General features: G+C 43.5%; 3 protein-coding genes across 5 annotated transcripts in view; 1 reads left to right on the forward strand and 2 right to left on the reverse strand.

Moving 5' to 3' along the window:
• Positions 1 to 1595: 1595 nt before the first annotated feature.
• Positions 1596 to 6498, reverse strand: MED21 (mediator complex subunit 21). Its single transcript, XM_075859800.1, has 2 exons — positions 6312 to 6498; positions 1596 to 1919 (listed from the first exon to the last, which is right to left on the reverse strand). The coding sequence occupies exons 1-2, from the start codon at positions 6351 to 6353 to the stop codon at positions 1797 to 1799; spliced, it is 165 nt and encodes a 54-aa protein (XP_075715915.1). The 5' UTR covers positions 6354 to 6498; the 3' UTR covers positions 1596 to 1796.
• Positions 6499 to 8179: 1681 nt separating this feature from the next.
• Positions 8180 to 46720, forward strand: TM7SF3 (transmembrane 7 superfamily member 3). 3 transcript variants are annotated; one of them, XM_075855769.1, is made up of 12 exons: positions 8180 to 8258; positions 35132 to 35286; positions 38787 to 38937; positions 39260 to 39380; positions 39485 to 39656; positions 40531 to 40708; positions 41083 to 41169; positions 41303 to 41383; positions 41978 to 42130; positions 43258 to 43355; positions 43775 to 43937; positions 44823 to 46720. In XM_075855769.1, the coding sequence occupies exons 1-12, from the start codon at positions 8204 to 8206 to the stop codon at positions 45083 to 45085; spliced, it is 1677 nt and encodes a 558-aa protein (XP_075711884.1). In that variant the 5' UTR covers positions 8180 to 8203; the 3' UTR covers positions 45086 to 46720. The 3 variants fall into 3 exon arrangements, with proteins under 3 accessions (XP_075711884.1, XP_075711885.1, XP_075711883.1); XM_075855770.1 differs by lacking the exon at positions 8180 to 8258 and adding an exon at positions 15032 to 15102; XM_075855768.1 differs by lacking the exon at positions 8180 to 8258 and adding an exon at positions 15879 to 16198.
• Positions 46721 to 53477: 6757 nt separating this feature from the next.
• The window catches only part of FGFR1OP2 (FGFR1 oncogene partner 2), a 30953-nt gene continuing 28481 nt past the window's right edge, over positions 53478 to 55949 (reverse strand). Inside the window, exons 5-6 of the mRNA XM_075859801.1 lie at positions 55460 to 55573; positions 53478 to 55160 (exon numbers count right to left, since the gene is read on the reverse strand). Coding sequence (XP_075715916.1) covers positions 55023 to 55160; positions 55460 to 55573 — 252 coding nt within the window. The 3' untranslated portion in view covers positions 53478 to 55022. The remainder of the gene's footprint in view (positions 55161 to 55459; positions 55574 to 55949) is intronic.

Genomic DNA, 55949 nt, shown 5'->3' on the forward strand with positions numbered 1-55949 from the left:
GATTGTGAGGCCTCCTTTTTATTAGGCACCGTGTCCGGTTTGAAGAGGTCTTGTGGTGCCAAAACAGTGGAAACCCCCCAAAAGTGACCCTATTTGTCAAACTACACTCCTCAAGGAACTTACTGAGGGGTATAGTGGGCATTTAGACCCCACAGGTTTATAGCTGAATATTGTGGAATTAGGCTGTGCAATTGAAAATAGAATTTTCCCGATAAAAGGTTCGAATTTTTCATTTTGACAAGGAATGAAAGGAGAAAAAGCCCCTCAACACTTATAAAGCAATTCCTCCCGATTGCGGCAATACCCCACATGTGGCCATAAACTGCTGGTTGGACAAACGGCGGGGCTCAGAAAGGCAGGAGCGCTATTTGGAATGTAGATTTTGCTGTATTGGTTTCTGGGCGTCATGTCGCATTTGCAGAGCTTCTGAGGTACCAGTTGTGGGGAACCCCTTAAAAGTGACCCCATTTTGGAAACTAGACTCCTTGAGGAATCCATTGTCGTTTTCTTGGGGTGCATGCGACTTTTTGATCCGTTTTTATTCTATTTTTAGGTGGCGTGGTGACTAAAAAACAGCAATTCTACTATTGTTTTTTAATCTATATTTTTTTTTACAGCGTTCACCGTGCGCTATAAATGACATTCACTTTATTCTGCGTGGCGATACGATTACGGCGATACCGGATGTTTATAGTTTTTTATGTCTTATGGCGTTTGCACTGTCAATAAAATACGTTTTGTAAAAAATCATTCACTTTTTGTGTTACCTTATTCTAAGAGCCAGAACTTTTTTTTTTCCCATCAATAAAGCCGTGCGAGGACTTATTTTTTGCGTAACGAACTGCAGTTTCGATCAGGACCATTTTTCGGTACATGCGACTTTTTGATCTCATTTTACTCCATTTTTTTGGGAGGTGAAGTGACCAAACAATTGTGATTCTGGGACGGTTTATCATCATTTTTTTTTCTGGCGTTCACCGCGCGGGATAAAAAAACAAAATACATTTGGTAGTTCAGGCCGTTACGGACGCGGCGATACCAATTATGTATAGTTTGTTTACTTATTTTTATTAATAATAAAAAGGACTGATAAGGGAAAAGGGGGATTTTTACTTTTAAAAAAACTTTTTTTTTTTTACTTTGTCCCACTAGGGGACTTGAGGGCAGGAGGCCCTGATCGCTATTCTAATACATGTAGCGTATTAGAGCAGTCAGCTACTCACTGACAGCAAGCATAGTGGGTCCTGACTTTGTCAGGACCCACTAGGCTTCCGTAGATGGCATAGCCGGACGCCATAATTAGGCCTCCGGTTACTATAGCAACCATCTTCGCCCACTATCATGTAGTGGGCCGTCGATGGTACTTTATCCCCTAAGAAGCCGCGATAGCTATTGAACGCGGCTTCTAAGGGGTTAATCAGCGAGGACTCCACGATCAGTCCCCGCTGAAGGAGCTGCGGCAACTGCTGTACGAGACAGCGGCTGTCACAGCTCCTGTGTGTGCCGGGAGGACGGCCGATCCTCCCGTGACGTACTATTAGGTCATGGAGCGCGAACGATGCAGTTACCATGACCTAATAGTACGTCCAGGAGCGGGAAGGGGAATACCAGAATAAAGGGTCGAACATTGTATTAAAGTGAAGTCACATATAGGGGGCGATAGAGAGACAGTTCTCTTTCTGCCAGAGGAGAGCTTTTTTGCATAAGTCAATTGAAAGACTAAAAAGCGACTGACAAGGGAAAATGAAGAGGCGCCGCCGCAAGGCGGAGAGGCGTCACCGCAAAGTGGAGAGGCGTTACTCACCTTCTGTGGGGCTCGAGGGCTGATCCTTGTTTACAGTTGTCTGGATGTTATTGAAGGACGCGGGGGGAGCACATTGCTGGAGGACGCCGATCGCATTGCAAAACTGATCTGCTAACTGAACATAAGAAACAGAACAAAACAGCCATAAGGTAAGACGCAGCCAAAAACACTGATCCCTCCATATACAGTATACAAGTCTGGGGGCCCCTGAGCATCACTACATTACAGGGTTTATATTTCCTTTATATGTTTTATCACAAGACTAAAATCCCTTTAACGCCTATGTCCACCAGTTTAAAAAAGCTTAGTCACTTTGTACATTACTGATCCTGAGTTACATCCTGTATTATACTCCAGAGCTGCACTCACTATTCTGCTGGTGGAGTCACTGTGTACATACATTACTTATCCTGTACTGATCCTGAGTTACATCATGTATTATACTCCAGAGCTGCACTCACTATTCTGCTGGTGGAGTCACTGTGTACATACATTACATTACTTATCCTGTACTGATCCTGAGTTACATCCTGTATTATACGCCAGAGCTGCACTCACTATTCTGCTGGTGGAGTCACTGTGTACATACATTACATTACTTATCCTGTACTGATCCTGAGTTACATCCTGTATTATACCCCAGAGCTGCACTCACTATTCTGCTGGTGGAGTCACTGTGTACATACATTACTTATCCTGTACTGATCCTGAGTTAAATCCTGTATTATACTCCAGAGCTGTACTCACTATTCTGCTGGTGGAGTCACTGTGTACATACATTACATTACTTATCCTGTACTGATCCTGAGTTACATCCTGTATTATACCCCAGAGCTGCACTCACTATTCTGCTGGTGGAGTCACTGTGTACATACATTACTTATCCTGTACTGATCCTGAGTTACATCCTGTATTATACTCCAGAGCTGCACTCACTATTCTGCTGGTGGAGTCACTGTGTACATACATTACACTACTTATCCTGTACTGATCCTGAGTTACATCCTGTATTATACTCCAGAGCTGCACTCACTATTCTGCTGGTGGAGTCACTGTGTACATACATGACATTACTTATCCTGTACTGACCCTGAGTTACATCCTGTATTATACCCCAGAGCTGCACTCACTATTCTGCTGGTGGAGTCACTGTGTACATACATTACATTACTTATCCTGTACTGATCCTGAGTTACATCCTGTATTATACCCCAGAGCTGCACTCACTATTCTGCTGGTGGAGTCACTGTGTACATACATTACATTACTTATCCTGTACTGATCCTGAGTTACATCCTGTATTATACTCCAGAGCTGCACTCACTATTCTGCTGGTGGAGTCACTGTGTACATACATTACATTACTTATCCTGTACTGATCCTGAGTTACATCCTGTATTATACTCCAGAGCTGCACTCACTATTCTGCTGGTGGAGTCACTGTGTACATACATTACATCAAAAGCAGAGGGGTTGGATCCAGCGCTGCAGGTACGATGTCTATTAAAACGGGAGTCTGTTCCCAAGTTTTATTGTATCTTAATTAAAATCGTAGCAAGTAAGCTACGTATAGTGGTTGAAGTGACAAGTGGGTATTGTCCAAATCCAGAGGGAAAAAGAAGTATAGGCGGTAGCCTACGCGTTTCTGACCTTCTCCAGGTCCTTAGTCATGGCTTATGACCATAAGCCATGACTAAGGACCTGGAGAAGGTCAGAAACGCGTAGGCTACCGCCTATACTTCTTTTTCCCTCTGGATTTGGACAATACCCACTTGTCACTTCAACCACTATACGTAGCTTACTTGCTACGATTTTAATTAAGATACAATAAAACTTGGGAACAGACTCCCGTTTTAATAGACATCGTACCTGCAGCGCTGGATCCAACCCCTCTGCTTTTGAAGTATTTCTGACGTGTGCCGACACGGGGATCCGTGTGCTGACTTACTTGTGACAAGGTGAGCTGGAGGATTTTTTTCTACACTTTTTTCTTGTACATACATTACACTACTTATCCTGTACTGATCCTGAGTTACATCCTGTATTATACTCCAGAGATGCACTCACTGTGTACATACATTACATTACTTATCCTGTACTGATCCTGAGTTATATCCTGTATTATACTCCAGAGCTGCACTCACTATTCTGCTGGTGGAGTCACTGTGTACATACATTACTTATCCTGTATTATACTCCAGAGCTCCGCTCAATATTCTGCTGGTGAAGTCACGGTGTACATCCACCAGCAGAATAGCGAGTACAGCTCTGGCGTATAATACAGGATTTAACTCAGGATAAGTAATGTAATGTATGTACACAGTGACTTCACCAGCAGAATATTGAGCGGAGCTCTGGAGTATAATACAGGATATAACTGCGGATCAGTACAGGATATGTAATGTAATGTATGTACACAGTGACTCCACCAGCAGAATAGTGAGTGCAGCTCTGGAGTATAATACAGGATGTAACTCAGGATCAGTACAGGATAAGTAATGTAATGTACACAGTAACTCCACCAGCAGAATAGTGAGTGCAGCTCTGGAGTATAATACAGGATGTAACTCAGGATCAGTACAGGATAAGTAATGTAATGTATGTACACAGTGACTCCACCAGCAGAATAGTGAGTGCAGCTCTGGGGTATAATACAGGATGTAACTCAGGATCAGTACAGGATAAGTAATATAATGTATGTACACAGTGACTGCACCAGCAGAATAGTGAGTGCAGCTCTGGAGTATAATACAGGATGTAACTCAGGATCAGTACAGGATAAGGAATGTATGTACACAGTGACTCCACCAGCAGAATAGTGAGTGCAGCTCTGGAGTATAATACAGGATATAACTCAGGATCAGTAATGTAATGTATGTACACAGTGACTCCACCAGCAGAATAGTGAGTGCAGCTCTGGAGTATAATACAGGATGTAACTCCGGATCAGTACAGGATAAGTAATGTAATGTATGTACACAGTGACTCTACCAGCAGAATAGTGAGTGCAGCTCTGGAGTATAATACAGGATATAACTCAGGATCAGTACAGGATAAGTAATGTAATGAATGTACACAGTGACTCCACCAGCAGAATAGTGAGTGCAGCTCTGGAGTATAATACAGGGTGTAACTCCGGATCAGTACAGGATAAGTAATGTAATGTATGTACACAGTGACTCCACCAGCAGAATAGTGAGTGCAGCTCTGGAGTATAATACAGGATGTAACTCAGGATCAGTACAGGATAAGTAATGTAATGTATGTACACAGTGACTCCACCAGCAGAATAGTGAGTGCAGCCCTGGAGTATAATACAGGGTGTAACTCCGGATCAGTACAGGATAAGTAATGTAATGTATGTACACAGTGACTCCACCAGCAGAATAGTGAGTGCAGCCCTGGAGTATAATACAGGGTGTAACTCCGGATCAGAACAGGATAAGTAATGTAATGTACACAGTGACTCCACCAGCAGAATAGTGAGTGCAGCTCTGGAGGATAATACAGGATGTAACTCAGGATCAGTACAGGATAAGTAATGTAATGTATGTACACAGTGACTCCACCAGCAGAATAGTGAGTTCTGCTCTGGAGAATAATACAGGATGTATCTCAGGATCAGTACAGGATAAGTAATGTAATGTATGTACACAGTGACTCCACCAGCAGAATAGTGAGTGCAGCTCTGGAGTATAATACAGGGTGTAACTCCGGATCAGTACAGGATAAGTAATGTAATGTATGTACACAGTGACTCCACCAGCAGAATAGTGAGTGCAGCTCTGGAGTATAATACAGGATGTAACTCAGGATCAGTACAGGATAAGTAATGTAATGTATGTACACAGTGACTCCACCAGCAGAATAGTGAGTGCAGCCCTGGAGTATAATACAGGATGTAACTCAGGATCAGTACAGGATAAGTAATGTAATGTATGTACACAGTGACTCCACCAGCAGAATAGTGAGTGCAGCTCTGGAGTATAATACAGGATGTAACTCAGGATCAGTACAGGATAAGTAATGTAATGTATGTACACAGTGACTCCACCAGCAGAATAGTGAGTGCAGCTCTGGAGTATAATACAGGATATAACTCAGGATCAGTACAGGATAAGTAATGTAATGTATGTACACAGTGACTCCACCAGCAGAATAGTGAGTGCAGCTCTGGAGTATAATACAGGATATAACTCAGGATCAGTACAGGATAAGTAATGTAATGTATGTACACAGTGATATGCGTTTAGTGACCGGTCCATTGACAGCGTCATGGCGTCCAGCACCAGATCCCAACAACCGCAGTAGGTAGAAGGGGAATGGACCCCCCACCCTGCTGTCCACCCCCAGACATAGAACACACATATAGTATATAATAGAGGACAATACACCATGGATGTAATTCACCCCCCTCTACTGTACTACGTCTTCCACAGCTCTAGATACTATAGAGGAAAAGTAAGAAGCACGGGGCGTCGGACACGGGAGCCGGGAAACCACTCACCGAATTCAGCGCGTCCTGCAGCTGCGTCAGGCGATCCGCCATCTTGGGGTCGGGCAAAAGCGAAACTGCGCCCACAACCGCAACGTGCTCCCCTATTGGCCCGCTACTTGCAGGCGTGTTTTCTATGTTTGACGTCTTGGTGGTTTTTTTTCTTTCCTCCGTATGATTTTTTTTTAATGTAACAACTTTATTGATAGCACTCAAAACGGACACTGGTCCTATAGTGATTTAGGAACTTTCCTTCATGTGTTTGAATCCAGGAGGCGCCTCTGTCTTTACATTGCGAAATACTCAGCAGCCACAAATATTCATATTTTATGGTTTTATTCCATTTTATCGCAGCACTTGTATAGATGCGGCAAACAAATATCTGCAGGACAAACGTGCAGGACAAAGCGGGGCGCAAAGCGAACCATGCACAGGATACTCTCAAACTATAGCATTTCATCCATGCGTTATGACCCCTTTCATCACACCCCAAAATGAACACAGATGTCAGACACCCTATACAAATACAGACCCCCTAAATAAATACAAACCCCGGACCCCCTAAACAATACAGACCCCAGGCCATACTCTATAAATGTATACTGACTCCAGATGAGACCCCCTACATAAATACAATCCCCTCACCAGACCCCTGAATACAGAGACAAGGCCCCAGACCAGACCCAATAAATACAGACCCCAGACCAGACCCCTGAATAAATACAGATCCCCAAAATAAATACAGACCCCCTTAATACAGAGACAAGACCTCAGACCGGACCACCTAAATAAATACAGACCCCCAGACCAGACCCCTTAATAAATACAGACCCCCCTTAGTACAGAGACGAGAACCCAAACCGGACCCCGTAAATAAATACAGACCCCCTAAATAAATACAGACCCAATTAATGAGACAAGACTCCAGACTAGGCCCCGTTAACTAATACAGACCCCAGATCAGACTCCCTAAATAAATGCAGACCTCAGACGAGACCCCCTAAAAATAGAGACAAAACCCCAGACCCCCTAAAGAAATACAAACCGCAGACCCACTAAATACATAGACAAGACCCCAGACCAGACCCCTTACTATAGACCCGGGGGTGAAGGGGACTGCAGGAAAGAGGAGAGAGAACTATTTTGTCAGAACATGGGGCACCCAGTAGATTTGTCCGCTCCTCCGGGAGATCTCCCCTTTTTCCACGAGTCTTTCGGAAAAGTTGGCATGTACGCCTTATGCTCTGGAGGAACGGCTGATTATAGGGGGTCAAACACTTTGGAAAGGGGGTTGTAGACCTACAAATGTAATACTACTGATGACCACCAGGTGTCACTTTGGATCCACAATGTGTAATTCTAGAAAGTTGAGTAAAGTTCTGGATTGGATCTGTCAGGCACTTGCGTTGTATAATCCGTTACTCTGATCCAGGGGCGGACATACCGCATGTGCAGCCGGTGCAGCTGCACAAGGGCCCCGCGTGGGAAGGGGGCCCGTTCAGTGGCGTAACTACCACAGTAGCAGCCGTAGCAGCTGCTACGGGGCCCGCGGCATGGGGGGGCCCGTGTCGCCCTGACAGGCACATTACATTTTATGTACCAGGCCTGGCGGCACGGGCCCCCTCATGCCTAGTAGCATCACAACACTAGGCATGAGGGGAGGGAGGGGGCGGGGGCCCGGTGATAGCCGCCACACTGCACTACCAATCGGGAGGGAGGGGGCGGGTGCCCGGGCCCGGTGATAGCCGCTACACTGCACTGCCAATCTGGCACAGATGAATAGGACAGGACGGCGATGCTGGTGGTAGGAGGAGCGCTCAGGCAGGGGAGAGGACAGGGGGCGGTGCGACGTAAGACTTCGGGCGGCTGGACAGTACAGTCAGGACTGCCGGAGAACTCATAGGATGAGCGGAGGACAGACACAGGACGAGTGGAGGACGTGCAGACTGCAGAGGACAGGTAGATGAAGTTAAAAAGTTCATGTCAGAAGGGAGAAGTTTTTATGTAGAAAAATCTGCCTCATAATTCCTTCCGGAATTTTGAGGTATATTTTGACCTGCCGGTAGAACACTTCCCGCGTTTTTCATTGCGTTTTTTTGTGGCGTTTTTCGGCCATCGGGCCGTGGGCAGGGAAACGCAGCAAAAAACGCATTTTCTGCCTGCCATTGTTGTCAATGGGAAGTCAGAGACAGAAACGCCCGAAGAAAGGGCATTGCGCTTCTTTTTCCCGCATGCGGTTTTTACTGCTCGCAGGAAAAATTTCATGGATTTCAATGGGAGGCACTTTCTGACGTTTTTCGCGAAAAAAACCTCAGTGTGAACTCCCCCTAACACAGGGGCGTAACTACTGCTATAGCAGCCGTAGCGGCTGCTACGGGGCCGCGGCATGAGGGGGCCCGCGTCACCTGCCGGCACGGGCCCCCACCTTGGCCGGAATCTCCGCTAGCTGCCGCTATGGCTGCTACAGCGCGATGCCACGGAACACTACGGCAGAGCAGGGAGTATCTCCCCGCTCTGCCATTAAACATAAGACATGTATCCCCTATCCACAGGATAGGGGATACGTGTGTGATCGCTGGCATTGATAGGGAGAACGGGGGACCGAAAGTCCCCTGAAGTTCTCCATCACAAACCTCGGACTTCCGGGGTCTGTGTCGGCAGCTCCGTAGAAATGAATGGAGCGCCGGTCACACTTGAGCTGCGCAGACACCGGAAGTCAGAGGTGAGTGATGGAGAACTTCGGGGGACTTTCGGTCCCCCGCTCTCCCTATCAATGCCAGCGATCACACATGTATCCCCTATCCTGTGGATAGGGGATACATGTCTTTTGTCTTTTCACACTGTAGGTCGCATTTTTTTGAGTGATTGGGGGTGTATGGCGTTCCCTACAGGGGGGGGGCTGTATAGCGTTCCCTACAGGGGGGGGCTGTAAGGCGTTCCCTACAGGGGGGGCTGTATAGCGTTCCCTACAGGGGGGGCTGTATAGCGTTCCCTACAGGGGGGTCTGTATGGCGTTCCCTAAAGGGGGGTCTGTATGGCGTTCCCTACAGGGGGGGGCTGTATGACTTTCCCTACAGACCCCCCCTGTAGGGAACGCCATACAGAACCCCTGTAGATAACGCCATACAGACCCCACTGTAGATAACGCCATAAAGTCCCCCCTGTAGATAACACCATACAGCCCCCTGTAGATAACGCCATACAGCCCCCCTGTAGATAACGCCATACAGCCCCCTCTGTAGATAGCGCCATACAGTCCCCCCTGTAGATAGCGCCATACAGACCCCCCTGTAGATAGCGCCATACAGTCCCCCCTGTAGATAGCGCCATACAGACCCCCCTGTAGATAGCGCCATACAGTCCCCCCTGTAGATAGCGCCATACAGTCCCCCCTGTAGATAGCGCCATACAGTCCCCCCTGTAGATAGCGCCATACAGACCCCCCTGTAGATAGCGCCATACAGTCCCCCCTGTAGATAGCGCCATACAGTCCCCCCTGTAGATAGCGCCATACAGACCCCCCTGTAGATAGCGCCATACAGACCCCCCTGTAGATAGCGCCATACAGACCCCTCTGTAGATAGCGCCATACAGTCCCCCCTGTAGATAACGCCATACAGCCCCCTCTGTTGATAGCGCCATACAGTCCCCCCTGTAGATAACGCCATACAGTCCCCTCTGTAGATATCTTGAGATTCAGTCCTGCTTGATAGGTAACAGTGCAGTAAGCTAAGCATGATAAGATCATCTAAATTATTGCATCTCAGTTGCATGAGTGCTTTGTGTTATATTCAATGATTCAATTTAACCTAAGTCTCTAAATGTGGGCAAAGAAAATAAAAAAACTATACTCACCTCCTCCCTCGCCTCCGTTCACCCGCCGCAGCCCCCATCCTCCTGTCTCGGTCTGTGTTACAAGTGTACAAGGCTGCACTGGTGACGCGCTGCCGATGGCACGTGACCGCTGCTGCCAATAACTCCTCATTGGTGTGCTGCTGAGGACAGTAGTTCCACAGCAAATCGCTGTTGAGGGCATTGATTGGCTGCAGCGGTCATGTGCCATCGACCGCGCGTCACCACAGCAGCTTTGTAAACACAGAAAGGGATAGGGGCTGCGGAGGGGGAACGGAGGCGCCGGAGGAGGTGAGTATAGGTTTTTCATTTTCTTTGCCCACATTTAGGGACTTAGTTTAGATAAGAATTTAACCCGGAAAAAAATGTGTTACTTGTGTTCTAAACTGGTAATAAAATGTACAATATAAATCTTCCTTCATAATTTTTATTAGTAAGGTTTATTTTTATATGCATATATATGTTTAGGTAACTTTGTCGGTATTGGGGGGGGGGGGCGGGGGGGCCCTGGCACATTATCTGCACAGGGGCCTTTTGCAGTCTGTGTCCGCCACTGCTCTGATCAGTTATTAGATTAGTGGATGATATAAAAATAACTGATCAGTAAGGGCCTGTTCACATCAGCGTTGACTTTCCGTTGAGGGGTTCCGTCGGATATTTCCGTCGGGTGATCCTCTCAATGAAAGTCAAATGGAAACCTTAGCTTCCATTTGCATCACCATTGATATCCTTTAAAAAAAAAAAAGTATGACTAGGGCCTGTTCACATTAGCGTTGCTTTCCGTTGAGGAGGTCCATCGGAGCTTTCTGTCGGGGGGAACCCCTCAACGGAAAGGTAAACGGAAACCTTAGCTTCCGTTTGCATCACCATTGATCTCAATGGTGACGGATCCGGTGCCAATGGTTTCCGTTTGTCACCGTTGTGAAAGGGTTCCGTTGTTTTGAGGGAATCAATAGCGCGACGGAACGCAACGGAGCCCTGACGCAGATGCGAACGAAGCCAAACACAACGGAAAATAACGGATGCAAATAAAAATCCCATTCATTTCAATGGGATTTTTAACAGATCCGTTTTTATCAGTTATTTTAATATAAAAACGGATCAGAGTAACGGATTATACAAGGCAAGTGTGAACGTAGCCTCATCACCTGCAGATCAAACATTTGAGCTCCAGATGGAGTCGTCTCATGCTGGAATCATTGGCTCTGTTGTGGCTGGGCTTTATTATGGCAGCAGAACCTGGGCCTGCCGGAGGCTTTACTCCAGGGGAAAACACAGGAATGTTAAACAGGGGGGTTTCCAACTGCGTTTGTGCCCATGACAAAGACATTCAATTTCCCCTCCTTCCCGTTCCATTGCTGATTATACGCACTGATACGCACGATGCTGAAGTTGGTTTCTTATTCGCATTTTAAGTTTTGTTTTTTAACGGGAAATCTTATATTAATAATACAATATGTTGCACTGATCTGCCAGAGGTGAAAACACTTTAAAACAGCCTAAAAACAGAAAGAGCCGGCACAAAAATGGGCATCAAATTGGGCACTACAAAGTGGGATTTAAAGGGTTAAATGACTTTGGGCCACTGATCCCACGCTGCCAACATACAGAGGGGAATGCCCCACATCAAACTCAATAGTGTTCAGTCTGGCCCGAACAGGTTCTGGGCATGAAAGCTGGCATCAAAGTGGGTAGACGGACACTTTTTCCAGATTTGAATAAGTAACTGGTATTTTTAAAGGGTTAAATGACTTTGGGCCACACATTTCCTGCTGCCAACATACAGAGAAGAATGTCCCGCATCAAAATCAGTCGAGATCAGCCTGGCCCGCACAGGTTCTGGCCATGAAAGCTGGCAACAAAGTGGGCAAATTGAAAATTTTTACATATTTGGATAAGTAATTGCTGTTTTTGAGGGGTTAAATGACTTTGGGCCACTGATCTCACGCTGCGGGGCATCCCTCACTGTATGTTGGCGGCATGAGATCAGTGGCCAAAAGTCATTTAACCATCCAAATCATCAATTACTTATTCAGATATGTAAAAATTGACAATTTGCCCAATATCCCTGGGGGTCTAGAGTGGCTAAGCATTTAATACTTGGTATCACTGGGGGTCTATGTTGGTAAAGGGCTTAGTATCCAATATCTCCTGAGGTCTAGGGGCGTTTATTTGTTAATACTGAGTATCCCGGGTGGTCTAGGGTGACGCAGGGGGAAATATTGATATCCATTGGCCCTGGTGGTCTAGAGTGGCTTAGCGTTTATTATCTAGTACCTGATGGTTGTCTGGGGTAGTGAAGGGGGTTTATATCCGTTATCCATGGTGGTCTAGGATGGTTATGGGTTTATATCTAATGTCCCTAGGGGTCTGGGGTGGTTTATTGGTTAACAGTTAATATTATACAGTATAATAATATAATTATGTCGATTATTATGATATTGTTTAGGGCAGTAAATGGGTGGACTAGGGCAGAAATGTCTACCAATAATTCAATTTTATTGTATGTAAGTCGGAGATCTGTTTTTCTGATGCATCTCTTCATACAACTATCCGATTAAGTGTTAAAATTCTGTCTGCCTGTAGCTGCCACTAGGGGGAGCTCACTGCAAAGTGATTTTTCACAGCACCCATTGAACTTAATAATACATCAGTATGCAGTGAGCTCCCTCTAGTGGCAGCTTCAGGTAGTTTGATTTTTATCATTTAACTAGATAGTTATGAGAAGAGAAGCAATTAAGATATTTTTCATTTTTTTCCTGAACGGCTCAGAGGACAAAAACCCTCATCCTAAGGTTGTCTGTGCTCTCGTGGGCCCATCTATATATATATATAGCTACATCATGAACTGAATGAGAAGCGTGTATTTCAGGGTGTGTTGTTCATTGCGCATCTTCCTGCAATGGGGTCCACCAGGTTCTCCATAATTTTGACAGAGTCTGTGACGGAGGCTCCGACGCAGTTGTGAACATATCCTCTGTCACAGACATGATTTATCATCTGAGATGTGCGCAAGGATCAGCCACTGTAACGCCGGCGACGGGGTCCCGTTCCTGCCGGCAGACCCTGCCGCCGTGTCTCATACTTCCTCTGGCGGCCTGCCTCTCTCCCAGGCCGCTGGTGTCTTTTGTTGTCCTCCAATCTCGACCACACTGTCCCTAGTGCGCGCACTGGCCATCTTTTGAAGGGCCAGCGCGCAAAATTAAAAAATCACTCTACCAATCCCTGTAGCCCCAGGACTATTTACAGGACCTCCACTATCCACCTAGCGCTTGAGCAACATAGTTTCATCCTGCAAAGATTCCTGTGTGCATCTCATTTCAGTCCGCTATTGCTATTTGTGGTCAGCCTGTACTCAGTAATCCATTACCAGCCTATATCCATTTCGCTATTCCTATCTGATGTCAGCCGGTATCTAGCTACCTGCCTGTGTCCAGCTATCCTCTCCCTGCCTGTGTCCAGCTATCCTCTCCCTGCCTGTGTCCAGCTATCCTCTCCCTGCCTGTGTCCAGCTATCCTCTCCCTGCCTGTGTCCAGCTATCCTCTCCCTGCCTGTGTCCAGCTATCCTCTCCCTGCCTGTGTCCAGCTATACTCTCCCTGCCTGTGTCCAGCTATCCTCTCCCTGCCTGTGTCCAGCTATCCTCTCCCTGCCTGTGTCCAGCTATCCTCTCCCGGCCTGTGTCCAGCTATCCTCTCCCGGCCTGTGTCCAGCTATCCTCTCCCTGCCTGTGTCCAGCTATCCTCTCCCTGCCTGTGTTCAGCTATCCTCTCCCTGCCTGTGTCCAGCTATCCTCTCCCTGCCTGTGTTCAGCTATCCTCTCCCTGCCTGTGTCCAGCTATCCTCTCCCTGCCTGTGTCCAGCTATCCTCTCCCTGCCTGTGTTCAGCTATCCTCTCCATGCCTGTGTCCAGCTATCCTCTCCCTGCCTGTGTTCAGCTATCCTCTCCCTGCCTGTGTCCAGCTATCCTCTCCCTGCCTGTGTCCAGCTATCCTCCCCCTGCCTGTGTCCAGCTATCCTCTCCCGGCCTGTGTCCAGCTATCCTCTCCCTGCCTGTGTCCAGCTATCCTCTCCCTGTCTGTGTCCAGCTATCCTCTCCCGGCCTGTGTCCAGCTATCTGCTACTGTTTGTGGCACTATCTACGTGGGCACTGGCATTTTATCTGTAGGCACTGGTACTAGGGGCAGCTAAGGCGGCATTATACTGTATGGGGGCAGCTATGGGGCATTATACTGTATGGGGGCAGCTATGGGGGCATTCTACTGTATGGTGGCAGCTAAAAGGGCATTATACTGTATGGCAGCAGCTATGGGGGACATTATACTGTATGGAGGAATCTATAGGGGCATTATACTGTATGGGACAGATGTGGGGGCAGTATACCTGTATGGGGCAGCTATGGCCATTATACTGTATGGGGGCAGCTATGGGGGCATTATGCTGTATGGCAGCAACTATGGGGGCATTATGCTGTATGGCAGCAACTATGGGGGACATTATGCTGTATGGCAGCAGCTATGGGGGACATTATGCTGTATGGGAGCCCCTATGGGGGGCATTATGCTGTATGGGAGCCCCTATGGGGGGCATTATGCTGTATGGGAGCCCCTATTGGGGGCATTATGCTGTATGGGAGCCCCTATGGGGGGCATTATGCTGTATGGGAGCCCCTATGGGGGGCATTATGCTGTATGGGGGAATTGGTTTGGGCATTATACTGCATGGGGGCATCTACGGGGGCATTATACTGTAAGTGGGCATCTATGGGGGAATTATACTGTATGGTGACAGCTAGAGGGCATTATACTGTGTGGGAGGATGATACTGTGTGGGCTGAACCGGTTGTGTTTGGGTGGGGATTGGGCGGGGTTAGAGGTGTGGCTTAAAAGGGAAGAAATTGCCGCCGTGCGCCGCATCGGTTGTCCCTCTTTGCGATACTTGAATGTTGGGAGGTATGTAGTTGCTGAAATATACATTTCTGGAAAATCCCTATAGCAACTGTAGAACAAAAAGTTATGCAACTTTGTAATATACTTTATGTTTTAATCCATTACTTAAAAAAAAAATAATAATGGAAAAAAATATATAGAACACTGCTTGCTGTCAGTGAATGTATACTTGTTTAAATACATAGGCTAAAATTCCATCCTGACCTAGTCCTGCTCACACATTATATTGCTAATGGATCCCGTACAACTCACCGGCAGTGAGACAATGGAGGCAAAACTGATATGGCGTATTTAAACACGCCAAATAGGTTTTTCCAAAGTATCCTGATAGCAGGTAAATTAATTTGTTAAAGTGGTTGTTAACGACGATGCTCCGGTGGTCTCTATGTACATTGCAGCAGCAATAATGTGCCGATCCAGCATGCGACCAATGCACCCAATCACAAACTGCCCCGATGATGCCAGTATGTACGGCACATGACCGCTGCAGCTAGTGATTTTTATTTTATTTAGTTAAACACCATAGGGGAGAGGGGATACAAATTTGGGGCAGTTGCCCATAGCAACCAATCAAATAGCAACTTTCAATCCACGTTCATCACAGGCGGCCAATCACATTAGCGCTTACAGTTTCCAACCTGCATTAGGAAAATGAAAGCTGCAATCTGATTGGTTGCTACGGGCAACAAGGCCCGCTTTCCTCTACAGTAGTTATATGTGTCCCGTGATGCCACTTGTATACGTTATTATAACATATACATCAGACTGTCGGCTGTATAGTGTATTACACCGGGTCTCATGTATTTCTCACAGATCAGAGCTTTATTGTGATACGTTTTAGGTTACGTAGTCCCAACCGGAAGTGTAGTGTCCCCCGGGTGATGCGTTCCAATAGCCGGAAGTGCCCTGCGCACCGTCTTCAGTGTCCTGGCAGTTGTGGTTCAGGGGCGGGCAGGAAGTGCGGTGCTATCGGGGCGGTTTAGTGGATGTCTCTGGGTGATGTGAGGCAGTGTGAAGCCTGGACAGGGCAGCATGATGTCGGGCTGGGGTCTGAACACCCTGCTGGTGCTGCTGGGTGCCGTCTGCGCCATTTCTGCTGGTAAGAAAAGCTCAGTCCCCGTTATATCAGTGTCTGTAGCTGCTGCGCGGATCCTCCTCTGTTCTGCCCGTCTGCTGCATGTTATTATATGTAGTACAGACACGTGACCGAACCCCCTTCCTCCTCATCCCTGTTATTATTTACATTATTGTATCTATCTATCTATCTATCTATCTATCTATCTATCTATCTATCTATCTATCTCATATCTATCTATCTCATATCTATCTATCTATCTATCTATCTATCTATCTATCTATCTATCTATCTATCTATCTATCTATCTCATATCTATCCGTGATAATTTGCCAAGAAAAATAGTGCAGCGCGAATCTTACTGTCAAAACAACGGAGACCCCAACAGTCATCATTATAGTGAATGGGGTGCGCCAGGTGTCCAGCGCGGGGCAGAACTGGCACTGCTGTCATGGTTTATGTTATAATGGCGATCATGAAGGGGCAGTGTGAACAGAGCCCAAGACATTATTACTAATCACAATCTTTATTAAAACATTGTACAGTAAACTTCTGATAGTTGAGACAACCAAGGTTTGGTAAACTTCCATCAATTCAGAATCAATGGGATCCATCCATCTATCTATCTATCTATCTATCTATCTATCTATCTATCTATCTATCTATCTCATATCTATCTATCTATCTCATATCTATCTATCTCATATCTATCTATCTCATATCTATCTATCTATCTCATATCTATCTATCTATCTCATATCGCTCTCTCTCATATCTCTCTCTCGCTCTCGCGCTCTCTCTCTCGCTCTCTCTCTCTCTCATATCTCTCTCTCTCTCGCGCTCTCTCTCATATCTCTCTCTCTCGCGCTCTCGCTCTCTCTCTCTCCTCTCTCGCTCTCTCTCTCGCTCTCTCTCTCGCTCTCTCTCGCTCTCTCTCTCTCTCATATATCTCTCTCGCTCTCTCTCTCTCTCTCTCATATCTCGCTCTCGCTCTCGCGCTCTCTCTCATATCTCTCTCTCGCGCTCTCTCTCATATCTCTCTCTCGCGCTCTCTCTCTCTCTCTGATCCAGTCCAAAATGTCAGAAACAAAAGGCTTTTTTTTTCTTCTGCTAAAACCACGGAAACCCAATGGAACCCATTATAGTCAATGAGCTCCGTTGGCGTCCGTCATGCAGCAGTCTGAGCGCTTCCGGTATTTTCGCTGTTCTGCTCGTCTGACGGAGCAAAATAGCAGAATCACCGACCGCAGATGTGAAGCGGCTCTGAACGTTTCCGGTGCGTTGCTCGTTCCTTTGGTTATTACGCTCCAGCTGTATTATATTATATATTCGTTACCGCTTTAGATTTCTGTCTTTACATTATTACTTTATAATTGATGTCTTGTATTAGTATAAAGTTCCTTTGATTCCGATTCGCCCGATCCTCGGTTCCAGGTAGATGTGTCTCGTTACAGTGTATCAGGAGCTCCCCTCTCTAGTAAATGACCTGTGTGAGTCAGACATGATCAGAGCAGGTTTACCATTCACTGACAGCAGGCAGAGAGTTTGAAAATGGCGAGGAAATGATTCGTACACTAGAAGATTGCGGAACTTTCCATTCTACACAGACGAGCCCCTTCTGTCACTCGCTCTCGGCTCTTCTTGCTTCATAAGTTCTTCTTCTTCTCATGTCATGTTCTTGCCCTGTGGCTGCAGAGCGTTTCCTTCTTATTAACCCCCTCTCGTCCAGTGTCTTATTTAACCCTGTGCTGCCATGATACAATTGTGCTGCTTCTTTTCTAGCAGAATATTATAATTGGGGTTCGGGGAACACCCCGATTATAAGAGCGGACCCTGCATTACACGGAGAACTTCGAGGGAATCTCCATTAGTTCATATGGATGTCCTAGATCAGGGGTCAGCAACCTACGGCACTCCAGCTGGTGTGAAACTACAAATCCCAGCATGCCCTGACATTATAGGACTTTATTATTCCCAACACAGGCTGTCAAGGCATGCTGGGAATTGTAGTTTTACAACAGCTGGAGTGCCGAAGGTTGCTGACCCCTGTAGGGAAGTCTCCCGCTTGGGATCCCCATTTATGAGCCGTAGTGGGGAGCTGCTTTGTAAGAGCTCCTCTGGCTTCACAAAACAGCACCACCGCTGTTCACAGGTTGGGTGTGGTATTGCAGCTCAGCCCCAAAGCCAAGCTGCGATGCCAGACACAACGCGTGGACGGGGGTGGCGCTGTATTTGGGAGAATGTCGCCATGTTTTCCTAACACTGAACGTCCCCTTTACGTCTCCCGGCGTCGTCTGTGAGTCACATGAAGTTGGCGAAATTACTGCGACCGTGACATCAATGGGGGAAATAAGTGCCCTCGTGACTGTCGAAAAAAATCAGACATTTATGTTTTTGTTTTTTTTTACAAAGGTCGCAAGGTCATATGCAACTGGTTACCCCGTAGGGAGACATTGAGGTCGCGGTCGCAGTATTCCTGACATCGTGAAGCGCTCCACATAAGACGGTTATTGGGCTCCTCTGTGGGGGTCCCCTCTCTAGTCGTCTGGAGCGGCAGTCTTTGTCCTGGTGTCGTCCTCTTCTGTCGAGTTCGACATTTTATTCCATGTTCATCAGTTTCTAGGAAAGCTGGGTGACCTCCGTTACAGTTCCCACAGGGATCATCGCTCGGCTTTCCTGGGCCCCTGAAAGGCAACTCAACCTAGTTATGTAATCTCCCACTCCTGCACACCTAAGCAGATTTACCCTTCAGGGGTGTGGGAAAGCTGGGTGACTACAGGTTGTGTCCGGTATGGCAGCTCAGCTCTATTGTAGTGAATGGGCCTGAGCTGCAATACCACACACAACCTTGTGGACAGGTGTGGTGCTGTTTTTGGAGGATGGCTGCCATGTTTTTCTAACTCCAGGTGTTTGGAATATTTCATGAAAAAGGGGTTTATATAAATGAAGCGCGACGTCTTTATAATAGACGGTGTTTTCATTCCACTCCATTTTTACAATCTCTGCTTGCTGTCAGTAAATGGACACAATTGTTTACACTCAATGTCTGATAACTGTTCCTTGACCTAGTCCTGCTCACACAGCGTAGGGTTTCTTATCACGTCTCAAGAAAAAAATTCCTCCAGATATTCACTATACGATATTTGTATCTGCATGCGGATTTAGATCGGGATTTCCCCCGCCGCAGCACGTTTTTAAAATCCGTGAGGATTTTTCCTACAAATTTCCGATAAGTGGGGTTCACACTGGTCTTATAACCTAGAACTTGCAGCACATTGTGGTGCGGTTTCTTGGGCGGAAAGAAAAAAAACAAAAACGTTCACAGTTACCCCGGCCGTAACCGTCCGACGCGTCCCTCGAGCCCTGGCGACCTCAGCCTGTGATTTTGCTGCAGCAGTCACATGGGATGAAACGTCATCCCAGGAGACGCAGAAACACAGACTTCTGGGTAAGGGTAATCAAAGTTTTTCTGCGGCAAAAATCGCAATATCTTAAACCGCAACAAAAAGCTGCAACATAAATTGACCTGCCGCGGAAAAAAACACCGCACCGCAAGTCAAGTTGCGAACGCTTTTTCTGGCGTTGTGTTTTTTTCCGCGGCGCGTGGAGGAGATTTGTTTGAATCTCATTCGATTTGCTGCTACTGTAATAACGCTGCGGATTTTCTGCAATAAAATCCGTTGAGGAGATTCTGCAGTGTTTACGCTGCGTGTGAACCCGGCCGTAGACTTTGGGTCTTTGGTTGGGCTTTTTGGGCCTTCTGAAGGAGCGTCGCTGGAAGGATTGGGGACCGTGCGCCACAAATCGAATATTGGCATCAAAAAGGGACCAGATCCCTATAGTGGTAATGCAGGGGAAAAAAATCCTAAATTTCTGGCTACAGGAATAAGCCCTCCTAGAAATCCCTGAGCAGCATCGAGATGGCCCGGCTTTACAGGCTGCCACTAGAGGTTGAGGAGACGGCACAATACTAACACTTCATGCGTTTCAATGGGCGCCAAATTTTCTGATGGCTTTATATATGTAAGGCAACATAGAGGACAGGTAATATGGGGGGGGGGCACTATCTGAACGTCCACCTGTCCATGAGCCGCAGACTCTCATCTCTATGCCCAGCTGGACTTAAGTTGCCCACGTGACGACGCTGGGGGTGTGGGGGAGGGGTACCTTGCCTCATTAGATTACTCTTCCCATTCATTCCCATAGGGCTGCATTGTCGGCCTCTATTAGACGCGTTTCACACCCGGTCACAAGTTCTGTCATGTGTTCTTCTCCGTGCGGCGTCCTTCCCGCTGACCCCGGCCTCCTTTCCTTGGTTAGATGAATGGGGTGTGATCCCCCAGTGACCCCCGTCTGTTCATTCACCACTCCGCAGCGTTATCCGCCGCCTCCGGCCGATCATGTGTCATGGCGGCTGCTCTACAACCCCTCGCGATTCCGTCATGAGGTCGGGAGACGCGCTTATTTATCCAAGACACAACTATTGTAAAATAAAATGTGACCTCGACTTACACGCAACCTGCTGTTCCATAGACCTAATGCTTTTCACAGCTGAGGGTTTGTTACAATCGTATCCGGTCTAGCAGCACAAATCACTCTTGTCCTGATAGTTTGTTACAATGTATCAGTCTGTAGTCCGGGCTGTTTAGCTCACAGAGGATTGTCTAGACACAATTGGAACAAACTCAGCTGTGACAGGTCTAGGAGGTTTTAAGCTCCTGAATGGAAATGAGAACGACTCCATTCACCGACAGCAAGCAGAAATCTGGTTTTTAGAAAGTCCTATAAAAATAAGACCTAAATCATAGGCCTTATTCACACGAACGTGTCCGTTTTGCACGCGGAAAAAATCACAGCGTTTTTCTTGCATTGCAGTGACATCCGTGTACGGCGCGCGCCTGCGTCTTTTACGTGCGCTTGTCATCCGTATGTGACGCGTTTTTTTCTGTCCGCAAAAAAAACGGAAGGTTTTTGTTGTTCCTCATTTCTTTAGCAGCTGTTGCGTGAATCACGGACAGCAAACGGATGACGTCCGTGTGCTGTCTGTTTTTTTCACGCACCCATTGATTTCAATGGGTGGCTAGGTGCGCAAAAACGCACCAAAATAGGACATGCAGCGAGTTTCACGCAACGGACACTCGCATGAAAAATAACGCATGTGCGCGGCCCCATTGATTTTCATAGGTCCTTATGGTGTCCGTGAAAAAAGAAACGGACAGCACGCGGACGTGAAACACGCAAGTCTGAATAAGGCCTTAAATTGAAGTTGGGCTTTATCTGTTCTCCGACATTCCAGCGCTCCCTTGTGAGGGAAAAAGATTGTTCTGCTCATTTATGAATAGAATGCTATAGTGCAGTAAAGACTGACACTTAGGCCGGGTTCACACAGAGTTTTTTTGCAGGCAGAAAATCGGACTCAAAATTCTGTTTGGAAGGGGGCCCCGGTAACTGCGGCTTCTATCGGCAGATATGTCTATTATATAAGGGGGCGACGCTCCGTATCTACTAATAATATTTGTTTACTATTAGCAATAAAACTCCTCAAACTTTTCAGTCAGGCCCTGTTCACACCTGTTGTTTTTTGGCGTGGAAAACACGTCAAACGGCCGAAAACACCTGACATTGATTTCAATGGGAGGCGGAGGCGTTTTTTTTCCCTGCGAGCAGAAAAAAATGCTTGTGGGAAAAAGAAGCGTCATGACCTTTCTTCAGGCGTTTCAGTCTCGGACCTCCCATTTACATTAACGGGAGGCAGAAAAAGCCGTTTTTGATGCATTTTTTTTGCCCGCGGTTCTCAATTGCAAAAACTTCAGTGTGAACGGGGCCTTAGGGTAGGGCTGGGCAATTAATCGAAATTCAGCGCAATTAATCAACTTCAGTTTTGGTTATGGGATGGGGGAGGGTAAAGGGAATCTTCCTCTTTGTAGCTTCAGAGAATTTCTCCAGTTTCAATTCCCTCAAATGCAACATCTTTTCCATTTTGATGCCACCTCCGCCAGTTTTCACAAAATTGGGCGGGGCTTAGCAGGAGGGGGCGGGTCATGTGGTAGACACTCCGGTGCACGGCATCAGAGCTGTGTTGTAACGAGTCCTACAGCTGTGTGTCCATCACATGACCTGAAACGATTTTTCTCCATTGGACGTAAACTATAGGTTCATATTGAATGACAGCAAGCAGAGATCTTGAAAACCTACCGTAGTTTGATACAGAAAGTATATTGGAACATTTTTAGCACTTTTTAATTATACAAAGAGTAACATTTATTTGCTGAAACCGGAATACCCTTTTAATAGTTTTTTTATTATTGGCCCTTAAAGGGGTATTCCGACCGCTGATATTAACGGTCTACCCATAGGTTACTTTGGAGATGTCTGATAGGTTGGGGTTCCAGAGGTGGGATCGTTGCCTATGGGGTTCCCGTGCCAACCGAAATGTCTGTCGGCCAATAAAGAGAGAAGCAGAGGGCAGTCAGACCTGAAGTGTGTGCACGCTTGGTTCTAGCGATCAATGGGGGCTCAGTAGCCGGGTCCCACCGATACGTCAGTACTATCTGCTCAACCACTTTTCCAGGTTAGGACCCACTGACGATCAGCTGACGGCAGGGTCTGACATCCAAAATCCCCGATCAGCTTCTTTCAGCCATACATTTTTCCTCCAGTGACCACTACTGGGGAAATGTTGTATTACATGTAGATCGTAGTCGCGTCAGGTCCTCCAAAGCAAGAGGAGCTCTACACTCTGACTACAGCCCTACTTGATCAGATTCACCTGGTGCAGCCGTCATGCGACCTGTGTAACGACTTCTCCAGGTGATCACATTTGATACAGTAGTAAAGATCGTATAGAATGGCGTCCATGTCCAGCGGAATAACGAAATACTGACACCCCCATAACTTCCCTGTACAGACGTCTTGTGTTTATTTCTGCAGTTTCATAAACATCAGAGGCTAATTATGGTTTCCCCGCGTCAGGACCTCCGCGGGGTCTGAGGTTTCTTGGAAACTAGTTTCATCTTCATTCACAGGAAAGTCAAAAACTGCAGATATTATGTAACAAGATTACTGACAGTGACACCTACATGTGGGGCGAGGAATTAATATTTATTCCGTTGTATATTTAGCAGCGCTGGACGCAGATGGTAATCATTCGTGTCATACAATATCAACATCATAAAATACTGCCCCCTATATACAAGAATATAACTATTATAATACTGCCTCCTATATACAAGAATATAACTACTATAATACTGCCCCTATATACAAGAATATAACTACTATAATACTGCACCTATATACAAGAATATTACTACTATAATACTGCCCCCTATATACAAGAATATAACTACTATAATACCTCTCCCTATATACAAGAATATAACTACTATAATACTGCCCCCTATATACAAGAATATAACTACTATAATACTGCCCCTATATACAAGAATATAACTACTATAATACTGCTCCTATATACAAGAATATAACTACTATAATACTGCCCCTATATACAAGAATATAACTACTATACTTCCCTTATATACAAGAATATAACTACTATAATACTGCCCCTATATACAGGAATATAACTACTATAATACTGCCCATATATACAAGAATATAACTACTATAATACTGCCCCTATATACAAGAATATAACTACTATAATACTGCTCCTATATACAAGAATATAACTACTATAATACTGCTCCTATATACAAGAATATAACTACTATAATACTGCTCCCTGTATACAAGAATATAACTACTATAATACTACCCCTATATACAAGAATATAACTACTATAATACTGCTCCTATATACAAGACTATAACTACTATAATACTGCTCACTATATACAAGAATATATCTACTATAATACTGCTCCTATATACAAGAATATAACTACTATAATACTGCCCCTATATACAAGAATATAACTACTATAATACTGCCCCCTATATACAAGAATATAACTACTATAATACTGCCCCCTATATACAAGAATATAACTACTATAATACTGCCCCCTATATACAAGAATATAACTACTATAATACTGCTCCTATATACAAGAATATAACTACTATAACACTGCCCTCTATATACAAGAATATAACTACTATAATACTGCCCCTATATACAAGAATATAACTACTATAATACTACCCTTATATACAAGAATATAACTACTATAATACTGCCCCTATATACAGGAATATAACTACTATAATACTGCCTCCTATATACAAGAATATAACTACTATAATACTGCCTCCTATATACAAGAATATAACTACTATAATACTGCCTCCTATATACAAGAATATAACTACTATAATACTGCCCCTATATACAAGAATATAACTACTATAATACTACCCTTATATACAAGAATATAACTACTATAATACTGCCCCTATATACAAGAATATAACTACTATAATACTGCCCCTATATACAAGAATATAACTACTATAATACTGCCCCTATATACAAGAATATAACTACTATAATACTGCTCCTATATACAAGAATATAACTACTATAATACTGCCCCTATATACAAGAATATAACTACTATAATACTGCCCCTATATACAAGAATATAACTACTATAATACTGTCCCCTATATACAAGAATATAACTACTATAATACTGCCCCTATATACAAGAATATAACTACTATAATACTCACCCTATATACAAGAATATAACTACTATAATACTGCCCCTATATACAAGAATATAACTACTATAATACTGCCCCTATATACAAGAATATAACTACTATAATACTGCCCCTATATACAAGAATATAACTACTATAATACTGCTCCCTATATACAAGAATATAACTACTATAATACTCACCCTATATACAAGAATATAACTACTATAATACTGCCCCTATATACAAGAATATAACTACTATAATACTGCCCCTATATACAAGAATATAACTACTATAATACTGCCCCTATATACAAGAATATAACTACTATAATACTGCTCCCTATATACAAGAATATAACTACTATAATACTGCTCCCTATATACAAGAATATAACTACTATAATACTGCTCCTATATACAAGAATATAACTACTATAATACTACCCTTATATACAAGAATATAACTACTATAATACTGCCCCTATATACAGGAATATAACTACTATAATACTGCCCCTATATACAAGAATATAACTACTATAATACTGCTCCTATATACAAGAATATAACTACTATAATACTGCTCCCTATATACAAGAATATAACTACTATAATACTGCCTCCTATATACAAGAATATAACTACTATAATACTGCCTCCTATATACAAGAATATAACTACTATAATACTGCTCCTATATACAAGAATATAACTACTATAATACTGCTCCTATATACAAGAATATAACTACTATAATACTGCCCCTATATACAAGAATATAACTACTATAATACTGCCCCTATATACAAGAATATAACTACTATAATACTGCCCCTATATACAAGAATATAACTACTATAATACTGCCCCTATATACAAGAATATAACTACTATAATATTACTCCTATATACAAGAATATAACTACTATAATACTGCCCCATATATACAAGAATATAACTACTATAATACTGCTCCTATATACAAGAATATAACTACTATAATACTGCCCCTATATACAAGAATAACTACTATAATACTGTCTCCTATATACAAGAATATAACTACTATAATACTGCTCCTATATACAAGAATATAACTACTATAATACTGCCCCCTATATACAAGAATATGACTACTATAACACTGCCCCCTATATACAAGAATATAACTACTATAACACTGCCCCCTATATACAAGAATATAACTACTATAATACTGCTCCTATATACAAGAATATAACTACTATATTACTGCTCCTATATACAAGAATATAACTACTATATTACTGCTCCTATATACAAGAATATAACTACTATAATACTGCCCCCTATATACAAGAAAATAACTACTATAATACTGCCCCCTATATACAAGAATATAACTACTATAATACTGCCCCCTATATACAAGAATATAACTACTATAATACTGCCTCCTATATACAAGAATATAACTACTATAATACTGCTCCTATATACAAGAATATAACTACTATAATACTGCCACCTATATACAAGAATATAACTACTATAATACTGCCCCCTATATACAAGAAAATAACTACTATAATACTGCCCCCTATATACAAGAATATAACTACTATAATACTGCCCCCTATATACAAGAATATAACTACTATAATACTGCTCCTATATACAAGAATATAACTACTATAATACTGCCCCCTATATACAAGAATATAACTACTATAACACTGCCCTCTATATACAAGAATATAACTACTATAATACTGCCCCTATATACAAGAATATAACTACTATAATATTACTCCTATATACAAGAATATAACTACTATAATACTGCCCCATATATACAAGAATATAACTACTATAATACTGCTCCTATATACAAGAATATAACTACTATAATACTGCCCCTATATACAAGAATAACTACTATAATACTGTCTCCTATATACAAGAATATAACTACTATAATACTGCTCCTATATACAAGAATATAACTTCTATAATACTGCCCCCTATATACAAGAATATGACTACTATAATACTGCCCCCTATATACAAGAATATAACTACTATAACACTGCCCCCTATATACAAGAATATAACTACTATAATACTGCTCCTATATACAAGAATATAACTACTATATTACTGCTCCTATATACAAGAATATAACTATTATAATACTGCCTCCTATATACAAGAATATAACTACTATAATACTGCTCCTATATACAAGAATATAACTACTATAATACTGCTCCTATATACAAGAATATAACAACTATAATACTGCTCCTATATACAACAATATAACGACTATAATACTGCCCCTATATACAATAATATAACTACTATAATACTACTCCTATATACAAGAATATAACTACTATAATACTGCTCCTATATACAAGAATATAACTACTATAATACTGCTCCCTATATACAAGAATATAACTACTATAATACTGCTCCTATATACAAGAATATAACTACTATAATACTGCTCCTATATACAAGAATATAACTACTATAATACTGCTCCTATATACAAGAATATAACTACTATAATACTGCTCCTATATACAAGAATATAACTACTATAATACTACCCCTATATACAAGAATATAACTACTATAATACTGCCCCTATATACAAGAATATAACTACTATAATACTGCCCCTATATACAAGAATATAACTATAATACTGCCCCCTATATACAAGAATATAACTACTATAATACTGCCCCTGTATACAAGAATATAACTACTATAATACTGCCTCCTATATACAAGAATATAACTACTATAATACTGCCTCCTATATACAAGAATATAACTACTATAATACTGCCTCCTATATACAAGAATATAACTACTATAATACTGCCCCTATATACAAGAATATAACTACTATAATACTACCCTTATATACAAGAATATAACTACTATAATACTGCCCCTATATACAGGAATATAACTACTATAATACTGCCCTATATACAAGAATATAACTACTATAATACTGCTCCTATATACAAGAATATAACTACTATAATACTGCTCCCTATATACAAGAATATAACTACTATAATACTGCCTCCTATATACAAGAATATAACTACTATAATACTGCCCCTATATACAAGAATATAACTACTATAATACTGCTCCTATATACAAGATTATAACTACTATAATACTGCCCCTATATACAAGAATATAACTACTATAATACTGCCCCTATATACAAGAATATAACTACTATAATACTGCCCCTATATACAAGAATATAACTACTATAATACTGCCCCTATATACAAGAATATAACTACTATAATATTACTCCTATATACAAGAATATAACTACTATAATACTGCCCCATATATACAAGAATATAACTACTATAATACTGCTCCTATATACAAGAATATAACTACTATAATACTGCCCCTATATACAAGAATAACTACTATAATACTGTCTCCTATATACAAGAATATAACTACTATAATACTGCTCCTATATACAAGAATATAACTACTATAATACTGCCCCCTATATACAAGACTATGACTACTATAACACTGCCCCCTATATACAAGAATATAACTACTATAACACTGCCCCCTATATACAAGAATATAACTACTATAATACTGCTCCTATATACAAGAATATAACTACTATATTACTGCTCCTATATACAAGAATATAACTATTATAATACTGCCTCCTATATACAAGAATATAACTACTATAATACTGCTCCTATATACAAGAATATAACTACTATAATACTGCTCCTATATACAAGAATATAACTACTATATTACTGCCCCTATATACAAGAATATAACTACTATAATACTGCTCCTATATACAAGAATATAACTACTATAATACTGCCCCCTATATACAAGAAAATAACTACTATAATACTGCCCCCTATATACAAGAATATAACTACTATAATACTGCCCCCTATATACAAGAATATAACTACTATAATACTGCCTCCTATATACAAGAATATAACTACTATAATACTGCCCTATATACAAGAATATAACTACTATAATACTGCCCCCTATATACAAGAATATAACTACTATAATACTGCTCCTATATACAAGAATATAACTACTATAATACTGCCCCCCTATATACAAGAATATAACTACTATAATACTGCCTCCTATATACAAGAATATAACTACTATAATACTGCCCCTATATACAAGAATATAACTTCTATAATACTGCCCCTATATACAAGAATATAACTACTATAATACTGCTCCTATATACAAGAATATAACTACTATAATACTGCTCCTATATACAAGAATATAACTACTATAATACTGCCCCCTATATACAAGAATATAACTACTATAATACTGCCCCCTATATACAAGAATATAACTCCTATAATACTGCTCCTATATACAAGAATATAACTACTATAATACTGCCCCTATATACAAGAATATAACTACTATAATACTGCCCCTATATACAAGAATATAACGACTATAATACTGCCCCTATATACAAGAATATAACTACTATAATACTGCCCCCTATATACAAGAATATAACTATTATAATACTGCCTCTATATACAAGAATATAACTACTATAATACTGCCCCTATATACAAGAATATAACTACTATAATACTGCTCCTATATACAAGAATATAACTACTATAATACTGCCCCTATATACAAGAATATAACTACTATAATACTGCCCCTATATACAAGAATATAACTACTATAATACTGCTCCTATATACAGGAATATAACTACTATAATATTGTTTTTCTCCTCTAGTATGTAATAACTCGGGATATTTATTATAGAGGGCACAGACGTAAAAATTATAGGCTATTTGGAGATATTTTATAGGTTGTGTAATTCAGTATAATGTCTCTTATTATGGAGAGTGATTTGAGTTTGTTTCCCATACTGTAATTAATATGATTATAGGAAGTGCTGAGAACAATTTACAGAGTAATTTGATATAAGGACAATTCAGCCATTTATGTAACTAATTGGCCGAGCAGAAGGAGGAAGATATCCGAACGTGGGCGGCATCTATAGAATGAATGTTGGTTTCTGTATCTGCATTCCTGTCTCTTACCCAGGGAATGTTTCTATACAATTCGGCCACCAACCCTAAACATAGCAGCTTATAATAGTGCTGGAGTGATATAAGAGGATCGGCTGATATCAGTCACACATATGATGTAATGTCTCTGGAGGATATAATAGTACTGGAGTGATATAAGAGGAGCGGCTGATATCAGTCACATATGATGTAATGTCTCTGGAGGATATAATAGTGCTGGAGTGATATAAGAGGAGCGGATGATATCAGTCACATATGATGTAATGTCTCTGGAGGATATAATAGTGCTGGAGTGATATAAGAGGATCGGCTGATATCAGTCACACATATGATGTAATGTCTCTGGAGGATATAATAGTACTGGAGTGATATAAGAGGAGCGGCTGATATCAGTCACACATATGATGTAATGTCTCTGGAGGATATAATAGTGCTGGAGTGATATAAGAGGAGCGGCTGATATCAGTCACACATATGATGTAATGTCTCTGGAGGATATAATAGTACTGGAGTGATATAAGAGGAGCGGCTGATATCAGTCACACATATGATGTAATGTCTCTGGAGGATATAATAGTACTGGAGTGTTATAAGAGGAGCGGCTGATCTCAGTCACACATATGATGTAATGTCTCTGGAGGATATAATAGTGCTGGAGCGTTATAAGAGGAGCGGCTGATATCAGTCACATATGATGTAATGTCTCTGGAGGGTATAATAGTACTGGAGTGATATAAGAGGAGCGGCTGATATCAGTCACACATATGATGTAATGTCTCTGGAGGATATAATAGTGCTGGAGTGATATAAGAGAAGCGGCTGATATCAGTCACACATATGATGTAATGTCTCTGGAGGATATAATAGTACTGGATGTTATAAGAGGAGCGGATGATATCAGTCACACATATGATGTAATGTCTCTGGGGGATATAATAGTACTGGAGTGATATAAGAGGAGCGGCTGATATCAGTCACACATATGATGTAATGTCTCTGGAGGATATAATAGTACTGGAGTGTTATAAGAGGAGCGGCTGATATCAGTCACACATATGATGTAATGTCTCTGGAGGATATAATAGTACTGGAGTGATATAAGAGGAGCGGCTGATATCAGTCACACATGATGTAATGTCTCTGGAGGATATAATAGTACTGGAGTGATATAAGAGGAGCCGCTGATATCGGTCACACATATGATGTAATGTCTCTGGAGGATATAATAGTGCTGGAGTGATATAAGAGGAGCGGCTGATATCAGTCACACATATGATGTAATGTCTCTGGAGGATATAATAGTACTGGATGTTATAAGAGGAGCGGCTGATATCAGTCACACATATGATGTAATGTCTCTGGAGGATATAATAGTGCTGGAGTGATATAAGAGGAGCGGCTGATATCAGTCACATATGATGTAATGTCTCTGGAGGATATAATAGTACTCGAGTGATATAAGAGGAGCGGCTGATATCAGTCATACATATGATGTAATGTCTCTGGAGGATATAATAGTACTGGATGTTATAAGAGGAGCGGCTGATATCAGTCACACATATGATGTAATGTCTCTGGAGGATATGATAGTACTGGAGTGATATAAGAGGAGCGGCTGATATCAGTCACACATATGATGTAATGTCTCTGGAGGATATAATAGTACTGGAGTGATATAAGAGGAGCGGCTGATATCAGTCACATATGATGTAATGTCTCTGGAGGATATAATAGTGCTGGAGTGATATAAGAGGAGCGGCTGATATCAGTCACACATATGATGTCATGTCTCTGCAGGATATAATAGTGCTGGAGTGATATAAGAGGAGCGGCTGATATCAGTCACACATATGATGTAATGTCTCTGGAGGATATAATAGTACTGGAGTGATTATAAGAGGAGCGGCAGATATCAGTCACACATATGATGTAATGTCTCTGGAGGATATAATAGTACTGGAGTGTTATAAGAGGAGCGGCTGATATCAGTCACATATGATGTAATGTCTCTGGAGGATATAATAGTACTGGAGTGATATAAGAGGAGCGGCTGATATCAGTCACACATATGATGTCATGTCTCTGCAGGATATAATAGTGCTGGAGTGATATAAGAGGAGCGGCTGATATCAGTCACACATATGATGTAATGTCTCTGGAGGATATAATACTACTGGATGTTATAAGAGGAGCGGCTGATATCAGTCACACATATGATGTAATGTCTGGAGGATATAATAGTACTGGAGTGATATAAGAGGAGCGGCTGATATCAGTCACATATGATGTAATGTCTCTGGAGGATATAATAGTGCTGGAGTGTTATAAGAGGAGCCGCTGATATCGGTCACACATATGATGTAATGTCTCTGGAGGATATAATAGTGCTGGAGTGTTATAAGAGGAGCCGCTGATATCAGTCACACATATGATGTAATGTCTCTGGAGGATATAATAGTACTGGAGTGTTATAAGAGGAGCGGCTGATATCAGTAACATATATGATGTAATGTCTCTGGAGGATATAATAGTGGTGGAGTGATATAAGAGGAGCGGCTGATATCCGTCACATATGATGTAATGTCTCTGGAGGATATAATAGTGCTGGAGTGTTATATGTAATGTCTTGGAGGATATATAGTGGAGTTATAATGGAGTGATATAATGAGGAGCGGCTGATATCAGTCACATATGATGTGAATGTCTCTGGAGGATATAATAGTGCTGGAGTGATATAAGAGGGAGCGGCTGATATCAGTCACATATGATGTAATGTCTCTGGAGGATATATAGTCTGGAGTGTTATAAGAGGAGCGCTTGATATCAGTCACATATGATGTAATGTCTCTGGAGGATATAATAGTGCTGGAGTGATATAAGAGGAGCGGCTGATATCAGTCACACATATGATGTAATGTCTCTGGAGGATATAATAGTACTGGAGTGATATAAGAGGAGCGGCTGATATCAGTCACATATGATGTAATGTCTCTGGAGGATATAATAGTACTGGAGTGATATATAGAGGAGCGGCTGATATCAGTCACATATGATGTAATGTCTCTGGAGGATATAATAGTACTGGAGTGTTATAAGAGGAGCGGCTGATATCAGTCACATATGATGTAATGTCTCTGGAGGATATAATAGTGCTGGAGTGATATAAGAGGAGCGGCTGATATCAGTCACATATGATGTAATGTCTCTGGAGGATATAATAGTGCTGGAGTGATATAAGAGGAGCGGCTGATATCAGTCACTATATGATGTAATGTCTCTGGAGGATATAATAGTTCTGGAGTGTTATAAGAGGAGCGGCTGATATCAGTAACATATATGATGTAATGTCTCTGGAGGATATAATAGTGGTGGAGTGATATAAGAGGAGCGCTGAAATCAGTCACATATGATGTAATGTCTCTGGAGGATATAATAGTGCTGGAGTGATATAAGAGGAGCGGCTGATATCAGTCACATATGATGTAATGTCTCTGGAGGATATAATAGTGCTGGAGTGATATAAGAGGAGCGGCTGATATCAGTCACATATGATGTAATGTCTCTGGAGGATATAATAGTGCTGGAGTGATATAAGAGGAGCGGCTGATATCCAGTCACATATGATGTAATGTCTCTGGAGGATATAATAGTGCTGGAGTGTTATAAGAGGAGCGGCTGATATCAGTCACATATGATGTAATGTCTCTGGAGGATATAAGTGCTGGAGTGATATAAGAGGAGCGGCTGATATCAGTCACATATATGATGTAATGTCTCTGGAGGATATATAGTGCTGGAGTGATATAAGAGGAGCGGCTGATATCAGTCACACATATGATGTAATGTCTCTGGAGGATATAATAGTACTGGAGTGATATAAGAGGAGCGGCTGATATCAGTCACATATGATGTAATGTCTCTGGAGGATATAATAGTACTGGAGTAGTGATATAAGAGGAGCGGCTGATATCAGTCACATATGATGTAATGTCTCTGGAGAGGATATAATAGTACTGGAGTGATATAAGAGGAGCGGCTGATATCAGTAACATATATGATGTAATGTCTCTGGAGGATATAATAGTACTGGAGTGTTATAAGAGGAGCGGCTGATATCAGTAACATATATGATGTAATGTCTCTGGAGGATATAATAGTGGTGGAGTGATATAAGAGGAGCGGCTGATATCAGTCACATATGATGTAATGTCTCTGGAGGATATAATAGTGCTGGAGTGATATAAGAGGAGCGGCTGATATCAGTCACATATGATGTAATGTCTCTGGAGGATATAATAGTGCTGGAGTGATATAAGAGGAGCGGCTGATATCAGTCACACATATGATGTAATGTCTCTGGAGGATATAATAGTACTGGAGTGTTATAAGAGGAGCGGCTGATATCAGTCACATATGATGTAATGTCTCTGGAGGATATAATAGTACTGGAGTGATATAAGAGGAGCGGCTGATATCAGTCACATATGATGTAATGTCTCTGGAGGATATAATAGTACTGGAGTGATATAAGAGGAGCGGCTGATATCAGTAACATATATGATGTAATGTCTCTGGAGGATATAATAGTGCTGGAGTGATATAAGAGGAGCGGCTGATATCAGTCACACATGATGTGATGTCTCTGGAGGTTCCCGACACTGTACATATGTGATATATATGTCCTCCACATGTATAGATATAACCAGAGAATTTCTCATGTCTCTGCCGGGGTCCTGCTTACAATGTGTCGCCAGACGGCGTCGCTTTGCCATGACATCTGGCGGCAATAATAGGAGCCCTATAGCCTTTTTTCATCCTGAGCAGCCTGTTTTATGTTGCAGGTAGGAAGAGAAGTGTTTGTGGTGTAGAAATGCATAACCGTGCAGAGATTTAGGCCATTCAGAGTCTGTGGAAAGCTGGGTGACATCCACCATGGGCAGCGTAATGGCAGCTGGCTACTAGTCGGTGTAGAGGAAACGGTTGGACACCAGAGGAGGACTTGGGGTCTTCTATTTCTTAGTCATTGTTGGGGAGCACCCCTGTATCCGGTGTGCAGGTCCTCGTGTACGGAGGACATTAATACAGAACATCCCGGGGTCCAGCGGCCGCCCCGTATTAACCCTCCATCTTCTGTCTCCGGTTCACAGGACTCACTGAAGTGTCGATGGGAAGGTCGACAGAAATTAAACTGAATCTTTCCTCCCCCACCGAGATCCTTCTACAGAACATTCCCAGCAACGTCTCCTTCATCCTCCTCCAAGTGCACAGTCAGTACATCAACGTGACGCTGTCCAACACCAAGGTACGAACCCGCCCCTGCGCCCCTCTACTACAAGTATCCACCTGCCACCCACCTACTACCCCCCCCCCCCCCGCCACCGCGACCCGCCTACTACCCCCCGCTATCCACCTACTATCCACTGCCACCCGCCTACTACCCCCCGCTATCCATCTACCCACCTACTATCCACCGCCACCCACCTACTATCCACCGCCACCCACCTTCTACCCCCGCCTACTACCCCCCGCTATCCACCTACCACCTCCCGCTATCCACATACCCACCGCCTCCCACCTGCTACCCACCGCCACCCACTATTCTGCTGGTGGAGTCACTGTGTACATATATTACATTACTTATCCTGTACTGATCCGGAGTTACATCCTGTATTATACTCCAGAGCTGCACTCACTATTCTGCTGGTGGAGTCACTGTGTACATACATTACTTATCCTGTACTGATCCTGAGTTACATCCTGTATTATACTCCAGAGCTGTACTCACTATTCTGCTGGTGGAGTCACTGTGTACATACATTACTTATCCTGTACTGATCCTGAGTTACATCCAGTATTATACTCCAGAGCTGCACTCACTATTCTGCTGGTGGAGTCACTGTGTACATACATTACATTACTTATCCTGTACTGATCCTGAGTTATATCCTGTATTATACTCCAGAGCTGCACTCACTATTCTGCTGGTGGAGTCACTGTGTACATACATTACATTACTTATCCTGTACTGATCCTGAGTTATATCCTGTATTATACTCCAGAGCTGCACTCACTATTCTGCTGGTGGAGTTACTGTGTACATACATTACATTACTTATCCTGTACTGATCCTGAGTTATATCCTGTATTATACTCCAGAGCTGCACTCACTATTCTGCTGGTGGAGTCACTGTGTACATACATTACATTACTTATCCTGTACTGATCCTGAGTTATATCCTGTATTATACTCCAGAGCTGCACTCACTATTCTGCTGGTGGAGTTACTGTGTACATACATTACATTACTTATCCTGTACTGATCCTGAGTTACATCCTGTATTATACTCCAGAGCTGCACTCACTATTCTGCTGGTGGAGTCACTGTGTACATACATTACTTATCCTGTACTGATCCTGAGTTACATCCAGTATTATACTCCAGAGCTGCACTCACTATTCTGCTGGTGGAGTCACTGTGTACATACATTACATTACTTATCCTGTACGGATCCGGAGTTACATCCTGTATTATACTCCAGAGCTGTACTCCCTATTCTGCTGGTGGAGTCACTGTGTACATATATTACATTACTTATCCTGTACTGATCCTGAGTTACATCCTGTATTATACTCCAGAGCTGCACTCACTATTCTGCTGGTAGAGTCACTGTGAACATACATTACATTACTTATCCTGTACTGATGATACTGAGTTACATCCTGTATTATACTCCAGAGCTGCACTCACTATTCTGCTGGTGGAGTCACTGTGTACATACATTACATTCCTTATCCTGTACGGATCCGGAGTTACATCCTGTATTATACTCCAGAGCTGCACTCACTATTCTGCTGGTGGAGTCACTGTGTACATACATTACTTATCCTGTACTGATCCTGAGTTACATCCTGTATTATACTCCAGAGCTGCACTCATTGTTCTGCTGGTGGAGTCACTGTGTACATACATTACATTACTTATCCTGTACTGATCCTGAGTTACATCCTGTATTATACTCCAGAGCTGCACTCACTATTCTGCTGGTGGAGTCACTGTGTACATACATTACATTACTTATCCTGTACGGATCCGGAGTTACATCCTGTATTATACTCCAGAGCTGCACTCACTATTCTGCTGGTGGAGTCACTGTGTACATACATTACTTATCCTGTACTGATCCTGAGTTACATCCTGTATTATACTCCAGAGCTGCACTCATTGTTCTGCTGGTGGAGTCACTGTGTACATACATTACATTACTTATCCTGTACTGATCCTGAGTTACATCCTGTATTATACTCCAGAGCTGCACTCACTATTCTGCTGGTGGAGTCACTGTGAACATACATTACTTATCCTGTACTGATCCTGAGTTACATCCTGTATTATACTCCAGAGCTGCACTCACTATTCTGCTGGTGGAGTCACTGTGTACATACATTACATTACTTATCCTGTACGGATCCGGAGTTACATCCTGTATTATACTCCAGAGCTGCACTCACTATTCTGCTGGTGGAGTCACTGTGTACATACATTACTTATCCTGTACTGATCCTGAGTTACATCCTGTATTATACTCCAGAGCTGCACTCATTGTTCTGCTGGTGGAGTCACTGTGTACATACATTACATTACTTATCCTGTACTGATCCTGAGTTACATCCTGTATTATACTCCAGAGCTGCACTCACTATTCTGCTGGTGGAGTCACTGTGAACATACATTACTTATCCTGTACTGATCCTGAGTTACATCCTGTATTATACTCCAGAGCTGCACTCACTATTCTGCTGGTGGAGTCACTGTGTACATACATTACATTACTTATCCTGTACGGATCCGGAGTTACATCCTGTATTATACTCCAGAGCTGCACTCACTATTCTGCTGGTGGAGTCACTGTGTACATACATTACTTATCCTGTACTGATCCTGAGTTACATCCTGTATTATACTCCAGAGCTGCACTCATTGTTCTGCTGGTGGAGTCACTGTGTGCATACATTACATTACTTATCCTGTACTGATCCTGAGTTACATCCTGTATTATACTCCAGAGCTGCACTCACTATTCTGCTGGTGGAGTCACTGTGAACATACATTACTTATCCTGTACTGATCCTGAGTGTAATGTCTGTACACAGTGACTCTACCAGCAGTATAGTGAGTACAGCTCTGGAGTATAATATAGGATGTAACTCAGGATCAGTACAGGATAAGTAATGTATGTACACAGTGACTCCACCAGCAGAATAGTGAGTGCAGCTCTGGAGTATAATACAGGATGTAACTCCGGATCAGTACAGGATCAGTAATGTATTGTATGTACACAGTGACTCTACCAGCAGTATAGTGAGTACAGCTCTGGAGTATAATATAGGATGTAACTCAGGATCAGTACAGGATAAGTAATGTATGTACACAGTGACTCCACCAGCAGAATAGTGAGTGCAGCTCTGGAGTATAATACAGGATGTAACTCAGGATCAGTACAGGATAAGTAATGTATTGTATGTACACAGTGACTCCACCAGCAGAATAGTGAGTGCAGCTCTGGAGTATATTAAATATTGTATTTAATATGTAAGTTTTATAAAGATAAAACTTACATATTGCAGTATCAGATTGAGATGTAATTCTGTACTAGTCCTCCTGATTAAACAGGTGCAGGACTTGTTACAGTGTGTCAGTGCTCTGTATGATTGGATCCCTGGTGTAATATTGTCTGTAGTCATCGCTGATCTGTACTTTTTCCTTTTCACTTTTTGGAGATTCTTTTGTTTCTTGACTTCCAGATCCCCAATATAAATGACTCTGAGACCGGCAGCGACGCTGGACTCCTGACCGTCCTCCGCACCAACCAGACTTTGTGCACCTGGTACCTGGAGACCTTATACCCGGATCCACTCCTGGCATCGGCCGTCACTATCCCATACACAGAGAGGGGTACGATACTCGCTCAGAATCTCCTCTCTGTACTGGGAACTTTTCAGCCATAATTATCGCTCTACAATGGTCCTCATCCAGCTTTCCAAAACCCCTGAATGGCAAATCTGTCTAGTGGTCCGTCGTTCTCGCATATTACTGCATGACCAGGAATATTTCTCATTCAGGAGACTAGGAAAGCAGGTGTAATAACGAACGTATTGATTGTGACCCGGCTTTCCCAGAAACAGATATCACTAAGGAATAGAATTCCAGGGCTGGTATTAACTGTGAATAATGACTGTAATAATTTACCCTATAATAACGGACTTCCTGTCCCCAGACCCGATCCCCGGAGCCTGTAACCTGGAGTTTAACTTGGACATTGACCCGAACGTATATCTGCAGTACAACCTCTATGAGACGGTCATCATGTTCGCTCCTGCCAATCTGGGCCATGCCAGGTATGAGTAACACCCGCATCCTTGAGAGGAGGGTGAGCACCCGCTGATAACATACTGTGAGCATATGACACGTGTTATATAAATGACACCCCCTGTACCCCCAGAGAGGGCACTGCTCCGCCTTGCGATGTCCAGATGGGCCAGGAATCCAGGTGGCGTCTGCAGTACGACATCTACCAGTATTTCCTGCCAGAGAACAACCTCAATGACTCCGTGTTGTTGGCACAGCTGCAGAAGATGGCATTGGGCCCGCTGATCACTGCCAACGGGATTAAGGTACGGAGATAGGAGAGGAGCGTGCTGGAGGACAGTGACCTGTGTGATGAGGAGTGGAGAAAAGTGGGAGCGTACGTGAGTGTCGTAGCTGTAAAAAGTGCTCCCAGCAGCACAGAGTATTACAGGAGATGAGTGCATGAATCTGGGGGTTATAGGGTTATGTGAGATTAGGAGGGGAATAGAAACGAGTGGGTGGTCACAGATTGAGGGTTGCATAGTGGGAAGGGCAAGGATATCCCGCAGCACAGAGTATTTCAGGAGAGGAGTGTGCTGGTCTTGTGGGGACTGTGACCTGTCCTCTCATGTGATAGTGAGGACAGGGCTGTATGTGACCGGAGCAGCGTCATGAGCCCTACACTGTAAGTAGCAGGATTCCCAGCAGCACAGAGTATTTCAGGAGGGGAGTGTGCGGGGCAGTGACCTGTCCTCTCATGTGATAGTGAGGACAGGGCTGTATGTGACCGGAGCAGCGTCATGAGCCCTACACTGTAAGTAGCAGGATTCCCAGCAGCACAGAGTATTTCAGGAGGGGAGTGTGCGGGGCAGTGACCTGTCCTCTCATGTGATAGTGAGGACAGGGCTGCATGTGACAGGGGCAGCGTCATGACGTGAGGAGGTGAATGGAGACTGGTGGGAGGTCACAAACAGTGACAAAGCGGAGAAACGGGGTCACCCAGCAGTACAGAGTATTTCAGGAGGGATATTTAGCATCGATTTTTACAACCATGTATCCCCCCTATATGCTACACAGACCATTATTACAGGTGACCTATAACATCAGTTGAATGTCACCCATGTGGGCACTTTTCTTGTCTGGTCGGTTGTCATATTAGGGGGCATCATTTTAATGGGAGTACCTCTGTTATTTTGCCAGCTGGCCACTCTGACCGCCAACGACAGGACCACCATGTCCTTCTCCTCTATTCCCGGGCAAGGAGTCATTTACAATGTGGTCGTCCGTGATCCGGTCCTGAACACGTCTGCAGCCTATGTGCCGGTCCATACGTACGCCTGCAACTTCTCCGCAGCAATGGACAACTGCGCTGCCCTTGGTAAGGACCCCGCAACGTCTGAAGGGGGGCAGTACGGTTATGGGCAGTCTATCAAAGATGAGGGGTATTCCCGTCAGACATTTGACATATCCAATTTCCACCCAGTATACGGCGCCCAAATCATAGCGAGTGCCATATTCCGATATCCTGACCTCCTGCAGGTGGGCCGTTTTGGCCCATCGGAAGCGCCATGGTTGCCCATGTGTGTTACCTTTACCCTAAGGGGGTAGAGCACTGCTGATAATGGCGCTGGGGGCAGGTGGCGAGGGCTCGCTGACTGGTGAGGCGCTATTTTCGTCTTTGGCGTGATTAAATTTCGCCCCATGGCCATATAAACGGGCATTATAATATCCTCATCCTGCTTTTATTTGCAGGTAAAGTATCAACCAAGGTTTTCTTCACCTTCTGCGCCGTCTTCGGTCTCTTCATCTGCTTCTTCGGACATCGGTATCTTAAGATTGGTGAGTCCCTCCCGGTCCCTGATGATCGGTGTTACACCCCTCGTGTGCTGCTGTCAGACATCCGGGTGACTCCTCATTTGTATCTTGAAGTTTTTTTTCCGTTTCGTACTGATACTGATCTGTTTTTTTCCAGATTTCTTCTCCATGGGGTTTATAATCTTTGGATTTTTCATGTTCATCCTTCTCACAAAAGTCACGCTTCTCAACCACGACGGTAAGAAGGTATTTTATCTGTCTTTCCATGATCTAGTAAATTGCTTAAGATCAATAGATACCTAAAGTTCAGGAAGTAGCTGTCTGATACATACCATTGTCAGCCATATTGGCTCCTATAGAGCTGTTATTTCTGTCACCTGTCACACAGACACTCCTCCCGCACCCTCTTTCAAGGCTCCCTTGCAGTCAATCACATGGAGAGAAAGAGCAGCTATCTGACCGTAGCCATTGCCAGCCATAGTGGCTCTCTTGGGGTTTCTGTTTTCGTCACCTGGTCACACAGAGTTCTCCTCCAACTTCCTCTTTCATCTCTTCCTAGCAATCAATCCCACCATTCCTATCACTGTACAGAGACCGGTTTCTCTGAATCTATATACCTGTACGGTGTGAAACATGATAAGCTATTTGTGACCAAAAAACAAGGGTTGCTGGGTAGTGTAGTTCAGTGGTGACTTCAGCGAGGGAGGAAGTAGCTAACTTCTCCTACTCTAATACATTGTATTGTGTCAAATTTTAATCTTCTGCAGGTTTATAAGAAGAAACGTTGCGTTCGTTTAACTTCATGCCAGTGGTTTTTTTTCTTTCTCCGCAGCTCGTCTGTCGCTGACTGCGTTGACCGGTATTGTTGGGGGGCTGCTGCTGGTTGGCTACTGGTGGAGATTCGGCTGCATTTACCTCTGTTTGATGCTGGTGGGGCTAGTGCTGGGGTTCCTTGTGGCAGCCATTGTATTTTTCACTCCAATAGGTAAAATATAAAGTGTTAGACTTTGTTCCCGTCTCCTTTGTGGGCTCCATTAGGGGCCTCCGTGGCGGATCCGGCAGAGATCACCGGAGATTACGGGAGAAAATAGCGCCTCATGCTGCGCTTCTCTCTCTAGGTAAAACGACAGACAGCCCGACGGAAATTCGACAGAACCCATTGAAATCAATGGGTTCCGTCACCTGCCGGTGGTGTCCGTCGTGCAACGGAACCGTTTCTTCCATTATTGCCTTGTTCTGTTCCTCTGACGGAGCAGGACAACTGAACACGCCGACCCAGGTGTGAACACAGCCTTACCTAGTTATTATCTGGAAATAAATACAGTTCATCATTTTGATTCCATGTCCAGGATATCCGTTGCTGATTTTAAGGTTTTGCTGTATCTCCATGGTAACAGACTACAAAGCAACCCAGTGTAGTCTGATCCTGCAGTCAAGTGTTACTCCAATCTTTTTGCCTCCTCTTCTGCTGTCTGTAGGTTATCAAGACGACAGGGAGTGGAGTAACACGTGACTGCAGGATCAGACTACACAGGGTTTGTTCGTAGTCTGTTACCATGGAAACACCCAGGACTGCATAGGAGCTGTATAGACAATTTTTTTTATTTTTTTGTCATGACCGATTGCAAAGTTATTTTAGATATATTGGACCAATTTAAGAAAAAGGCCGTACACGCCATTTGAGGAATTCCTCTTTCATTTAATGGGTTTGCCCGAAAGTTTAAAAAAACAACAAACCTCACAATGCTCACCGGTTAAATCCCTCGCCGCTCCAGCATAGATGAGCTTCATAGCGATCGCTGTGAGTTCATGCTGATAGACTGCGGTGAGTGATCTCCCAGCACAGGACTGTACAGCCGATCCAGCTCTGTCAGTCACACTGCGGTAGTCCCGCCCACATTCAGCTGCTGGCATTGTAAACATTGCAGCCAGCGCAGAATTACTGAGGAGGTTTTTACTTCGGATGCCCCGCTCCTTTTTTTCTTTTTTTCTTTAATCCATTTACTAAATATCTGACTCCTGGACCGCCCTTTGAAGGCGACGCTGTTGATTGTTAATTTAAAGTGACCCCCCCGTGTGATAAATCTAACTTGTCGCGTGTCCGTCCTGCAGGAGATTATTCCACGTTCCGGAATGACAGCGTATTCTGGTTGTCGTTCACTTGTATCGCCTTGATGGTACCGGTCTGCCTGCTCCCCTTCCCCAAAAAAGTGAGTATTTTAGTAATTTTTTTTTCTCTGATGGAAAAAGACCGGTTCCCTTTAAGGCCCTGTTCACACTGCAGATATTGCGTGGCGGGTTCCGCCGCAAAATCGGCCGCGGAAATCTTCCTGCTGCCGGCAAGAAGATTCCTCCCTCCCATTGACGTCAATGGGAGGTTCGGACGGGCCGCTTCTTCTTTCCGCTAGCGGGAAAAAAAATGTCCTCTGTGTGAACATACCCTAATGATGTAACGCCCGGCCACTAACGCTGGCATCAATGAAACTACGCACCGGGTGAAGATTGTGTTGCATGTCAATTGCGTTGTACTCCTGTATGGATGGTGGTGAAAGTCGTGTGAATAAAGTTGTCGAGTAGTCCTGATCTTAAAGGGGATCTCCGACTAATCCGTCTCTTCCCTCTCTGATAGCTGAATATCCTGACCTGCAGCGTGGTTGGGTCCTATACCGTGGTCTTGGCGATTGACAGTTACCTGTACACCAGCCTCAGCTACATTACTTTAAATGTCCTCAAGAGGGTGCTAAACAGCGACTACAGCACCGCGTACAGCAGCGTTCCGTTCCAGAAAAACGGTAAGCGAGACGTCTGCGTTCACATACGGCTCTGTTTACAACGCTACGTTGCGTCTGTATAGGATGATCCAATAGACCCCCCAAGGTAGACTGGCCCTTTAAGGCTAATGCTGAGCATCCTGGCATCACTTATTGGCCTTGATCTATGGAAGCATAAAAGAGCGTAGCTGCAATGTAAATCATGGTGGAGGGTCAGAGGAGCCTATGATCAGAATGGAGGTGGATTTTAGACAACCCCCCCCCCCCTCATATTTATATTAGTTGATCCCATGGATCTGCCTTCTACCACCCTAGTCCTGCTTGTGCCCGCTTTGCCACGTGACGTCAGGACCCGTGTTCCGTGATGTTGTGACATTGTCAGGATCTGTTCTAGGATGATCCATTAGACCTGCCAAGGTAGACTGCCCCTTTAAGGCTTAATGCTGAGCATCCAGGCATGACTTATTGGCCTTGATCCATGGAAGCATAAACGAGCAGAGCTGCAGTGTAAATCATGGTGGAGGGTCAGAAGACCCTATGATCAGACAGGAGGTGGATTTCAGACTACTTCAAAATATAGGCTGAATTTATATCCGTTCATCCCGAGGATCTGCCCGCTGCCGCCCCAGTCCTTCTTGTGCCCGCTTTGCCACGTGACGTCCGGTCGCAGCGCTCTGTGATATCGTGATATTGTCAGGACCGGGGCAGCAGCTGGGGGTCAACGGGCTAGGAAGACCCCAATAGGTAAGTGTAGTCTCCTAGATCCGCTGCCGTGGTAACGCAGAAAAATCTGTGATCGATCGTTCCGCTGCGGATTTGAATCTTTGAGAATCTGCGCCAATCATTGAGTAGAAAGTAATCGAAGACCCGTCCGCCCCGTCTAACGTTTTCCTTTCGTCTCCACAGACTTCGTCATCATCGCGGTCTGGGCGATCCTCGTAGTTACCGGCGTGACGACCCAGCTGTACAGAGAGAGGGAGAGGCCGACTTTCCCGCCGACCCCCTACGTGATCTGGAAACGCGACCGAGAGCGGCGGATCACGAACATCCTGGATCCCAGTTATCACACGCCCCCCCTGAAGGATCGGCTCCTGGCCAACCTGGCTCGATTAAGAGATTTCTTCCGGAAGGAGCAACCGCGGGGGGAGAGGACCCCCCTGCTGCTATAGCCGAAGTACAGCCTGCTGGTCCAGCCGGGGCGCGGACTCGTCACAACTACAATATTGGGATTCATCACCGCTCGGACGGCAGGAGTTGCCTGTAAACGCAGCGCTGCAGGGAGCGTCGCTCCGCCGTATAACGTGTTTACCTAGGACTGCGTGAGAGGCGGGACTCAGTATTGGCCTCCGCTGCAGGTGAGGCGTCCATAGGAAACCACTGGCAAGCAGGTGGCGGCTTCCGGCTACCTACTGACCTACCTTCTGCTGGAAGCCATTATCTGCTTGAAATGTCGCCAGCCCGAGGTGCGTATTGCACTTTAAGAGGGTCTCCGCCTAAATTCATTGTTACAAAAATCTGATTACTACAGCAGTAAGTGAAGTAAAGCTGTATCCATAGCAACCGTTGTGTCTCCGCCAGATCGTCACTGACTGCGGAGAAGAGAGAAGCCGCGTGGCAGCGGACGGGTCGTGGCGTTCCTCCTCTCAGCCCTCTCTTTATTAATCAGATTTTTGGTATAACATTTGGGTGGTGTTCCCCTTTAAATGATGTCACGTGGCGCACTCCTTGGGTGGTCTCCGTTTCAGACATTCCGCCACTATTTTATTTTTTTTCCCTGTGAGTTTTTATATTCGAGGTTAAGACCCGATGTCTCTGTCATGAGGCTCGGAAACACTATGGAGGTGCTAGACCTTTATAAACACTTAAAGGGGCTCTCCGGGATTTTATAATTCCTGTATAATATCACAGCCCTCCGCGTCCTCGTCAGTCAGGTAGATAACATTTCATTACTTGTATCACGGAAAGCTGGGTGACTGTCTAATTGCCCTTACGTCTCCGACTAGGGTTGTCACCCAGCTTTCCCAGACTCCTGAATGACAAATCTGCCTCGTAATACAGTGGTAGAGCCTCATGATTCATATTGCGGCAAAACTGGATGGATTTGCCATTCAGGAGTATGGGAGAGCTGGGTGACAACCCCTGTTGGAGCAGTAATAGCAGTCATACTAGTTGTCACCCAGCTTTCCTAGAAGCAGGATCGAATTTTTACCAACGTGAGGAGTCAAGGGCTTATATTTTCTGGGGATTTTTTTGGTCCTGAGGGCTGCGTCACTTATGGACGCCATCTATTTAAGCCCCATCCCCCACTATCCCTCAAGAGGTATAATATGACCGAACACTATTTATAAAATACTGGAGCGCCCCTTTAAGGGAGGATCAACCATCCACTAATGTGCAGCTCGACAGGAGCAAGGCATTATGGGTCACACTCGTCATGTGACGCTCAGTCATTTCTGGGTCAGGCTACCCCCCCCTAGAACGACGCCAGCCTTGTTAGGGCGCGGTCAGTGTTTTATCTAAATCACGTTTGATTGTCACACACACCCCCCCCCCCGAAAAAAGCGTCTGTGAACGCGACCGTTTTCTTTATAGTATTACTCCCCCTCTGTTCGCTTTATACCACTATCAGAAGCGTCTCTCAGGGTCACACGGCGCAGTCGCCTCCTCGTCGTCGCTCTTTAACGTGTTTTTTTTTTTTTTCATATTCTGAATTTTGTAAGAAAAATAAATAAATAAAGTTATCAGCTGAGAATTTATTTACTAAAACTCCGATTTCCAGAAGTAAAATGTCACTTTGCAAATAATTTTTGTGTTTTTTTTTTCTTAATGTTGTCGCGGGGTCCATGGGCGAAAAAAATAAATCTTTTATTTATTGACTATGGTGTGCGGGAGTGAAGTGTGACAACTATATTCCCGTGCCTGAAATATCCTCAGCAGTTGTCACTTCCCTTCCCCCACTCCCCATGGCAGTTCATACACCAAACATTCCTCAGCAGGGGGCGACAATGAGCACAGGAGAAAAAGCTCCTCCCGTTAAAGGGAGTTCTGCGCTCCACCCTGATGGGAGGGATTCCCAATTCTTGCCTGGGAACAAAATGTATCTCCGCAGCTCCCAAAAACAACCCTTAGCCCATGTTCACACTGGGCGTCAACACCGCGCATTTTCCACAACGTATTTCATAGCGGAAAATCCGTATCAGCAAAGTGGATGAAATTGAACAAATCTCCACACGCTGCGCTCCGCCTCCAAAACCGCAACTCGGAAAGAAAGAAAATGTTGTACTTACCCAGAACGCCCTGCTCCTGCGTGCGGCCCCGCCTCCAGGGATGACATTTCATCCCATGTGTCTCCTGCAACCAATCACAGGCTGCAGCGGTCACATGGGATGAGATGTCACTCCAGGAGGCCGGGCTGCAGGACGTCAGAGGGACGCGTCGCCATGGTTACGGCCGGAGTAAGTATGAACGGTTCATTAAAAATGTACGATTTTTCGGACTAATTGTGCTGCCGTTTCGAGGTCCGTAGGTTGTGTAGTTTAACGCATCGTATCCGACCAGTGTGAACGCGACCTTAGGGATGTTCTTGGAGCTTCTATGTAACCTCCTAGTATAGTAACCTCTAGTCAGACCGGAAAACTCCATGTTTGAGCGAGTTACTCCCCATATACTGATAGGGGTCCAGGAGCGGAGACGTGGGCCGCTGTACGGACCGTCCTCACACTGGAGAGCTCTTTATTGTACATTTATATTCTTGTATTTTCTATACATCAGTCCAATATTCGGTGCTGAAGAAGTGTCAGAGCTCCAAATCTCCTGCTTCACATCATGTTACATAATAAAATCACTGCCTGCAGCTACCACTAGGGGGAGCATTGAATTTAATGAGCTGTATAAACTTGTGAACTCCCCCTTGTGGCGGTTGTGAAGAACTGCGGCCCAGTAAAATGTGTTCAACTCATGTTTACCTAAATCTGACGTATACATTAAACGTGTGACTGGGTTGGGCATCCGTCATCCTATAATGGGATCTGTAAACGGGAGTCGTGAAAGTTCATGACATATCCATTAAACAAATACCATTATAGCCTATGGGTGACGGTTGCCGCATCTGTTGAACGTTTCTGTCGCCCGTGGACTATAGCAGCTTCCAGATAATGTAAATATTACGTAAGGCCTATGACATTTGTTAATCAGAAGTCATATAGTGGCATATGTCCCTCATAGACACGCATGTTAAAAAAAAAAAATAATTTATACTGTGCGGTATGTGAATATTTTTGCATGATCCAGCGGGGTAGACCGGTGTCGTTCGCTACGCTATTCCATAATGGAGCCCTGGGGACACGTCAGCGCATACGCCGGGAGCTTCCCCGATGTACAGGGGCAAGAACGTGATGTGAATAGGGTTTAATAGGCTGTAGCCCCTTCGTTTTAGTGAATGGTTGAACCCCCGGGATCAGTATGGTAAAAGATCCATTCCCGCGCTGCGGTTGACGTGCGGTTACAGCTGCAACCAAAACCGCCAGCAGTTTTACCAGGATTTGATGCATTTTTCAATGCGATTGCAATAAAAACGGCATCAAAAAATGTATTCGATCGCGGTAAAAACAAACGGTTTTTGGATGTGTATTTTTCATGCGGTTCAAACCTCAACTGCGACGTGTGAATAGACCCTCGTAACATTATCCGAACACTAACAGGGGCCTCATTCACACCTCCACGGTCTAGAGATAACAGGTCTTATAAGCCCGAACCAATAACATCATAGTGATCTATGATGCGGATAATTCTCATATTACACCCGGGGCGGTAACACGGACGCTCAAATGCGGCCCCCTGAATGAGATCTTACTATGGAGGGAAAAGCTGTTTCACTTGTAAGAGAAAATCAATGGTGACAACTTTTTATAACTTCCACTCGAGGGACAATCAAAGTGAAGACTGCGAGATCTCCCGGAGGACGTGAGCGCAGAGGAACATTGAGATTAGCGCCAGGAAAAGTCATTTCTAGGTGACTGATATCAGCCGCTCCTCTTATATCACTCCAGTACTATTATATCCTCCAGAGACATTACATCATATGTGTGACTGATATCAGCTACTCCTCTTATATCACTCCAGTACTATTATATCCTCCAGAGACATTACATCATATGTGACTGATATCAGCCGCTCCTCTTATATCACTCCAGTACTATTATATCCTCCAGAGACATTACATCATATGTGACTGATATCAGCCGCTCCTCTTATATCACTCCAGTACTATTATATCCACCAGAGACATTACATCATATGTGACTGATATCAGCCGCTCCTCTTATATCACTCCAGTACTATTATATCCTCCAGAGACATTACATCATATGTGTGACTGATATCAGCTGCTCCTCTTATATCACTCCAGTACTATTATATCCTCCAGAGACATTACATCATATGTGTGACTGATATCAGCCGCTCCTCTTATATCACTCCAGTACTATTATATCCTCCAGACATTACATCATATGTGTGACTGATATCAGCCGCTCCTCTTATATCACTCCAGCACTATTATATACTCCAGAGACATTACATCATATGTGACTGATATCAGCCGCTCCTCTTATATCACTCCAGTACTATTATATCCTCCAGAGACATTACATCATATGTGTGACTGATATCAGCCGCTCCTCTTATAACATCCAGTACTATTATATCCTCCAGAGACATTACATCATATGTGTGACTGATATCAGCCGCTCCTCTTATATCACTCCAGTACTATTATATCCTCCAGAGACATTACATCATATGTGACTGATATCAGCCGCTCCTCTTATAACACTCCAGTACTATTATATCCTCCAGAGACATTACATCATATGTGTGACTGATATCAGCCGCTCCTCTTATATCACTCCAGCACTATTATATCCTCCAGAGACATTACATCATATGTGTGACTGATATCAGCCGCTCCTCTTATATCACTCCAGTACTATTATTTCCTCCAGAGACATTACATCATGTGTGACTGATATCAGCCGCTCCTCTTATATCACTCCAGCACTATTATATCCTCCAGAGACATTACATCATATGTGTGACTGATATCAGCCGCTCCTCTTATATCACTCCAGCACTATTATATCCTCCAGAGACATTACATCATATGTGTGACTGATATCAGCCGCTCCTCTTATATCACTCCAGCACTATTATATCCTCCAGAGACATTACATCATATGTGTGACTAATATCAGCCGCTCCTCTTATATCACTCCAGCACTATTATATCCTCCAGAGACATTACATCATATATGTGACTGATATCAGCCGCTCTTCTTATATCACTCCAGCACTATTATATCCTCCAGAGACATTACATCATATGTGACTGATATCAGCCGCTCCTCTTATATCACTCCAGCACTATTATATCCTCCAGACACATTACATCATATGTGTGACTGATATCAGCCGCTCCTCTTATATCACTCCAGTACTATTATATCCTCCAGAGACATTACATCATATGTGTGACTGATATCAGCGGCTCCTCTTATAACACTCCAGTACTATTATATCCTCCAGAGACATTACATCATATGTGTGACTGATATCAGCCGCTCCTCTTATATCACTCCAGCACTATTATATCCTCCAGAGACATTACATCATATGTGTGACTGATATCACCCGCTCCTCTTATATCACTCCAGTACTATTATATCCTCCAGAGACATTACATCAATCATATGTGACTGATATCAGCCGCTCCTCTTATATCACTCCAGTACTATTATATCCTCCAGAGACATTACATCATATGTGACTGATATCAGCCGCTCCTCTTATATCACTCCAGCACTATTATATCCTCCAGACATTACATCATATGTGTGACTGATATCAGCCGCTCCTCTTATATCACTCCAGCACTATTATATCCTCCAGAGACATTACATCATATGTGTGACTGATATCAGCCGCTCCTCTTATATCACTCCAGCACTATTATATCCTCCAGAGACATTACATCATATGTGTGACTGATATCAGCCGCTCCTCTTATATCCTCCAGCACTATTATATCCTCCAGAGACATTACATCATATGTGTGACTGATATCAGCCGCTCCTCTTATAACACTCCAGTACTATTATATCCTCCAGAGACATTACATCATATGTGACTGATATCAGCCGCTCCTCTTATAACACTCCAGTACTATTATATCCTCCAGAGACATTACATCATATATGTGACTGATATCAGCCGCTCCTCTTATAATACTCCAGTACTATTATATCCTCCAGAGACATTACATCATATGTGACTGATATCAGCCGCTCCTCTTATATCACTCCAGTACTATTATATCCTCCAGAGACATTACATCATATGTGACTGATATCAGCCGCTCCTCTTATATCACTCCAGTACTATTATATCCTCCAGAGACATTACATCATATGTGTGACTGATATCAGCTGCTCCTCTTATAACACTCCAGCACTATTATATCCTCCAGAGACATTACATCATATGTGACTGATATCAGCCGCTCCTCTTATAACACTCCAGCACTATTATATCCTCCAGAGACATTACATCATATGTGTGACTGATATCAGCCGCTCCTCTTATAACACTCCAGCACTATTATATCCTCCAGAGACATTACATCATGTGACTGATATCAGCCGCTCCTCTTATATCACTCCAGTACTATTATATCCCCCAGAGACATTACATCATATATGTGACTGATATCAGCCGCTCCTCTTATATCACTCCAGCACTATTATATCCCCCAGAGACATTACATCATGTGTGACTGATATCAGCCGCTCCTCTTATAACACTCCAGCACTATTATATCCTCCAGAGACATTACATCATATGTGACTGATATCAGCCGCTCCTCTTATATCACTCCAGTACTATTATATCCTCCAGAGACATTACATTATATGTGACTGATATCAGCCGCTCCTCTTATATCACTCCAGCACTATTATATCCTCCAGACATTACATCATATGTGACTGATATCAGCCGCTCCTCTTATAACACTCCAGCACTATTATATCCTCCAGACATTACATCATATGTGTGACTGATATCAGCCGCTCCTCTTATAACACTCCAGCACTATTATATCCTCCAGAGACATTACATCATATGTGACTGATATCAGCCGCTCCTCTTATATCACTCCAGCACTATTATATCCTCCAGAGACATTACATCATATGTGACTGATATCAGCCGCTCCTCTTATATCACTCCAGTACTATTATATCCTCCAGAGACATTACATCATATGTGACTGATATCAGCCGCTCCTCTTATATCACTCCAGTACTATTATATCCTCCAGAGACATTACATCATATGTGACTGATATCAGCCGCTTCTCTTATATCACTCCAGTACTATTATATCCTCCAGAGACATTACATCATATGTGACTGATATCAGCCGCTCCTCTTATATCACTCCAGTACTATTATATCCTCCAGAGACATTACATCATATGTGACTGATATCAGCCGCTCCTCTTATATCACTCCAGTACTATTATATCCTCCAGAGACATTACATCATATGTGTGACTGATATCAGCCGCTCCTCTTATATCACTCCAGCACTATTATATCCTCCAGAGACATTACATCATATGTGACTGATATCAGCCGCTCCTCTTATATCACTCCAGTACTATTATATCCTCCAGAGACATTACATCATGTCAGTGAAAGGGTTTTCTACTTTTGCTCTGGAATCCCTGACGTTTTTGTGGTCGGTTACATCTCAGTGAGAACGTCTTCCCAACCCATAACTGCCGCAGCCAATCACTGACTAGGATGGTGATGGCAGAGATTTTGGCGCGTCCTCATAGGCACCTGCAAAACCCCTTTAAGGCCTACGTCCACCTTGACAAGTATGTTTTTTTTCAGTTTTCCGACTCCCAACGCATTTTAACTTTAGTAATTACACACAGTTTTGATTGTTTTGTTTACAGCTTCTAGGCTTCAATGGTAACGGACAAACAAACGGACAAACCGATCCTGTGTGGTCTGATCCTGGGGTCACACTCCCTTCTGTCATCAGAACGGGGGGGATGGAAGGGAGTGCGACTGCAGGATCAGACTGCTAAGGGTTTGTAGTCTGTTACCATGGAGATACATAGTTTTGCATTGGAGCTGCAGACACAAAACTATAGGAAGTTTTTCTTCAGGATCTATCGCAGTTGTTTCCTTTTTCATTTTCGATGCAGTGAGACGGAGAACAGATCAACCGTAAATATGGCCACGATTACATCTCCCCCATGGGTTGCAACCCAGCGCTCCTAAAAGCCCAAATCTTCCATTATATAGTTATCGGGGCGCAGGTGACGGATCCCTAAATAACTCGTCATCCAGAAACAGCAAGCCCTATGATGGGAGCGGTCATGGCGGCCAAACTGATCCACATTTCCCCGAAACAAACACGGCTGAATGGAAATATTGACTGACGGAAGCGCTGATTTCCTGGGGAGGGGCGAGATGTGTCCAGACAACCAACTAAATATATCGATTTAATGTATCAACTACACAATGAACCTTTGTACATTTATAACAGTGGCATCTGCAGACACAAGTCACACCGCAAGATTATCGTACACAACAGGAACGACGACTCCATGACAACGGACATCCGGAACAAACATAAAAATATACTTTACCCGTTCCTTAGAAGACGGGGGAGGGGAGGGGGTGCCGTGGTGAAGGATTATAAGACCCTGACGATTGACGTCAATGGCCGAATGAGAATAAGTCGTTCTCCATCAAGTTGTCAAAATGTCTCTCGGTTTTTGGGAAAGTTGGGTGACAACCAATATGGCCGCTGAGCTTCCCTACAACCCAGAATGGCAGTGACCTAGAAGGCGATTTACTATTGCACAACTAGTCAGATTAGCCAATCAGGACTACAGGAAAGCTGGGTGACGCCCACTTGTAGGAGCCGTGTTGTTGGTGTCCCAGACTCCCTCGGCTATATCTGTTTCAGGGAAAGCTGAGTGACATCCAATATGGCCTCTAAGCTTTCCTACAGCCCAGAATGGCAGAGACCTAGAAGCAGGGACTGTATTACCACTTACCGAGATTTGCCTTTCAGGACTCCAGGTACTTTTCAATACGATCACTAAGCTTTTCTACAGCCCAGATTGGCAATAGCATCGGATGTCTTATTGCATGGTTTGCCATTCAGGACTTCAGGAAAGCTGGGTGACGACACTTGTGGGAGCCATATTGAATGTCTCCTGCACTTCTGTACTGTATGCAGTGACATGAGAGCCGGGGATGTCTCACTACAAAACAAGGGTGACTTGCCTTTCAGGACCCTGGGAAAGCTGGGTGAGGACCACCTGTTATGGCAGCCATAATGTTTATCATCAGGAAATGAATAACTGGACAATATTTTGACTGATGGAGACGACTTTTACATTAAACGTGTTTTTTTTTTTTCGCTTTTGCCGTATCTTGAGTACTGATGAACGCAGCAAAACGGCGTATAAAAATTTGGCGTCGGGCCTAATTCGGATGGCTGTAACATGGCCACGTTTTAGCGGTTGTATAATGGCTGCAATCCCGGGACCCCCACCGTTCTATGGCATGGAGTCAGAGTCTCGCAGCCGTCATACGAACGCTAATACGGTTTACGACGGTCTAGACAAATCCTTAATCCGCCATGACAAACAGATGACCAGACCGATCCCTCTAGGAATGTGACGTCATCTCACGTCTCCGATGACACGTCCGTCCGCACAATAAAAAAAAACAAAACATTCACAATCTTTCTAGACAGAGATTTCGTCTTAAAAAAAAAGCACTTCAGGGTTTTCAAGTCTTCAAAGTAAAATATTTGTTTCCTTTACCACGCCCTAGAAATAAATGGCGCCATCTCGCGCAAATAGTAAAATAACATCTCTCTCCGGTTTACGAGAAATCAATCTGCGCAGATGAAATGTCTCAGTTCTCCAGTGTACCAGCAGGGGGCAGGAGAGTCCGTTTAAAATCCAGTTCCTGTGATTTGGTTTGCTCCTCTCCTAAAAGCGTTTGTTTTGGTCGCTCAGCTTTTCCGTAAGCTGTGATCGTTGCTGTGGACCAAGACGGACAGAGACGGGTTCTCCTGCGCATCTTCTTTCCGGAGGTTGAGGAACGATTCGCGAGTGATCTGCAGAACTTCCCGTAAACCTTTGTTCTCTTGCTGCGCCAAGAAGGAAGAAAAATATAAAAGAGACATCATTGTTATAGGGGAGGGTCACTTCAAATCTGATACTAATTTTATACTCCAGTCACTACCAGAGCTGCATTAAAATTTAACTTTATGCTGAAAACTGTTAGGACCCCCAATTTTTTTCAGAGTTCGTTACTGCTGCAGAGCATTGCACCCGGCACTGAGAAGCGATAACATGTAGTAAAAGTTATAGTCATCTGTTATATTTATTAGAGAAATGACAATCAAGCAGAATGGGCCCAGAACACTGCACCAAAACCGCTGCTCACCTCAAGCTTCAATATTCGGTCATATTCCCGGTTACCAAATTGTTCATCAACTTCTACAGCTCGTTTCATAACCGCCGTCATCTCCGAGATCTTATCCACATGATTCTGTAACTCCTGAATAATAACCAACACATACACCAATAATAAACTAGGGGGCAGTATTATAGTATTATATTCTTGTATATTGGGGCAGTATTATAGTATTATATTCTTGTATATAGGGGGCAGTATTATAGTAGTTATATTCTTGTATATAGAGGGCAGTATTATAGTAGTTATATTCTTGTATATAGGAGCAGTTTTATAGTAGCTATATTCTTGTATATAGGGGCAGTATTATAGTAGTTATATTCTTGTGTATATAGGGGCAGTATTATAGTAGTTATATTCTTGTATATTGGGGCAGTATTATAGTATTATATTCTTGTATATAGGGGGCAGTATTATAGTAGTTATATTCTTGTATATAGGAGGCAGTATTATAGTAGTT

Source organism: Rhinoderma darwinii, chromosome 3, assembly GCF_050947455.1.
Source record: "Rhinoderma darwinii isolate aRhiDar2 chromosome 3, aRhiDar2.hap1, whole genome shotgun sequence".
Lineage (NCBI taxonomy): Eukaryota > Metazoa > Chordata > Amphibia > Anura > Rhinodermatidae > Rhinoderma > Rhinoderma darwinii.

Coding starts and splice junctions, on each gene's coding strand:
- MED21 (XM_075859800.1), bottom strand. CDS start 6,353: ATGGCGGATCGCCTGACGCAGCTGCAGGACGCGCTGAATTCG. Junction 1,920..6,311: donor TGCAGGACGCGCTGAATTCG/GTGAGTGGTTTC, acceptor TCTTATGTTCAG/TTAGCAGATCAGTTTTGCAA.
- TM7SF3 (XM_075855768.1), top strand. CDS start 16,132: ATGATGTCGGGCTGGGGTCTGAACACCCTGCTGGTGCTGCTGGGTGCC. Junction 38,938..39,259: donor TATCCCATACACAGAGAGGG/GTACGATACTCG, acceptor TCCTGTCCCCAG/ACCCGATCCCCGGAGCCTGT. Junction 39,657..40,530: donor TCACTGCCAACGGGATTAAG/GTACGGAGATAG, acceptor TTATTTTGCCAG/CTGGCCACTCTGACCGCCAA.